Source organism: Echeneis naucrates, chromosome 3 (assembly GCF_900963305.1).
Source record: "Echeneis naucrates chromosome 3, fEcheNa1.1, whole genome shotgun sequence".
Lineage (NCBI taxonomy): Eukaryota > Metazoa > Chordata > Actinopteri > Carangiformes > Echeneidae > Echeneis > Echeneis naucrates.
Window position 1 is genome coordinate 27030321 of NC_042513.1, and position 59022 is coordinate 27089342.

At 44.1% G+C, this 59022-nt stretch overlaps 2 protein-coding genes across 10 annotated transcripts; one reads left to right on the top strand and one right to left on the bottom strand.

The window, feature by feature from the left end:
* Positions 1-11461: 11461 nt before the first annotated feature.
* Positions 11462-45469, top strand: kif13ba (kinesin family member 13Ba). 5 transcript variants are annotated; one of them, XM_029499101.1, is made up of 40 exons: positions 11471-11499; positions 11963-12093; positions 12369-12680; positions 17659-17752; positions 26003-26015; positions 26509-26569; positions 26708-26800; positions 27328-27508; positions 28170-28257; positions 28602-28736; positions 33230-33342; positions 33613-33724; positions 33818-34030; positions 34113-34223; positions 34335-34469; positions 34757-34887; positions 35002-35088; positions 35213-35403; positions 35476-35755; positions 35849-36011; positions 36092-36247; positions 36385-36534; positions 36758-36883; positions 37041-37214; positions 37296-37453; positions 37545-37677; positions 37769-37924; positions 37997-38096; positions 38198-38324; positions 38432-38487; positions 38595-38719; positions 38800-39075; positions 39151-39303; positions 39413-39490; positions 39574-39624; positions 39725-39881; positions 40470-40600; positions 40834-40896; positions 41291-41870; positions 41949-45469. In XM_029499101.1, the coding sequence occupies exons 3-40, from the start codon at positions 12611-12613 to the stop codon at positions 42152-42154; spliced, it is 5427 nt and encodes a 1808-aa protein (XP_029354961.1). In that variant the 5' UTR covers positions 11471-11499; positions 11963-12093; positions 12369-12610; the 3' UTR covers positions 42155-45469. The 5 variants fall into 5 exon arrangements, with proteins under 5 accessions (XP_029354963.1, XP_029354961.1, XP_029354964.1 ...); XM_029499104.1 differs by having other exon boundaries at positions 11472-11499; positions 40837-40896; XM_029499105.1 differs by having other exon boundaries at positions 11472-11499; positions 40503-40600.
* Positions 45470-46288: 819 nt separating this feature from the next.
* LOC115041563 (homeobox-containing protein 1-like) lies at positions 46289-58773 on the bottom strand. Of its 5 annotated transcripts, none has more exons than XM_029499109.1 (10): positions 58605-58773; positions 54420-54917; positions 53581-53666; positions 53389-53499; positions 52612-52768; positions 52437-52519; positions 52024-52119; positions 51548-51636; positions 51005-51088; positions 46289-50917 (listed from the first exon to the last, which is right to left on the bottom strand). In XM_029499109.1, the coding sequence occupies exons 2-10, from the start codon at positions 54914-54916 to the stop codon at positions 50588-50590; spliced, it is 1533 nt and encodes a 510-aa protein (XP_029354969.1). In that variant the 5' UTR covers position 54917; positions 58605-58773; the 3' UTR covers positions 46289-50587. The 5 variants fall into 5 exon arrangements, 3 of the variants coding, with proteins under 3 accessions (XP_029354969.1, XP_029354968.1, XP_029354967.1); XM_029499108.1 differs by having other exon boundaries at positions 51548-51639; XM_029499107.1 differs by having other exon boundaries at positions 51548-51642.
* Positions 58774-59022: the final 249 nt, after the last annotated feature.

Here is a 59022-nt window from a genome sequence, read left to right on the forward strand (position 1 = left end):
AAATTATGTTTACCACCAGTAAGTAAATCAAAGAAATACAAGAAACAACTTTATAGAGCTTCTACATTTAAATCCAGACAAACATCAGCGGTCTCTTATCATTATCATTCAGGTGAAGAGTCGTCCAGATCAGCTGATTCCACACTTTCTGCCTTTTGTGTCTCATTATTTAACAGGCTTTTATCCTGAAGCCTTCATTTTAAAATCTGCCGTGACCTTCCCGTGCTGCAGCAGCATTTGTTTTGTTCCAAAGCAGGAAAACTCCCACAGATGTTCGTAGATGCCTCAGTGGAAGGATTTGGTGTTTCTCCTCTCATTTATTCAGATGTGTCACCGATCTGCATCTTCAGGACACAGGTCCTCCTCCTCCGAAGAATCTCTGAGGCTTCTGGCTTCACTTTTAAAGCAGCACAAGGAGAAGAGGTGATGAGGAAACAACAGCAGGTGAACCAGATGTGCCGGTTCTGCTGAGGTTCATCAGTTAGGCTGATGATGACAGATTATAGCCGGCAGGAGAACAGAATATTTCACCGCTCACATTGTTGGGTCATTCTTACCTTGTCATTTCAGTGATTAGCTTCAGCTTTAGGACCCGGTGGATTGTGAAATCTTTTATCCCCCATCCTGGTAGGAACGCCATCCCAGGCTCAGTTTCTGTTTTAATTCAGTTTGTTTGTTTGTGTTTTTTTTTTTTTACCAGAACAGAAGATGGTGTGTTTGAATCAATGAATCAATGAATCTGGTGAAATAAATCTCTTTGTGAAATGCAGACAAAGAAAGAGAGCGTCCAGTGATTCATGTCCAGGAGATTCAAACAGGATGTGGATTCTGTCTCAGGCTGTCGAACTGCTCTTCACCCTGATCTCACGTCATGAGGATCCGGTGCAGACTGCACAGGTCCAGCTGAAGTCAACAAAGACTCTGAGATCAGATCTCAGCCTGTACGCCAGGTTCTCTAAAGTACCTGTAGGTGTGAACAGGTGTTCCCCAGTCTGACCCCGCCCTCCCTCAGTGACAGCTCAGATTGGCTCCACCCCCCACAGGGATGGATGGATGGGATGAGATGAGAGGATCCCTGTCATGATTTCATTCAGCACAAAAACATGAATTAGGGAAACAACTGGACCCAAAACAGCAGATTATTTAATATATCGTTTCTCATTTCAAGTACAAAAAAAGACAAAATAAATGAAAGTCAACTTAAAATAAAGAAATTTAATTTGTATTTAATCTCACAGTTTGATTGCATTTGAAAATCTTCTGGCTTTCTCCTCAGTGACCACATTTCTTTGACACATTTGCAGGATTCCTGAGAATGGCCCAGTCAATGATTCTGCCAGCCACCCCGTCGTCAGTGCTTGTGCTGAATTAACTGCAGGTTTCCTTTTTTTATTTAGTTTTTATGCTCTCGCTGTGAAATGTGGCCCACATTATGAACTTGCTGGCATCAAAACGGGGAGCTGTTTCTGAGACGGAGCGGTTGGTGTGGCAGCAGAGCCAGCCCTCAGGAGGTCAATAGGCTGTAATTGTGTTTGTGTCTTCTAGTCGGTGGTTCATTAGTAGATAGGCATCAGAGGACAGGCAGCGACTTGGTCAGTTAATCTGAATACTGTCTGATCGTCAAGACGACGGTTCGCTACCGTGTCATGAGACGCCAAAAACACCTGAAAGTCTGAGTCACGGCTGTCAGAAGTTTAAGGACACAACCGTTTCTGTGGAGAAGTTTGGTTTAAAGCACCAACGTGACGGTGAACTGTATCATAATTAACGCAGATGGACACTTTTTGGTAAGTTGGCTGTCGGAAACAAGCAAGAAAGAATTAAATAATTCAGCTTGACTCAACTCAGCTGACATGAGGTCAGATCAAATAATATAGAATCAACTCACACACAAATCAAATTAACAGAGAGCAGATAGAACGTAATAAGGAGACGCAGAGTCGTCCGATGAGTATCTCCTTCAGCTCAAAGTTACACTCTCCTCCATCTTCAGAGAGCGAACTGAACGTCACTGACACGGTAATAAAGGTCTGCAGCGCTGGCTTTTTCGCCTCGCCTCATCGGGTGCCCACTCCTGATGAGGCATTCTTCTGTTTTGGCAACTCCAAAAGAGACACAAACTGCTAAATGAGCAATTAGTCTGTATTGTGGAGCGAGCTGCAGCTAGTTGACCGCTAATTAGTCCAAACATCATCACAGAGGGGACGAAGAAGCTCACAGGCAGACATAAAAACTGTGAGGAAAACCTGAAAGAAGGACTGAGAGGCAGAGAGAAGATCCCTGAGTGAGATCTCTGTCCCATCCAAATGAATCAGTGTCATTAATTAGGTACTGGTTCAGACGTGTCCTGCGGGAAATGGCTGATAGCTAAACGGTAAATTAGACTGAACCACAACAGATGCTATTTTTAGTCAATGTGGACAATTTACTTTGCTTCCAAACGACCAGAAGGCAAAAACAACATTTATAGCCCAACAGTGAATGAACGTTTGAGTGTGTGCAGCCAAAGCTCACACTGAATTATTAAGCTATGGACAGATTTTAAGTCTGCTGCCTCCATTTATTATTTCATCACATTTACCGACTAAACATTTAACCAAATGACGTTATATTCATTCTGCAGGTCGAACATCAACAACAATGTGGAATAAATCAAAGTTTTCTCGTGTTTTTGAAAGTTCTTTCAGTTTTCACTGTAAAAAGAAAAAGATTGACCTTCCAACCAGAAAAGGCTTTTAAAGGAACTGTTGTGATAATGAACTCTGCTGAAGTTAGCGCGCTAACTGGTTAGCCCACCTCATCAGGACATTTTCCAAAGTCTGGACCGTCACAGAGCTCAAAGCTGCTGTCAGGACACAGCTGCCATCACTGACTCACAACCACAGACCATCAAAAGAAGTCAGGTGGTGTTGAAGTCTATGGGAAAATGTCCCTCCTCCTCCCTGATGAGTTTCTGGTCTCAGTCTGGAATACAACATGATGTTCATTTAGAGGGAAGGGGAGGGGCTAGGGGGCGGGGCTACTGTGTGACAGACACACTGGACCACCCAATCAGGACAGAGTACAGATGGTTATTTAGCAGTTTTTATTATTTTTGCATTCTGTTATTTTTTTGTTAAAGAGCATTTTTTTTCTTGGTATTTTACAGATTCATTTTCATTTCCTCATATTTCTGCATCGCTACTGACTCAGGTACAGTATGCAGGTTTTATTTAGTCTTTCCTGCTCCGCCTGCCTGTCGCCCCCCTCCTGCAGTCCATCCAGAGAGGACGGAGGGAGGTTGCAGATTTGTTAGACAGAGATAACAGGTCTTATCTTCTCCCTGCCAGACGCTGGAGGGCCTGATCCAATCGAGACCCGGTTAAAAGAATTCATCGACTTTTACACCTGCCTCGATATGAAGTCGCTTTGGGGGGAACAAAGATGTTGATCAAGAGATGGGAGGCTCTTGTGTTAAATTCCATGTCATCCTCAAGGAGTTTTAACTCTCTTTACTGTCATTTCGGTGAAATAACACTCCACAGAGTGCACGTCTCCTCCGAGCTTGACAATCCTGAACTTTTCTTCTTCTTCTTCTTGGTTGGTTGGTGTGGGGGCGTTGCTGCTGGCTGACCACGTGTGAAAGCCTCTCTGCAGACCAAATGTCACAGATGTGATTCACTCACACAGCATCAGGCCTTGTCATTTTCCCACCCACCAAGATGCCAAAAAGGTTACAGCGCCGGCCCCCTTCCTCTGCCACCTTTCCTTCCTGTACGACTGAGGCCCAGTCTATTACTGTTAATGGTCATCGTCACATCTGATGATGATATAATGACGCAGAGTGTTTGTGCGCTGCTGAGACACAACACTAACATCGACTGTCAATAAGGTCAGAGGACACAGCCCCCGATTTCAGGGTTAAAATAAACGGAATATTTACTTTTATCATCTTTATACATCTCCAAACATGAAAGTCCTCATGGGTCGTGTTCGCAGTTTTCATTTGTAGAGTTTGTGATATTCAAAGTGTTTTCACAGACCATTTTCTTGTTGTCTTTACTTTTCCATTGCGGTTGCATCCATTCTTCGAACAGAAAACAGAAGGACTTCCACAGTTCATTATTTAAGGAGCGTAAAATGTCAGAGATACGAGCAGGAGGAACAAAGCTCCATCAGTTTCTGCCCCTTCTCTTCTCTATGGAGCATCAGAAACTTCTTTTTGAAGGCTCTTCCCTTCTCCTGCTGATCCTCCCTCTGCTTTCTCCCTCTTCTGTCCATGTTCATCCATCCAAGCAGGGCCTGGAGCAGGTGGTTCATCATGAAGACCATGTCGGTCCATCTCTGCTCCACGTGCCGCACCATTCTTCACCACGGAGCTTTTTACCACCCATTTATTGGACATGAAGGAATCTGAAGTTTGACAGACTCAGACTTGTTGCTCAGCAGTTTACGAGTTGAATGACACCAATTTAGCTTCACCTTCTATTTCAGATTTTCTCCTCGTTATTTCCGACATTTTAAGAAAGTCGTCTTGATGTCTCGGTGACGTCCGCCCACAGAGTCTCATCAGCATGTCGTCCTTAGTGTGGCTTCGTTGGGGATCACCGCTGCTTTTTGTTGCTCTCCTCACTTCAGCTTAGGGTGTCAAGGTTGGAGCCAATTAGGCTTTAATCCCCCTCCTCCACTGCTGTGGCTGATTTATCTGCTACTAAAAACCACACCGTGATGGCCACATCAGGCAGGACTCATGAGCAAACGAATGAATACACATATTTCTCCATCACCATCCTGAGCCGGCCCATTGCATCCGTCGAGTTTAATGATGACGGAGGGCCGGGATGGCGCGGTAAAACCCGCGCCATCCCCGTAAGTCATAGCACGGAGTCATCAGCTGGTCAGTGGCGAGCGTGTCAGTAATCTGGCCATTAGCTGCTCAACTGGATGATGATGGTGAGAAAACAAGATGAATTAAAGGAGGACAGAAAAATGGTGGCATAACTGGGATTTCTCCATCAAATGGACTGATGTAGTTCCTGCTGAAGGCCTCTATTAAAAGGCTGCGCTGGACGTCAAGGAGGGATTAGGGGAAGTTTGACAAGAAACAAGGATTCTTAATCTGTGCGACAGTTTTGAAAAAACATAAAGATGAAATGGTTGATTTCATGCGACGTCAAAGAAAAGGTATAAAATGGGGAATATGATGCTAAATGTTTCACAGAGGAAACAAGTGCTCTGTTAGAGAAAGAGTTCAGATGTGTGACAGGCAGAGGAAGAATGAAGGACGAGACAAAGATGAAGAGATGACAGAAACAGATCGCCAAAACTTTCTTACATGTTCCCAGTTATTGTAAAGTTATTATGAAAGGATGTTGTACAACTTTAAGCATGGTAGACTTTGAAAAGAAAAGTTTTTCTTCATTAATATGCAAATTATTCCGTGTTATCAGGAGACTGTGCCTCTTTCAAGTCTTGTTTTTAGATTATTTTCATATTTACGTCCATAAACACACAAACACACATTTGTGACCCCCTTAAAACAAATAAATGTTAAAGCAGTAAAACCTTTTGTGTGCTTGTTTTTATCTGTTTTGATTAAATATTTCATTAATTAAACTGTTGTCTTCTGTTATAAAAAGGAAAACTCTTATTCAAAGATATCGACAATAATGCTCAGCACACACATCAGCACACAGAACGCAAACAAAAAGGATCAAATCCATCATGTTTTCCAGTGACGCCTCCTCTGAGGTCACATCCTCAGCACCAAGACACAACTCAACATTTTGCTGCGTTGTTGTTCATTCATTTTTCAGGTTGTGTTGACCAGACTTTGTGTTCTTTGCATCACATGATCAGTTTGAGCGTCACAGAGTCTTGATCCAGTCCTGATGTTGCTGACTTCAGCCTGGTATCTTTCCCGATGAGGAGGAGGGGGACGACAGCTGAAAGGAAACAGCTCCCCAAGAGTCAGGAAGTCAGCCGGCATACGCAGGAGGTGAGTCTGTGACGGAAAGGGTCAGAACCATCAGCCAACAAATCTGGAGGTGGACACCAGGCCAACGCTTCAGGAGTCCGTCCAACCCATGAGGAGAGAATTGACTCAAGGACAGCTGGATCAGCAAAACTCCTGAAATATTTAATAGCAAACCTTTAAAAGACTAAATGGTTCATTGCCACACACTTCTGGACTAATGAAAAACACACACACTAATCTATTTTCATTGCTTTGGGTTTTATCTGAAAGTGGCAGTGATTGGTGTTCAGCAGAGCGGAGAACAGAAATCCTGCATTATCTACCAGCGTTCCTCGGATGCTGCACCATGTCTGTCTCTCTCACACACACACACACACACACACAAAAGCTGAGTTACAGTTATGCACACAGCATGAAAAAGAAAGAATGAGTGTTGTAAGACATAAACCACAAAGTCTGAGAACAAAACGGAAGCTGAGTCGGCCAGATTTGGAAAAGTACAGTTTGAATTTGAAATGAAACTTCACAGATATCAGAGAAACTACTGGTGGTTTTTGGTCTGTGGTGTCTGTGAACTAACCCTGAACGTGTGCTGCAGAGGAAAGATGAGCCTCAGACACCGGCAGTGTTTCCTGAGCTGCGTGGGGAAAACCCTCGGGTGCGTTTTCTTACCCATAAAGCAGTTTGCTCCGTCGGTGGTCTCCAGTGTGGCTGCTGATTAGATTGGTCCGTTTAGGTAATGAGCTCATGACCATAAAGCTGCTAAAGTCATTAACCTAATCGAGCCCGCTGTAATGGACGGCCATATTTTGGCATGGAGGTCCGCCACCGAGGCCATAAAGAGGAATATCCACTGTCTCCTGACCAAGACTCTGCTTTTAGCCTGATACCTCCGACCCCCCCCGCACACACCCAACACTTACTGCAGCCCTAGCCCCTGCTATGCCCTCCATTGAGGCAATAGGCAATAAAGACAATTATATTAAGCAACCATTTGAGATCCCATTAGGCTTCGGTTGGCTGGTGCTTTTTGGTTCAGGTTTGATGCATCGCTCAGCTTCTTCTAATGGACAGGCCGACAGGATGACATCACATCGCCTCCTTTTCATGTGATGATGAGTTTGCGATGTTTTGGGTTTAGGGAGGATGAGTGAGTCAGACAAAAGTCATTTCAGTCGTAAACAGTCTTGTTTTTAACCTCGGCAGACGGAGAAGGTCCAACCTGGAGGCTGAAAGTAAAGCAGACACCATTATCAGAAGATTACTGCCCTGCTGGACTGCAGCATCACTCCATTACGCCTCCGTCCCTCCTGGACTTCTGTCTGCGGCCTGCAGGGGATTTGGGCCGGTGACCTGCAGACGCACAAACAGCAGACCTGTTTCCTGTCTTCACATTAACACCACCTGCCCTCAGCGTGGCATTGAGGAAGAAGCCAGGTACACAGACACACACAACTCAAACACTGCACACACACACATCTGTGCATACAACTGGACATCATGAATCATAAATCAATCTGGTCACTCAAATCCCAATCACCTGTTGTGTTTGCTGGGCTGGAGACCAGCTCAGATAATGTTAGGAATCCTTCAGCTAATCATCACACACAAAGCAATCACACACACACACACACAGTCACGCACGCACACAATCTCCTGCTTTGGTCTGATTAGTGGCCGGAACAATTACTGTAATCGTGTCATCTTAACGAAGCAGCAGATAAAGAGTCAGGCCTTCCCCTCCACCCCTTCACCACTATCACTCACATCACCACACCCACCCGAACACACACACACACGCACACACACCACTTCCATACTAAAGATAAACATGTCAGGCAGCTTCATTAGAAAAAGAAAACATTGCTGTTGAAACAATAAAATCCTTTCATTCCTGTGTGACGCTGAAATATCTTAACTATCTGCGGAAACAAAATACGTCCTCATTTTAAAAACCAATTTAAACTTTGTCTGTTCTCACATGGAGCGTAACACACAGACCGCACAGCTGCTAATAAAACCATCTGCTGAACAGACCAATTAAAAGTCAGGACACAGAGACAAACTGCAGCACATTGGTGTGACATTTACTCTGTGTTTTGTGTTTGTCAGTAATGAAACCACCTCATTTTATGGACGTTAGTTGTCCCATTTTTGTCATTAAATGCATTTTTTGGACAGGTGGGTGAGACAGAGTCTGTCTCTCTGGGCTCCATCATACGTTTGACACACAACGACCGGACAGAATACGATGACTGAGGTGTTGTAACGTTGGTGTTTGTATCTGACAAACATCATGGACAGTTGAAGTTTTTATTTTGGTGCATGATCAGTTCCTTCAGCCACAGGTCTGCTCTCACCATCTCAGCTGTCTACCTGTCTCTGCCGGTCATCACCCAAGAAACACTGAACGGAAACCAAAAGGTGACCAAACCATTTGAATCAGGTTAATTATCCTTCCTGTTGTAGTAAAACAGAATTACCCCCCCCCAACGCTGCTCCTCCTTTCTGACCACTGACCCCTCACTGAACGTCTATTTACTGTATGAATCTGTGGGAGGGAGATAACAAGACGCCAACTCCTCATTACATTGAGAAAATGAATAATATAAACAGTGGGAGTGCTTTTAATAATTTTCAAAGCTGCTGCCCTTTGCATAGGAAAACCCCCGGGGGCAGCTTAATCACTCTCAGCCCTCCAGGTCTCCTTCAGCAGTGGGTGCAAACATTTGTTTTAAATTAACCAACTTGAAAGAAAGTAAACAGGCCGGCACTCATGTGGCTCCGCACGTCATGCAGGCGTAAGAATACGGATGAAAAGCACTTGGCCTTCTGCAGGCCTGTTAAATATCATACAGCATTTTATTATTTTCTGCTCAGTTTTCCTGGATGCACTTCATTGTTTGCTCACTCCCTCAACCCCAATAAGTCGGTCTGGTCATAGATCACCTTCAGCAGGTTTCCTACCTGCCCCCCACGCTGCCTGTCCACTGAGCAGCACATTTCAGGGCCTGGATGGAGGGAGGTGTCTGTGTCCAGCCTTGAATTTGGGCTCCAAACCAGTAAATCCAGTGTCCTGGAATCCAATGTGCAAATATTCCAACAATCCCTGTCACGTGGCTGTGTTGTGTTGTGTTGTCTGAACAGGCCTTTGGTTTTTAGGGGTATTTCAGTTGTGAGTGAAGATGGTACTTAATCCACTTTCAGAATAAAAGATGTCAAATTGTCCCAGAAGCTCAGAAATCACTGACATTTAAATGAGATTACATTCATGTAGAACTAAGCCTGATTTTTTCTCCACCTTTAAAATGATCGCTCTATCTATCTTTTATTTCAATGACTGTCTATGTTTAAACATTACGAGCCTCTGAATACTCCAGTTATACTTCGTATTCTATAACTTATGGTACAATGAGTAACTGCATCTGAGTTTGATGCTCGTCTTTAAATACGATATTCACACTAATTATTCATCTCAATGAGTGTTTGTCGGTCTAATACCAAATGTTCTTGACAAACACAATAAATCTTTTTTCAGTACAGTAACATCAGGCCTTTATTGATGGCCTGTAGTTTATATAAAACCTTTACAGAGTGGATGGAGGAATATCAACACATTTTTAGATTCAAATATTCTCTAATATTCATCTATAGACCTCAGGGTTCGAGGGGACAGGATGGTTAATCAGTCCACTTTATTTCATTTTATTTTATTTTTTGAACAAACACTCAAAGAACCAGAGTTCTGGCTCACTCTGGTAATCATCAAAACAATTATATTACTGACTAAATCCTTCAGACGTAAGTATGACGCAGGATGCTGGCGTGGACATGGAGGCGGAGAATCTTCCCTCCAGTCATCATCAGATTCAGCTTTAGGTTTGATGTGGAGCATAATGAAGTTTAATGTTACTATTTCAAAAATTGTGTCATTTATGAAATACACTCACTATCAGCACTAATATGAATATAAATATGAAGATAAAAACAATAAGGGTGCTCAGTTTGGTACTTTATTTTTTTCATCATAATAAAATAAAGCCACAGATTCAAGCTGGTTTCTTTAAATCTGTGAAACCTCATTGTTGCTACATGCTGCAGCAGAACGCCCTCTAGTGGTCTCAACTGCTCCTCTGACCCTTCAACCAAAGGGCCCAGACGAAAACCCCTTTGACCTTTGACCCCAGACGAAGGATTGGGAAGGTGTGTGTTGTCATTGTAATTTTAAAGGATCAGGTTTAAACTAATTTCTGGCTTTTATTCTGTTTTTCATTCGGTGCTCATCAGTTACTGCTTTTAACAGTCAATCAGATGAATTCTGAGATTTAGAGGTTCTGTTTTTTTCTAAAAGAAGGACTTCCTCTTTCCTCAGCCATGCTGCTTCTTTCATTCTATGAATAATATTTAACACGCTCACACATTTCACTTTTGGCTTTATGTGTTTGTAATAATTTTAACAAAGCACTCTGCACATTAGTTACTTTTTTTGCAGAAAAACCTCAGAGGCCCAAGTTCAGCTCATGAACTCCATCTTTATTCATGTGAATATGACCACGTCAGACAGACAGACAGAGAGACAGATATACTTCAGGAATCCGGTAGCAGCAAAATACGCAAAGGGATGACAAGAGGAGACACAATAATGAGTGGGAGGTGGAAGTGAGAAAGGTTTGTATAAACACAAACACACACACACACACTCACATAAGAAGATTATGATCCAGTTATAAATAAAAACAAAGGTTATTCTTTACTGCTTCTGATGCTCCACACTCTAGCTTTGATGAAAAAGTGATTTGGACTCCTCCTTTGAGCTCTCGTAGTTTGAAAAGTTTCCTTTTTATGTAAAAACTATTTGATGTGTTGAAGAGAGCAGAAGTTTGAATCCCATTTCTACATGCAGGTATGAGAGCACTAGGTGACTCAGAACAAATGTTCTGTGGATTTTTTTTTTTAAATTCCCATTCATTTCCAATGGAATTTATTTGAGGAATAACTTTGGGGAAAATTGGAATGCCAACACTAAAAGGAAAAGCAGCGCTTTCCTGATCGTATTGCTGGGGTTTTCTCTAAGCTGCGGGCCGTAATAACAATAATAATAATAATAATAATAATAATAATAATAACTAGTAAGTAGTAAGTATGGAGAATAGGCACTAAATAAGAAGAATTAGAAACGAGAGCATTAACAGCAGTGACTAGGTGCAGGCCCAGAGGAACTAATTAAATTCACATCTGATGAATTTTTTGGTTTTGAAAGTACTTTCTTTGTCAATTTATGGAGTATTTAATCAAAGTTTCTGTAATTGTGTCCTCATAGAAAATAACCATAGATGTAGATGTAAATCAGAGTATGTTTATCCCAGTCCAGTCTGCTCCTGTACAAGCTGCTCAGGTTTGCTGCTGTAATTAAATAATTTAAGAATTTCAACGAAGTCATCTGTCTTATTTTGAAAACGGTGGCCGGATGTGATCACTTTATTGTCTTGAGTTTGACAGTGGAAACCGGAAGCGTCACATGATCGGAGTCTGGAACACATCAGGTAATAAAACCAACCTTTTTCTTTCCGTTTTACTTTTAATAATCTTTATTCCGGATTCAATCTGTGTAATTTATTTAGTCTCATCACCGGATAAATCTGAAGCCGAGCGGCGGGCCGACGCAGCCCGACCCGGTGCTGTTTGAACAGAACAGAACTTTATTTAACTGCAAAAACACACAAACAAAACGAACCTTCCAACCAATAAATCACACACTGATGATCATATCTCCTATCGGCGCATCTCTGTTTTAGTTTTTATACATATCTCTGAAAAACGTTACGTTAAAACCTGAAGTTAAGCTAAAGTTACAACTGAATTCATTTTTTCGAAGCGATGAAATTAAAGCAAAGTTGAATTGAATCAAAGTTTTTCGGGCTGTTTTTATTTTATTTTATTTTAGTTTTCAGCTCCACCGCCGACCGTGACAGGTGAGCTGCTAACGGTCGTGCTTTTATTTTGAAGGCAGCGGAAGGGCGGACGGTGACGGAGGTCTGACCGTCGGAGCCGAACGCCTCCTCCGGCCGCTCCTCCGCAGACTCCTGCCCGCCGTGCGCGTCGATTAACGGTGTCAGCCCTGGGATGAGCCCGCTGAGGTCTGTAGCTCCGAGGCCGGGCTGTTTTTGAGTCATATGGTAGAAAACGGCTCCATAAAACTGAGAAAGAAAAGCGGAGCTGCTCTCAGTCTGCTTGGACAGTTAGCTGGCTAGCTTCGCCTCTCTCTCTCTCTCTCTCTCTCTCTTTCTCTCTTTCTCTCACTCTCTCTCTCTCTCTCTCTCTCTCTCTCTCTCTCCTTTGACTTACAAAATCGCGTGTTTGTGGTATCGGACATGATTTACATTCGTCCCGGTGTCCTGTCCTTCCCTTCCAGCCTCGCCGGATCCGAATCAGGCAGCAGAATGAGCCGGAGGGGGAGGTAAGCGGCGGTGTCCGGCTTCCTGCGGGGTTCTGCTCGGGCTTTTTGTTTTTCCCTGGACATGCCTCGGCCGTGGAGCGGAGCTGAGCGGAGCTAGCTGGACTGTCGGCCGGCTAGCTAACGTTTCCAGGCTGTTTGGATGAAGGTTGAGGTCCACAGCTGATTTGTTCCGGATCCAAAGGAAGTACAGCAGCAGCATGGGGGAGCCCAGCCTGGACGACTCCAACGTCAAGGTGGCTGTCCGTGTGCGGCCCATGAACAGGAGAGGTGAGGGGGGCTGCTGCCGGCTTTCAGACATCATGTCAGGTTAACAGGATGAGGCTGCTGCACAGATGCATCCACTGCCACACACACACATCCGAGTCTTTTAAAGACAACCTCGGGTTAACCATAAACAGGCTGCAGCAGACTCACTTGACTTCAGCGCTGCCTGTTTAATTTCCCAGGGAATGGGATGCCAGTCAGAAATCACCACCCATTAGTGAAATGAGCTGCTGCAGATTAAAAAAAGATGTAGTCTGGCTGGCACATGGTTGCACAGAGCTGCTTTAGGACTTCCCTTGTGGCAGCATGCCATCCACTGAGATTTAAAGTCCACTTGCTGTGTGAGATCTGCTGTCTAGAAAGTAGCCGAGCTTCTTTGTCTCTGTTATGTCCCGTTACTGATGCCAATAGCTTCTCCAGTTCATCTGTCACTTGCTGCAGCAGCGGGGCAACCCATTTGCTAGGAATCAAGATATTGTTCTTTGTTAGCACTGTCAACCTTGCCTCCCTAACATCAGGCCCATAGGCGTGGATCTTCAGCGTGTTCCTTAGGGAGATTTACGTCCAATTACATCCGCATCTCTAATTTTAGAAAGGCCAGGAAAACAAAGGCACAGTGTTAAACAAATCTGCATGCACGCTCAAATGCGCAGCTCAATTATATTGCAAATTTTCAGTGCCACATGCAGGAAGCGGTGGATGACATTTCCTGGTTGATTGCCAAGTTGTGTTTTTGCCATGGGAGACCATGTGTCCCCTGAAAGGAAGGGGCGGAGGAGGAGAGCAGCCGAGGCAGAGTGGGGGGACCAACAACTGGCAGAATAAATCACACACGTCTGCCCCCCCCACTTAGTCACAAGACCAAGGCAGTAGATCGCCACACTGTTCCCTTAGGCCTGGCTTTATCATAAGCCATAGTGCAGAGAAATCAGTGATGGTACCTAGTGAGGTTGGACATCCTTCAGTCAGCTGACTCAGGGATATTTTAATTATCAGCCTTGTCATGTGTGTCGACACAGATAAGAGTTATAGATGGACTCGATTACATACTTTTGCATTTGATTTGTCAGAGGAAGGGATTTATTGGAATTATGATCGTTTGGCTACATCACTTTCTTTTCTTATAACTTCTGTTTACCTGATCACATCCTTGGATGGCCTTTTCCACCTCTGACCTGACAGCACATGTGATGGCAACATGTCACCCTGAATTACTTTGTGAAATGATAATCTTACTTTTTTTTTTTTATTTAAGTGGAATTATAATGTTATGAAATCTTTTTCCACACATATAAGGATTGACCCCAATGATGTCTTGAAATCCTGTGTGTAAACTGAGGCCAACTATACCTGTTGTTAAAAGAAATTCAGTTCGTTCACGCCACTTGGAATATGAAGTCGTATCATGGGGTAACTATGGGCACCATAGTGTTTGGCTTTAGTAGTGTTTTCCTTGTTTGTAGTTTGTATCTGTAGGTAATTCATCCACAAGGATTTCTCTTTTCCCTCCTGGCTGCAGGAAAGATTTTTAGGTGTGATCAGTGCCTGCATGCATGTCAAGCTTCACTTTTGCAACATTTTAAAGATTCAAGACTTTTTCTACCAACCAATGCCTGCATGCATCTTCCATTGCTTGGCAAGAAAAAGGAATCATGATTTTTTGTAAAAGGGAACAAGCAGACAAATTGATGGCTTGCTGAAGGCAGTGGAAATGGGTTTGGAACCAGCAGTGCCACGTTTCCAGCAGTGCTCTTTTGATTTCTTCCTCATCTCCCGTGAATGAACGGGGCCTCTGTCCACATGTACTGGTGGTATCATAGGACATTTAGGATTTCAGATACTCAAAAGCCCAACATAGTTTATCATTCAGGCCTCTGCACATTGAAACCTCTGAGCTGTCCAGTCCTGCTCCTGGTCTGAGGCGGAGCTGAGAACTCATTCACTTGCCCTGTAGTGATTCAGACCTGTGACACTGAAATAATAAGCAGGCTTCTTTAACCTCGAGGCCACTGTCCCTGTGTAGACCAGGTTGAGGAGGCGAGTTAGTGCCGCTGTATAGCTGGACAAAGGCAGGAAGGGAGTGAGTCTGAATGAATATTTGCTAATGTTGTGTAATGCCCCATGTTCCCATGGCTGTGGCCTTCGAAGAACAGAGCAACCCCAGGCGTAGCAACGGCAGTACCACAGCTTTCCTGACTAATGTCAGGGCCGCTGTGCCAAAACCTCGGCACCGGTAGCCCAGAGAAGCACCGCAGAGAAAGCCAACGAAAAGCCGAGCTGCCTATGGAGCAAGGAGAGGCAGATAACAATGGTCACATTTATCCTCTCCACCACATCACACTTTCCTCTCTGCTGAGGAGGGAGTACAGCTGCAGCACTGTGGGTATGTGGGTAATGTAGGCAGCAGCACAAGGCATCACATAGCTGAAGGTTTTCTCATTCAGCTCGTCTGTCTATGTCCGTCTCAGTCCCCCTGTTTAACTTTACCTTTTTCTCCCTCACTGTCTTTTTGTCACTCTCACTGGTTCACCCAGCTTTTCTTTCTTTCTTTCTTTTTTTTTTTTTGCTTTGTAATCTCCTTGACAGCTAAAGAATTGGTGGGTGATTCAAGTCCTGTGACCTTTGACACCAAGTTTCCATGACTCTCCTCCTGTGTTCCTTCCAGAACTAGCAGTGTTGAGGCTCTCTGAGCAGACACTAGCTTCACCAGACTCTCATCATATGTAGAAATGCTCAGGTCACAGGTTGCCGTTCGTATCCCTGGAATTGATCAGCCACAGTCAGGCAAAAGGCTGTGGATTTTTGACTTGATGGGAAGTTCCACGACTCTCCTCCAGCAGGGAGCAGACAAGGAGACAACCTTGGTGCCTTTTTGTACAGTCAAAAAGGTCACTTGTGTGTGTGGTGGTATGGAAAATAACACCATACCAATAATTATGCACAGCAGGTGGAAATGCTCAAAAGGCCAGGCGCTGTTTGGCGAGGATGCTGCTTCCTGCAACAAAACGCAAGCTTAATCACAAAATCAATACGTTGTTGTCCGTTGAAATCAGGCAAGATTTATATCAAATGGCTCTGTTTTCTACACACTACAATAAAACCTTCCTGCAGCACTGATTGCTGCTCTGTGACATGTTGATTATGCTCCACATCATGCAGAGGTCAAAAAAGCAAATGAAAGTATCAGTATTATAAAATGACTCTTGGTATTATGCACTGCATTGGGCAATCCGTGCACAAGACAGGAATTGAAACCACTGAATTTTTTTCCTGTCTTGAGACATGCTCTATCAAGCCTGCAGCATAGCAGAGAGAAAAGGATTATTGACAGGGGCCACAGTGGCCTGTTTATAAGTTTAGCAGTGTAGACCTTAATAATGTACTGAATGTTGATGGAAACTCTTGGCAATATCCGGCCTCAGATGTGAAGGACAGTATTTATTGTCAGCAGGTTTCCTCCCTGCTGTAGTGTCCTTGAGCCAGCACTGATTTGCAGTCACTAACCTTTGACCTCCTTATAAAGGTGGTCGCAGTAGAAGAGGATACCTTTCCTCAGGGCAGCACAGGGGAAAATACTTTTGAGTGTCCTCCTTATCTTACAACAAGGTTAAGTGGTGAGAGTTAGTATTGAGGTTCGTTGCCTGCTTTAACAAGCAAGCCTCCTAATTAGGGGAGAAGACATGTTGATGACATGACTTGAGCCTCATGTTCACACCTAGACAGAGACCATTTCATTAAAAACAATGGGTATGAATTAAGTTAATTCAATAATTTTCAGCCTTAAATGGCACAAAAAGTTTTATGTTGGGCTTTTTTACTGCAGTAAGGAAGCGTACTGCCGCAGCCTAATGAATTGCAGCAGATGTATATCACAGAAGCATTTCCCAGCAGCCACCAATAAAATGCTTGAAGTATGTTTCTGGTGGATTAGTCTTCTCTGGAAGTAGGCAGTTGTTTGTTTTATTCATGAACAGTTCTGTAAGACACTGGATGCCCAGGACATGCTGGCAGCAGTTAGACTGTGTGTCGACAACCATCATTAGGTCTCGTTGGCAAGACAGATGAATGGAGAGACTGACCAGCCTGGTGAATTTCCAGTGTGGTCCGTGTTGATTTTTTTCCGTTGCCTCTGCTGGTTATTTTCACAGCAACCTTTCTGTTAGAGTGTTATAACGTTCATTCTGCCATGAAAACTAACTGTGTGCAACACTTCATACACAGGAACACCATCAGATATCTGTTTTAACAAACGCTGTGCCTGCTTTTGTATTTTTGAACCAAGGCATTCTTTGCTCTGTTTGTTTTTGGGAGAGTTGGCATTTTTTGATACTACGGTGAAATTGTAGTGGGCTAAAAGTACAACCTTGAGCAGGTCACCTTAGTGAGCAGGACTGAATGCTGACTTATGCAGCCTGTTGGCATAAGTATCTGTGTTGGTGAGAACCGGGCTTTATGCTGCACTGGAAATGGCCAATTTCTATTCTGAAGTCAAGTCTTGCGTCATGATGCAAACAGACTAGGGTCAGTATAGGTGACCCTTGGTCATGTGTGTGTTTGTTTGTGTGATAGAGAGTGATTGCCTAAAGCTCATTCCCGAGGTAAAAGGTCGTTTTCAACTCAGTGTTTCCCCGGGCTGCTCACACAATTGTTTGAACTTGATGTTCCACAGGAAATGATTGTGCTATTGTGTTATTTAACTCCTGCTGTATCCCTAAAGCAGAGCAGGCTAAACAAGCATCAGAGCAAGGATTTCAAAATGTCTAAGACAGAAACTCAATTCTGATTAAAAGGGCCAAAGTTGTGTTTAGTTGTGGCAGCTTGGCCTGGCCATGGTTGGCATAAAAAGATCTGAACTAGGACTGGAGGTAACATACAACATGACTCTGTAATAATGCAGAAAGAAACAAGAACACTAACTTTTATGTGCTTGTTATGAAGTTAAGTGCCATGGTTGTAAAGCTGTGTGTTGTGTGCTTCGCAGAAAAGGAACTGAACACTAAATGTGTTGTGGAGATGGCGAAGAACCAGACGATCCTCCATCCTGCAGGAACAAACCTCGGCAAAGCCGACTCCAGGTATGCAACTGTTTAAATCAGTGTTCCCTTCTATTTATGTTACTTATTTTTTGCCTAAATACAATTAAGATGAGACACCAAAGGGAGAGTTGTCAGAATGTTCATATTTAATTACTGCTCACTTTAATGGCAAAACAAAGGTGTGTGTGTGTGTGTACACACTAAGAGGGACTAAGAGGTGGTAAGAAAGCAGCAGGTGCAAGCAGGTGTTCTGGAAACAAAGGGAAGTTACTTATGGTGGTTTATGAGCCCAGGGGGGGCAGCAACGGCTCTTTACAACTTTGGCAACAGAGGAAATTTCCTTCAACATTCAGCATCTGTCATGAAGTCGCAGTCATGTCAGAACATACAGACATGATGGACACTTTTTTTTTTTTTTTTTATTAATTATGGCTTTAACCTTCAGAAAATGCAATTATATCCTGTCATAAATGACCAAAGTTGAAATGTCTTTTTCTTGATTATCTCTCATTCAATCAGTTGTCAGTACCTAACTGGATGATATAGCACTCACTGGATGGCACCGCTTTATCAAAATGTGAAATTATTAATGAAACCACTGGAAGTACTCTCAGCAGCCACTTTTTTTAAAACCATACAGCCAGTGACATTTGCTTTGGAAGTTTCCTTGTTTTTCTCCTTATTGCGTTTTAACGTTTTATCTCTGACTGGTGTTCGAAGGAATTTTAACTTGACCAACCAGCTCTTAGAGACAGCTATATTACTTGTTTCCCCCTCTTGGCTGTTCCCTGAGTTTCCCTCTCTGGGTAATCAGCTGCACTTTGTGGATTTACTCTGACCTGGACTCACAGTGTTGAGTCTCTGGATCCCTGCAGCGAAGGAGACGTTGGAACGTGTGAACTGTGGTTTCTCTGGGCAGAGCAGGAATGTGTGTGAGCATGGAGTCAGTGTGTGTCTGAAACAGGGAATGTTTCAGCTGTGATCACACCCAAACAAACAGCTGCGACGGTAACAAACCCCAAAGTTAATCAGATCATCTTTAATGAGAGATCCCTTCTGCTCTAAATTCTTTGCTTTGGTTAAAAGCAGCTAGCAGGCCACACTTGACTGCTGACCCACCATCTTGGCGGAGGCCATCTGTGTTTGGAATAAAGATCTCGTTGTGGCTGGCAGAGCCGACTGCAGACTGCCAGATCAGAAGTCGTGAATAATGTCGGCTTCAGGCTGATTTCAGCAGCAGACAACAGACACAGACAGAGACAATCGCACATAAAAAGACAGACTCCACTCTGCTCCTCTCTTTCCCCACTCGGCCAGGTCGTAACTCCCCGCTGCAGCAGCTTCCTCCCTTTTTCTCAGCTCTTCTGTTTCCGTGGCAACAAAGGGGGAGGTTAACTTTTGGTCGCCGTCGGTGACCGCAAAGCCCCTTTCTTGAGTGAGGAGACGATGGATGAGGGGGGAAACACCCTCATTTACTCAAGCATCTGTCGACCATAAACTTCTCCCGATGACTTTTATGGAGGACCGAACAAGAGCAGAGCTGTAGTGTTGATCCGTGTCTGAGCGAGAAAGGAGGGATGGAGGAGGAGGAGGAGGAGGAGGAGGAGGAGGATGGCCTGACTGACTGCTGCCCTCCACGTGCAGATGCTGTTCTGGTTATGTTTGTATTTACATTGTGTACTTGATAGGATTTTACTCAGCATTGGCTGGTACTGGTGGAGAGAGGTTGGAATGGGGGGGACAGAGGAAGTATGCACCAACGTTAGGATGCCGCAGGTGCAAATTCTTTGTTTAAGCTGAGTTCTTAGGGCGCTCTTTGTTTAAACATAAGAGGACAAGAGTTACAGAAAAGAACAGAAAAAAGAAAATGGGGCTTCCTGACTAACTCCAAAACTTATCTGCAAAAATTCAGGAGCTTTTGAGTTTTACACTGACAAAACTCACCATAACTCACAAGAGTTAGGTCAGAGAATGGACACTGTCGTTAGTCTGAGATAGGTACTCATCCAGTAATATTACAGGGTTATATTTTACTGCCTTTTTTATGTATTGGACTAACTGGCCTGTAAAAATCAAAATTTTTGGATTACCAGTAACAGACAGCTCTGTTCTGAGGCAGGGAGATAGTTGTTTGTGGACAAAAAATTAAAATGAAGGGTATAGATGATCTGATTTGGAGGAAAAAAGGTTGCGTGTTCTCTGTTGGACTAATTTCATCATCTCCTCCAGATGCCTGAGCTGATATGAGTGAATTCACCTTCTACATTCCTAATCTCTGCATCTGAATTTAAGTTAATAAATTCAGTTTAAATGTACGGACTTTATTCAAGGATTTTCTCTTCTTAGGCTATCAGAAACTGGCAATACTTCTGTTCAAGTAAATGATAAAACCCCTGACTTTGATCTGATGTCTACTAACTAAATGGTTCTCAGCAGCTGGGAAGTCGAACTTCCATTTAAGTTGAGTCTCTGCCGTAGAGTTTACTCTGGGTTAGTCAGTATGACTTTGGCTGATTTCCCTACAGCAAATACATGAGCTTCAATCTGTCTGTTCACTTCTGGCTCAATATCCACATACTCTGTATGTAAGTTTATAAATAACTTTGGTCTGTTGCATTTTACCTGCAGTTTCTAATTCATTCAGCCATGGAAGAGAAAAGGCCACCTACCAATGACCGTACATAGGATTGGTCAGACAACACAATAGTGTTTGTCCACTCAGCATGTTGACCTGGTCATTCTTTAACACAGGCCTGAGCGTCAAGACAAGAATGAGCTTCTGAGTTTAAATTGTTAATTAGAATTTAATTATTCAGTTGAATGCAAAGTTTAAAATTTTTAAAATGCAAAACTCCTCCCACGACCAACGATTAATTCAATTAATGTCTAAGTGATTTTTTGGACTGCCATTCTGTGTTTCACCTCATCAGAAACAGACTGTATTTATAGTTGGATAATTTGAAAGGGCCTCCCATCCAGGTCATTTCCTTTATTTTTATTTTTTTTGTTCCTCAGCTGTTTGTCCTCCTTGTAGGTCTGATTCAGTTTTTCCACCAGCAGTGTTCACTGGGCAGAGCAGATTGAAGTTCTTACCCTGCCACCCCCAATGACTCACTGCAGTGAGGCATTAATCTTGCTTTTTAAAGTTGGAATTATTTTGATTTCTTTAACAACTACTTACAGCGACCCACTGAGGAAACATTAATCCAGTGTTGTTGTAGCTCTGACTGCCAGAGTTTACAGTTCTCTTTGCTGTCTTGAATTGTCTTGCTAAACATTTAATTTGGTATGTTATCTGATTTAACACCTGCCCTGTCTGAATGATGGTGTGACCTCCAGGGATGTCCTGACCTTCAGTTGGAGCTGCAGGCTGAGGGCGTTGTGTTGTGCTAACCTTCCTTCAGCCGTGCGTTCTGACTCTACAGTTTGCATGATGACCTGAGGCTGTTTGCTTTGGTCTGGTGATTATGGATGTTGACAGACTGACAACGATCTGTCTCTTGTCAGATTTCAGTGAGGCACAACACAAACTGTTTGGTTTTTCAACACGATGCACAAAGGGGGTCTGAAGCCCACAGGTGTGTGTGTGTGTGTGTGTGATTGTGCTTGCTAATATTTATTTTATCCTAGGTGAAATCTAAAGTTATCTCAGCGTGTGAGTGATGCTGCAGCTGAACAGCCAGGCAAGGTTTTATGTGTTATATGGCAAGGTACAATGGAGCCATCAGGAAGCAAATCAGTGACATGAAGCTTTTACTCACAAGCAAGGTAAACATCATATCATATAAAAATGTTGCATATTATTGATTGTTGTTCAGAACCAAGTCTGAACCAACTATGTGATGTGGGAGTTCCTTACTGTCCATTCTCATAGTAACAGGGTTACGGATTATTGAAGTTGTTGCCATCAGAATTTTTTGAGTTGACAGTGTTATATTCAAGTGGTGCTTTAATAAAAAGTTTATAAAATTTGTATGTATGTATGCAAAATATTAATGGTAAAGGTGGTGAGTTCGTGGCCATAAATACATTACCGTGGGAGTGAGAAGATACAAAGGTAAAGGCGTGGAAATGATCCCTGATCATAAACCAGTGTAAACATTAAGCCTGAGCAGTCAGAGGCTGAGAAGAGCGAAGCGGAGACAGTAAATTCACCTGTTCCTGGTCATCATCAGGCTTTTCCGTGGTGGTAGACTCATGTGGTGCCTGTTACTCACAGTCACAGTCAGAAATGACATTTAACTTCTCAGAGAATTTATCTTCCTGTGTGTGAATCAGTTCATGAGTTCAGGGTAAACATTAAGCCGTTCGTGTTTTCAGTAACATTTCTCTAAAGAGCTTGAAGGTGAGCACGAGAAAGCACATTCATCCAGAGGTCCAGTTAATGTGCATGACATGTATTGAAAAACTGGTCTGTGTTCGACAGGCTTTCAGTCTGGTCCACAGGGCTTAATGGCCAAAAGTCATGCTAATGCTTCTGGCATGCTCCATTTGCCAGTTGCTTAGCATTATCAAAATAATCCACAGATATGCTGTATGTTTTTTTTCACACAAATTTTTAGAGATTTCAAATAAATATGCAATTTTTCATCTTAATTGTTTTGGATAATGGAGTGAATGTGGAAATGAAATATGTCATCCTGTTACTGAATTGCTTTGTATCCTGTTTCACTTTGCCCTGTGATCTTGATCTGACAGATGTGACCAATAATTAATGGTATTGAAACTCTCCCAACGTCAAGGTTCAGCTCTTTCCATGTTGGAACTAAATCAGCATTCATAACTGGGTGGGATGGTATCATTGGTTCATCAGTTTGATTATAACACAGCAATTTCTAATGATCATCAACCTCCTAGAAGCATGTATACAGAGATACACAAAGAACTTGGTATGGAGGTTCTTTATTCTATCATCATCTAAAATTGGTGAAATGAGAGAGCATTTGTTTCCATTTGGGTTTTATTAGTCAAAGAAACCAGCTAAGTTAGCCTGATGTTGTTATGACAGGATATGTAGTTACAGAGGTGCTGCTCAGTTGGGAAGCAGTTGCACTCGTGCTTACAGTGTTGAACTCGTGGTATTCCTGGAATTTAAGCCCTTCTTGCAGACGCAGATGTGTCGGCATACTATCGTGTTTCCACCATTTACATTTCACGGTTATTGTTTGCAATGCACAACTATCAGAAAGACATAGAGTAGGATGGCGTTATTTTCTTTACAAGTGTCAGTTTTTACCAATAATCTTCTTCATGCTGACCTTTGAAGAGAAGGCAACAATTCAGCTCTTTGTTTTGTTCTGTCAAAACAAAGGCGTGCAGGTATGCAAGAAAAAAGAGCTTTTAACTTCAGCACTTTAGAAGAAAGGAGCATTGTCTCAAAAAGGCACCAACACTTTCTGATTTCTGGGCATGTAGGTTAAAAAAAAAACAATTTCACATTTCACATTTTCCTTTTCCTGGTTCTTGGATTTTCACTGCATTTGTAAAATTATAATATGCTTTCAGAGTGATAAATATATATATGTATTGTGCACTTCATGCAGATGGTAACCTGCAGTTTGTCAGAGGATATGCATAATTCATCTGCTCTGCATCTGTCATTCTCACTCTACATGAAGACATATTGTCATTTGACATGCCAGTCAGTGTTTGCTGAATTCAAGCATTAGCCTGCTACATGTCCTGTTGTCCTGTGCCATCAGTATGTTTCAGTTTAACATTCCAGTCTCAGGCCCTGCCTCTTCCCTCCCGAACCCCCCCGGCTACCTTCAGCCTCTTTCTATCCTCCATGCCTCACCCCCCCACACAGCCATGAATGGTGCAGTCCTACAGAGGGGAAAAAGAATGCAAGAACAGTAGGGAAAGACAAAGGAGGGGGTGAAGCAGCCATGCATTAAGTTATTTTTTAAATGACGGTGATCGGAGCGGAGGAGCAGGCCGAAGGGAGGAGGGACAAATAGAAGGTTGCATGGACCAAGGGAGGCGGGTTCACGGCTCTCCTGACCGCCTAACACTCTCTTCCCATTGGTCAGGGAGGCTCATAGCTTCATTAATGGGCGTTTTACCACAAGGCATGGTGACCCTTCTCGCCTGCAGCCTTTGAAGCAACCATGACAGCTGTCATCACTGCGTACGTCAAAACCTGCCATGCTGATTTCACCCCCAAAGTGTTTGGAGATTTGACTCGCAGCCACGGAAGATACTCTCAAGGCCCTAGATGAGAACTCAGGAATCAAAATATCTACAAATCACTCTTTATTATCAGAGAGCCCGTAAATAGACACATGTGGCAGTGGTTTCAGCTAGACGATTTTAACACAGGTCATTCTCCTCTTTAGACATTCTTCCCAAACACATTCAGAACTTTCTGCAGGTGTTGTGGACTTAAAAGCTGTGCTATGGAGAAATGTCAGGTTTTTGTGGAGGAGGTCTTTCATTGTACCCGGGGTTGAACAGCTACAGGAATCAGTTAGGATCATTTTGTGTGTATTAGCTCTGCTGAATGCAGCACGTCAGCAGTGGAACATCAGTGAAATATAAAGTGTTACAGATTTGATTGGACACCAGCTGGTTTGCACAAAAGCTGCAGCTTTGGCGGTTTATAAAGAATGTGCATGGGTAAAAGGAAACAGGTGTGTGTTCCTGTACTTCGATCAGCTTTGGGCATTTTATCAATGTAGCTCAGTGCCGAAGGTCAAAGTTGGGTATGATGTCAGGCCACGTATTTGAGAGGCAACAGTAATTAGAAATTGGATAGTCAGTTTGTCTGAGTCACTGAGCCTTCATCTCACAGCTAAAACTAACCCTCTCTGTGGGTGGAGCAAGAAATCCGTAGGTGGTGGAGGAAGATGACAAGTAGCTTCTGGTAGTGAAGAAGAGAAGAAAGAGATTTTTTTTTTCTTTCTATAGAAAATCTGACAGAAGTGATTTATGTTCAAGTTTGTAATAAAATTCATTAGAGCCCTACAGGTTTTATGTGAAGAACAAGACACAAGCTCCTTTTACAGCCTTTTCATGGCAGGAATGTAGTGCCTTTATTCATCCTCTCTATTCTGAGGAGTCTTCTTCATAGCAATATATCAGGATGTCTGTTTAATAAGAGGCTGAACGCTGCCTGTGTTAGGGATTCTGCTCCCTCAGGGAGCGCCCGGCCCAACAGTGTCGTATTGCAGTGAGCCTGTATGATTAAAGCGTGTCACAAATTTTAAAACCCTGAAGACGGTTGTTGTTTCACAATCATCAGAAATCACTGGCTGTCAGTAGTTTTGCTCTTAAAATGAATTAATGATAGTTAATATTTGTTCAGGGGTCCAGTCTGCGCTTTAAGTGCTCCACACCGCAGCTGAGATGATTTCTACCCTTTGATATCTGATCTGTGTTACATCCAATGTCAGGCTCCGTGCAGTTCCATCTTTTACAGATCAGAATTGAATATCTGATGATGTGACAAGATTGAAATTTCCAGGTAGCTGCTGTGAGAGAAACTGCTGGTGACATTTTTTTCACACAAAGAAAACACCATTTGCTATCATCATATATAGCTCATTTAATTTAATGGCCTGGTTCTGGTCTGCTGTGACATTTCTTGGTATGCAGAAATATCAGGGTGGAGTGACTTTCTGTATGCTGAGGAGATCTGTTTTAAAGGACATGGCTGCTGGCTAAATGCTCATAATGTGGACATGGTTGCCTGTGGCTTCATGTGTGTAGCGTGATAGCATTTTCTAAGCTTTCCTCCCAAAGACTGTATGGTTACTGGGGGCACCCACCGCCATGCAATTTTAATTTTTGTTTGTGACCCAGTAACTCCTCAGCAGCACCATCTGATTCCACCACTAACTAGCAGAGCCCTCTGCCAGCTTCAGAGCTGAGCCCCCTCCATCACCCCCCCCACACACACAGTGCCACAACAATTCAGAATAAGTCCCAGAGATATGTGAATGCCTACCCTGACATCCACAGGCATCCATTCTTAGCAATTCCCAGGAGAAGATGGTCTTGATTTGTGACAAACAAGAAGTAAACAAGCTATACTTAGATGGACATGGATGATATTCAGTAATGTACGCATGGAAACGGAGAAAGCTGGAGACTGTTTATCTCCACGTGGCTAAAATGCCAGACAGACGGCTACATGGATGATTCCTGCTGTCTAAGTGGAACAACATGAGCCAACATTCAGAGCCTGTTGACTCTAACACACTGCCTTCGCTCTAATATATGCCCTAAATGTCATTTATCTCTCTTTCCACATGTTCCTCTGGACCTTGACCCTCCCAATATCATCAGGAGTCAGTCCAAGGTAAAGGCACGCACACACAGACTTTGGAGCTAATGCCATGATTGTTATTCATCCGTGTTGAACAAAGAGGCTGCTGTGTGTGAGCTCTCTGCACCCGTACAGAGTGATGATTTCTAAAACAATTTTCCTGGAAGAGTCTTGTTTTATATCCTCCAGGAAGAATTGTCGCTCTGGTTGCTGTGTGTTGTTGTTTTTTCTCCCCTTCTCTAATTTACTGTATATTTGACAACAAGCTCGTCTTCTGTTGCTGTAAATAGTGCAAACCCGGCCTCATGACATGTAAAGAACACTGTGCTGACTGTGAAAGTTAACTAAACAAGATTTCTCCATTGAAATGTAATTGAATCGTTCGTTAGTTAGTGGTAAATATCGTTTTTTCTGTGTTGAGTGCTGGTTAATATGATCCAGACTCCTATTTAATATTAGCCACAGACGTTGTTTTCTGTGTCTCTCCACTCATTTTATTTGTCCTGTTTGTCCACGTTCTTCACAGGTCTTTGCCTATGATTACTGTTTCTGGTCCATGGATGAGACGGAAAAGGAGAAATTTGCAGGTCAGTTTATTCATGAAAATCCAGTTTTTAAAAAAACAAACTCGTTTCCAGCTACACTTCAGTCGTTGTAAACGTTAGGTGAAGAAAGTATGCACAATTATGAGCTCTTGTCTGTCTGTGCACGTGTTTTGTCTGCAGGTCAGGAAGTGGTGTTCCAGTGCCTTGGGGAAAGTCTTCTCAACAATGCCTTTCAGGGCTATAATGCCTGTATCTTTGCCTATGGACAAACTGGTAAATTACCACGATGCCCCTCACTGTTCTGTGGTGGCCAATTCAGCTGTCTCTGTTTGACCAGTCCCTTTAAACCAATGATGTTATTCCACAACACTATAATATTCTGTGGAAACTGTATTTCATACACTATTACAGAAGCACAATTTCTCTGTACTTTTAATAGCAAAGTGTCTCTAAGCATTTTGTGTGCTGATTAAAAGGAGTGCCGATGTGGATGTGTTGTGGCAGGAAGCTTGGAAAGCTTCTCTCTTCAGTGTGAACAAATACTAAGGCCCAGATGCAGTAGAAGTTTCTTCTACTCTGATAGTGATGATGTAATATTCCATGTCAACATGTTTGGGCCGATAAATGAAATGTGTCCTCACAAAAGTCTGGATGAGTTGTTCATTATAAGAAGTCGACTCAGAGGGAGCAGCAAATTCTCTTATAATTGAATCCCTTCGCACTAAATTCACAGGAAATGTTGAGTGCCACCAATGCATCAATTTTCAGTGCACATCTCTGTGTGTCTGTGTTGTTTTCAGGTTCAGGAAAGTCGTACACAATGATGGGTTCAGGGGACCAGCCAGGTCTGATCCCCCGTCTGTGCAGTGCTTTGTTTGATCGAACCCAGAAGGAGCAGCGGGAGGAGGAGAGCTTTACTGTTGAGGTGTCCTACATGGAGATCTACAACGAGAAGGTCCGAGATCTGCTTGATCCCAAAGGGTATGACCTCACTTAATCTCCCACTGGGCTCACTAACAGAGGGAGGGCCTTTCACTCTAAATTCCTTTTACCAAGATGAATCTGTTCAACATTGGTATCACTGCCCAAAGGGATGAAAAAGGGACGCTGACCTCAAATATTTGCTGTCTGTATGTGGTCTGTTACATAAACCAATCTGGAGTAATTTTTGGTTCTAAACTTGGAGCTAGCTGGTAGAAAAGAGAAAGTCAGAGGTGGATTCTGGTCTCAGCAGCTGCTGTGGTCAGTGGATAAAAGGATTATCCCTCTGGTGGAGACCAGTTCACGTCCAGCAGGTCAGCAGTAAATCAGCCCCAGAGGCCTGCGTCTGCTGCCCCAGACTGCGTAACCTTTGACCCTCTCTCACTACACGACCTTTAACCTCAGTAAAACGGGCCAAAGAGGAGAGGACCATCTGACAGCCATATGGACTTTACTGTGGAGCCGAGAATGATGAAGTTCTCTGGCCTGTGGAGAGTTTGAATCGGAGTCAGAAACTAAATTGCTAACAAAGCCGGGATGACCCGGAGTAAGCTGTTGTGGCCCATACAAGTTGCTGAGTCTATGTTTTCCCTCCTGCTAATTTAGTAAGAGTGACGATGTTGTTTTTCTGGTTACAAAGCTGTTTTTATTTTCTGTCCAGCGGAAGACAAACTCTGAGGGTGAGGGAGCATAAAGTGTTGGGCCCCTACGTGGATGGCCTGTCTCGATTAGCTGTGGCCAGCTACAAGGTAAAAGTCTTTATCTGAAAACGTTATTTTAAATATGTTTTATTGAAATGCCTGAAATCCTGCACACATCCACTGAACACTGATCACACATTACATTCAGACTGATCACATGTCTTGAATTCCCTCTCTAAATCCCATTTTTAAACTTTGAGGATTTGTAGTAGTGTTACATGACAGCAGCGTTAGATCAGCCTTTCTAAGACAGAGAGAGACACCCACCAGATCGATTAAGAATAGAATAAATAAAACCAAATCATCCGTGTAATGAAGGTAGCCTGAAAAAGGAAATTCTGGGAAGAGATTATTGCTCATGCATAGATTGATTGTGATTTACTTTGTGACAGGACATCGAGTCTCTAATGTCAGAGGGAAATAAGTCTCGGACTGTCGCTGCTACCAACATGAACGAGGAGAGCAGTCGGTCACATGCTGTTTTCAACATCATCCTCACACACACTCTGAAGGATTTACAGTCTGGGGTAAGATACAACTACACAACTTGTCACAAACACATGATGGGGTCCAACACTTGACTGGCACATCCTGCTTTTATTTAGGATAAGGCTAAACTTATTAAGATTGTCAGCTTTATGCAGAAACACAAAATCAGAGCTGATGATGTGATTGAGTCTGTTTGAGGAGGAGCTCTGGATTGCTCAGGATGTGTGTGGATTTAATTTAACCGTTAATTATCTCTAACTTTTAAGGTCCACAGGATAATTAGTTTGCTTCCTTTACCGCCTCCACTGGGGAAGAGGCGTTGTTGAGCTAAAGGGGGCGGGCCTGGGACAATCACTGGGTCTGTGGCTTGTTACTGTCAACAGTTGGTGTTGTGACGATTGTGGTGGTTTAAAAGGATGGAACAAAGCTCCATGACCATCAGAAACTGATATTATAAAAAGATTTACATTTGATTGATGAACATAGATCGGACGAAGCCATAGAAGTGCCACATCGGCCACAACTGGGTTTAAGACATGTATAATATGTGCAATGTACACACGTAATGTGTTCATGTAGCAGAAGTCCCGCCTTTCTGGCCCACATCCTAACATCCACCTCCACTCTGCCAAAACATCCATCCCAGCATGTGCATCATCGGAATTAAACCCTGCCCATCCTTCTGTTGTCCCAGAATCCATCTGTGTGGGTCATTTTATGGACTTTGACTGAGCAAACAGTGAATGGCAAGTTTTTGATCAGCTGCCGCCGCTGCCATTTGGTGATGTCAGCTCAGCTGTCTGACCAGGCCCTCCAAGAAAAAACCCAACCAGCTAATTGTCCAGCCTCACTGGCCCACTTCGCTTTCACTGCTCCTGTTTCCAGACAAACCTTCTGCTGCAGAAACGGGTTAATAATTCACATGGATGACTGAGTTAGTCAGCTGATAGGGGCTGCTGTGTTTTGTCGACACACCCAGAGGTCGGTCAGTCAGTCAGTCAGTGACTCAGCTGGCACGTTCTGTAACTACATGAGTCAGTTCTTTATTGAGCTTTTTATTTGTCTCCTTAAAAGGGCTGATAATCCATTTAAGTGTCTGGATTCTCAAAGGGAAATTTATTTTTCATCAGTTCAAACCCCCAGGAGGAATAGACATCATCTTTTTTCCTCCAGTGTTTTAATAGTTCTTCAATGTGATATCTGGTTGTTTAGTATTGATTATGATTTTTGTATTCAACTTGTTGTTGCTTGATGGTGTTTTCAACACGCAGAGGAAGAAAAGCATCACAAGCACAGCATGTGAAATACCTTTTTGAACAAATAGTTGATAGACAGATGAAAAATTAATAAATAATTAATTACCATATGCAAGCCCAAGTGTTTGCTAAATTCTGTCAGTGTGTGTATGAACAACCACATTTCTTAATTTGTAAAAAAAATAAATAAATAAAACATTACCTGAGGCTAACAAATGATAAACAGAAAAATAATTGCGTGCTGCTATTTTGATCAAACAGCTCAACGATCTTTGAAACCAGATTGATATTTAGTGGCTCTAATTGCAGCATCTCACAGTTCATTCCCACAGAACAGAAGTGTACATTTAATTAACTAACACATTCATTGAACATTGTTTGTTTGGTGTGTGATGACGGAGTAAAAGGTTTGTCATGTTGATGGTCGCAGAAAGTCTGACTCGCTGAATATTCAGTATTTCACATGCATGTTAGCGTTCCCTTCACTGTGGCTCCTCCGAGGCTCACTGATGATGATGATAAATGTGATCCTGACTGATCAGAGTGTTGGAGCTCCACTGTGAGCTGCGATGACTCAGCCGGTGTTGTGGTCCGAGCGACTGTGATAAAGGGACCGTTCTTATGATGCAGGTGTTAGAATCACTCAGTGTAGTCGACTCATTCTGAAACTCGGTGGCTCATCACAGGATTTCCTTTCAGTAATGTGTCCTGCTCAGACATTTCACTGTAAGCTCACACAGTTTGCACTTTGGCTCCCTCAGTAGTTTTATACTGTGCTCCTTGACTCGCTCCACACAGGCTGAGGTTTAGAAGCTGTATTTATTCATATTTAACTTCACTGTTGACCCTATGTGCAGGAGTGTTGATACCCTGACTTTCTGATGCTGACATGATGCATGTCCTTCCTGCTGATCAGGTTACGGACTCGGGTATCTCCTCTCCTGGATACAGAATCCCTTATTGAGCAACATGATGCCACAGCAACTCACTCCTATATTTCTGCTGTTCACTGTTAAACCATCTCTATTATGAGGCCTCTGTAAACTCCATAAACAGACAAGCACACAGACTTCATAAGAGAAAGTACAGTTGCTTTATTGATGGGGCTTTACTCTGTTAAGCTGTAGTTGTTGAACTACATTAAGTTCCTCCTGTCAGCAGCTTTGATTCTCCTCTCTGTCTTCACAGCTCCGTGGTTCAGATACTCTTGTTGTTTTAATAATTTGCTTTAGTCTGGGAGATTAAAGGCAGCGCCGGCCAGAGGCTGATGTGTATCACCGCTCTCTCAGTCTCATGGCCGGGACCAAGTCTTCTCAAGATACACGTTTTGCATTTGCTTTATCTGCAGCCTTAATGCGTTCACCACCTTTTATGGTGTAACTTTCCGAGTCTATTCAAATGTGAAGATAAAAACTTTTCATATCCACAGACGACATTGTTGTTACATTACAATGGAAACCCTGTGTTTGGTTTTTTAGAGAAAATAATAAATTTCTATACACAACAGAGAGAAGTGTGTATGACAGCTTGACTACTGGGGAGCTTCTGAGGAACTCAGGAACTTAACCTGTGGAGGAACCAGGAATTACTCATAATTTCAGCTGCTAAGAACTGAAAGTAATCCTTTCTGAAGGTCTGCGACTTTAGGAGCAGAGTTTACAGAGCTGGTCACACACAGATAGAACAGTGAAGAACAAGGTACCCATTTCTTCCTGTTTACGTTAAGAGTGAGAGAAATAATGCAAAGAAGAACAAAGAGAGTGGCAGAGAAAAATGCAACTTAATTCTGTCAGTGTGTGAATGAACAACCACATTTCTTACCTGAGGCTCTAATCCCAACATAAAACAATGACAATATGATCTCACTTTGCAGTATTTTCTGATTTGTGTCAGTGTAGTTATGCTTTAAACTGAAAGAAATAGAAATCTAGAGTCTGTTTTTTTCACCTGTGTTTGAAATCATCCAGAGAATCAGTTCAAATGGCAGTTAAGTAAAAAAACAAAACAGGACTGTTGTTGTTTTTCTTGTTTGTTTCCAATGCCATTGTTCTTGGATATTTGCCTCGAGCCAGTTTTAACTTCTGGTTTAACTCCTTTGGCTCGTTTGTTCCTTGAAGAATTGATGGAAAATTCAAATTTTAAACAGATTCATTCTAATTTTTTCTGTAATTCCACCAGTGAATGAGTATAAAAACATTCATTTTAGCTATCTGTGCAGTTACTCACGTGGATACTTTCACCACACTCTTTATTTCCATTTATTAATTTGGACTCAGCTCTGTTGCTGTCACTCTGTCGACCTTTCACCTTGGCAGAAAACAGCAGTGATGTAGCTGTAGAGCTTCTGTGACTGACCTGATGTCCACACACAGCAGGATTTCATCTGTTGGCACTCTGCTTCGGCTGCAGGTGTAGATCAGGTGTTACATTCGGCCTCGTCAGCTAATGGCCCGTCACGCTCGGCCCGGAGCGGCTCCGTCCTCGCACAGTTGGAACGTGATATCCACATCCTCAGTAGCAATTAGGAAGAGAGAGAGAGCCTGTCAACAGCAGACTGAATGATGGGAAAGTAAACTGTAACAGAGCTTGGGAATCACACAGTTAAATCTGCTGAGACTGGACCAAATCATCCAGCCTAAATGTGCTAACACTAAGCTTGTCTGTATCTCTGTTGCTTACAAATCAAAGTAATACTGACTAAAAAGCTGTTGAAAGGTCGTCATGTAAATTCACAAGCCCTCTTTCAAGAATGTCAGCACATCCAGAGAAGGAGCTGCAGGATATATGTGTGTCCTCAGAGTGAGCAGGACATTGCAGTGCTTTTTGCCAGATGGTGTTACCCTGAATCAGTCGAACCAGCAAAGTGTAAGAATCAAAGACGAGCTGGTTTCATTTAGCAGCCGACATAAATGAAAATCTTCATCAGCCTGCAAGGCCACAGCAGTGACGAGTTCATCCTCCGGTGAAACAGCATCCAGCTGTTGGCTTCAAAACAAACAGAACTTTTTACAATGACAGTGGGATTTATGGCTGCCTTTATTCATTCATTTTTAATGGGAGCCATACTTGCCATATGTCAGTCTTTAAGCTTGTTGGTGTAATTTTCTGTTTTTAATATTAGAGAGGGAAAGGTCTGGGCAAAGTTTTCAGCAAGGTGAAAAGAAAGCTGCTGACTTTTAACAAACAAATCTGAAAACAGCAAAGTTTGAGTAACAATATTTAATCGTCAGTTAGTGAGAATCTGACTTTCTTTCTGTTCACCTGTCCATCTCTAGACAAGCGGGGAAAAGGTGAGCCGGTTGAGTCTGGTTGACTTGGCTGGAAGTGAGCGAGCAGCAAAGACCGGAGCAGCAGGAGAACGACTGAAGGAGGGAAGCAACATCAACAAGTACGCAAAAGTAGTCAAACACTCACAAAGACAGACCCAAAATTGTGTCTTTATCAAGGCATCACCCTTTTGTGAGTGAAATTTTGTTAGGCTTAGTCACATGAGAGAAACCTTTACACCTTGCAGCCTTGAAATTCCTGAAAACTTATCTAGGCACAGAAATATAGATGAACCCACTGAATCAACGACCACGTGGCACCAAGCCGTGAAGAGGTATATGGTGTAAAATGGAAAGCACTCGTCCTGAGTGTCTGTCTGTGTGTCTGTCAGGTCTCTGACTACACTGGGTCTGGTGATCTCAGCACTGGCTGAACAGGGAACTGCCAAGAACAAGACCAAGTTCGTCCCTTACAGAGACTCTGTTCTGACGTGGCTGCTGAAGGTAAATCCAAAATGAACCCACATGTCCAGAGACGGAGGAAAGTGATGAATACAGCAGATTTTATCATTCCTCCTCCTCTGACTTTGTCTGCAGGACTGCCTGGGAGGCAACAGTCGCACAGCGATGGTTGCAACTGTGAGTCCAGCTGCAGACAACTATGAGGAGACGCTGTCGACGCTGCGATACGCTGACCGAGCTAAGAACATCGTCAACCACGCTGTGGTTAACGAAGACCCCAACGCTCGCATCATCAGGGAGCTCAGAGAGGAAGTAGAGAAACTGCGAGTACAGCTGACTCAGGCAGAGGTGAGATATCGCCACAGTCTTTGAAAGCAGCATCTAAAAATCACTTTTTCTTTCCTCTCATCTACTGCTTTTCTCCCTCCAGTCTTTAAAGGCTCCAGAGCTGAAGGAGCGTCTGGAGGAGTCTGAGAAGCTGATCCAAGAGATGACCATCACTTGGGAGGAGAAGCTCCGCAAAACTGAGGAGATTGCACAGGTAAGACACATAAGGTGTGAAAATCGAGTTATCCAATGCATTTTTTGTGTTTTTCATGTGCACATTACCGTACACCGTTTAGTAGTGATGTTTGCCTTTGTGTGTTTGTAGGAGCGTCAGAAGCAGTTGGAGAGTCTTGGAATTTCCCTCCAATCTTCAGGGATTAAAGTCGGAGATGACAAGAGCTTTCTTGTCAACCTGAATGCTGATCCTGCACTCAATGAACTGTTGGTGTACTACCTGAAGGTGAGCACACACCTCCGCTCCATGCTGAATTTGTCTTATTAATCCCCTTCTTCACACAGAGATGGTATCACTACAGTTAATTTGACATCTGATAGACTCTCACTGTTCTTATCACACAGGTTCAGACATTTGAATAGTGATATCTCACTGATGGTGTACAGACGTGCCATTTAGTTTTTCTATGTTGGCAAACCTTTACTAATTATATTAAACAAGAGAACAAAACTGCTTTAGGTTTTACAGGTTTAAGACTTGTATGACATCTTGTAATATCTCTTGTGTGTCAGGAACACACAAAGGTTGGATCAGCAGACTCTCAGGACATTCAGCTGTGTGGGATGGGCATCCAGGCAGAGCACTGTGTCATCGACATTACAGCAGAGGCTGCCGTCATCCTCACCCCATACCGTAACGCTCGGTGAGTTCCAGCCTCCAGGCCGAGAGTGGAGCAGCTAACTGAGTGAAAGTTCTTTAGAGCAGCAACACATCAACATTAAAGCCTGAAAGCCTCTCCTTTTATATTGTGTTACAGGACATGTGTTAATGGTTCTCCAGTAACCAGCGCTCTGCAGCTGCACCATGGCGACCGAATCTTCTGGGGAAACAACCACTTCTTCAGGTAGTTTTAGACAAACTGCATGTTGTTTATATGCTGTTTGCACTTTGAAGTCGTTCTGTACAGTTTCTACACTGTAGTCAGTAAAGACATAGAATCTGGACCAATCTGGACATTTTAACTGCAGGATCAACCTGCCTAAGCGCCGTGCTCGGGGAGCGGAGGATGAGGAGGGTGAGGGTGGTGTGATGAAGAACAGCAGCAGCAGCGAGCAGCTGGATGCAGACGGTGACACAGCCAGTGAAGTTTCCAGTGAGGTCAGCTTCTCATACGAGTTCGCCCAGACAGAGGTCATGATGAAAGCCCTGGGCAATAATGGTGAGTTAAATATCTATATACCGCTGAAGACAGAACGTCGGGTCATTTCACTCGTCCCCGTTGTCCTCTCAGATCCCATGCAGGCGGTGCTGCAGTCTCTGGAGAGGCAGCATGAAGAGGAGAAGCGCTCTGCTCTGGAGCGGCAGAGGCAGATGTATGAGCAGGAACTCCAGCAGCTTCGCAAGAAGCTGAACCCGGACCGTCTCTCCATGGGCTCCACCGGAGCGCCGGCGCCTGGTCAACAAGGCCCGGGGCAACAGTCTCACTACCGCAGCCTGGAGCGGCTCAGTATGGGAGGGATGAGCCATTCAAGCAGCGCTCAGAGCAGACTGAGGCAGTGGAGTGAGGACAGGTGAGTGTCTGAGTGTTGATGAGCTGATGGACATGTATTTATTGTAAAATTCATCTCCCCCTCTCTGCTTTCTTTTCCTGACCCCTCCTGCAGGGAGGCGGTGTTGGTGAGGAGTCTGAGAAGGTTGAGGGAGCAGATCGTGAGGGCTAACCTTCTGGTGCAGGAAGCCTGTTTCATCGCCGACGAGCTGGAGCGCCACACTGAGTACAAAGTCACTCTACAGATCCCATCAGACAACCTCAACGCAAACCGCAAGGTCTCACACACAAACATGAACACACTTCTGTGGAGGTCCCCCGTCTACTGTCCATGAGCTAATTATGTCCGTGTGTGCAGAGGGATGCTGTGCTCAGTGAACCAGCCATTCAGGTTCGCCGCCGTTGTCGAGGAAAACAGATTTGGAGCTTGGAGAAGATGGAGAACCGTCTGGTGGACATGAGAGAGCTGTACCAGGAATGGCAGGACTACCACCTCCATCACCATGACAACCCAGTGAGTTAGCTCAACAACATTACAATGTCAAGACACATACCCTTCGTGCTGGTTTGGGAAACTTAAATAAAGGTCACTGTTGATGCCGACATGTGATTAAAATATGCTGAAACTACACTGCGGTCTTCCTTGTCTAGGTGATGCGCTCATATTTCCGTCGAGCTGACCCGTTCTTCGACGAGCAGGAAAACCACAGTCTGATCGGTGTTGCCAACGTTTTCCTCTCCTGTCTCTTCTACGACGTCAAACTTCAGTACGCCATTCCCATCATCAACCAGAAGGGAGAGGTAGGAGGCACATACGGGTGAAACACATCAGACTGATTCCTGTACTCGTTAAGCCAGAAATATCTCAGACAGGAAAAGCTTGGCTCTTTTCCTCCTTCAGTCCAAGATCCTCTACTAACATAAGAGTTAAATTAATAAACAATTCGAACAAGAGACTGCTGGATGCATTAGACGGAAAGATGCTCAGTCTGTTCTGTGTTTTCCTTCTTTCCCCTTTGAACAGGTTGCAGGGCGTCTCCATGTGGAGGTGGTGAGGGTTGGAGGAGGCTTAGAGGACAACATGGCTGGAGGAGATGAATTAGACAGCAACCAAGATGCTGAAGTCCAGGATCGCAAACTTGTGTGCATGGTAAGATGGAAAGACTGTCAGACATTCATTTATTGTTGATAAATCATTCTTAAAACTTTGTTGAACTCCTGTGTGTGCTCAGTCTGCTTCATCAGGAAATAAGAGATGACGTGAATTATATGTTTATGTGACATTTTGACTTGTGTATCTTTAACAGATAAAGATCCTGCAGGCTACCGGTCTTCCTCAGTATCTGTCCAACTTCGTCTTCTGCCAGTACTCGTTCTGGGACCAGCCTGAGCCCATCATCGTGGCTCCTGAAGTCGACCCGTCATCCTCGTCGCCCAGCACCAAGGACCCGCACTGCATGGTGGTGTTTGACAGCTGCAAGGTGCACACACGGAGGGAATCTAAAAGCTCTCATGGATCATTGGTTGTCGGGTTAACTGTTGTGTCTCTGTGGACGCTGTAGGAGCTGGCAGTGTCAGTCACTGAGGATTTCATCGAGTACCTCACAGAGGGGGCAGTCGCCATCGAGGTTTATGGACACAGGCAGGCAGATGCAGGCAGGAATCCAGCCCTGTGGGACCTCAGCATCATCCAGGCCAAGACACGCACACTACGAGACAGGTAGAAACACGCCTGAGGCTCTAACTCCAGCGAGCAATGAGAAACCAAAGCTCCGTTGTTGTCCATGTGTTGATAATGTTTGTCTTTGCAGATGGAGTGAGGTTATGCGTCGTCTGGAGCTGTGGATCCAAATCCTGGAGATAAACGAGAATGGAGACTTCGTCCCAGTGGAGGTGGTTCCTGCTCGAGACGTGCGGACTGGGGGAATCTTCCAGCTTCGACAGGTACAGATAAGCCCTGACAGGAACTGCAGAAAGTGTAACGGGCAAACTTAAGCTGTCATCGCCTTTCTGTGTCTGGGCTCTCCATCTTCAGGGTCAGTCCAGGCGAATACAGGTGGATGTGCGCTCAGTCCAGGACTCAGGCACCATGCCTCTGATATCAGAAATCGTGCTGGCTGTGTCGGTGGGTTGTGTGGAGATCAGGAACACGGCAGCAAACCAGGAAATAGATGAGATGGACAGTTATCAGGTAGGCTGGTTTACTGATAAGAATTTTAATGAAGGGAAGCTAAAGAAGTGAACCGACCGGTTTGTTTGGCAGGAAAGAGATCTGGAGCGTTTGCGTCGGCAGTGGCTAGCTGCTCTGACCAAGAGACAGGAATACCTCGACCAACACCTCCAGAGTTTGGTCACCAAAGCAGGTAACATTAAAATGAGCAGAACCACCGTGTACATCCTGCAGGCGCCTTCGTGGTTTTCAGTGTCGGAGATGTGAAACATTTTATTGTTTCTGTTTGCACAGAAAAGACAGAGGATGACATGGAGAGGGAGGCTCAGCTGCTGGAGTGGCGTCTGACTCTGACAGAGGAGAGAAACGCCGTCATGGTGCCCTCTGCTGGCAGCGGCATCCCAGGAGCACCTGCTGAATGGTACGACACCAGACAGGAAGTGTTGGGTCAGATTTCTGTCGTCTGGAGGCTCAAAGGTGCCGACTAACACACATGTTGATCAGTGCGTGTTGTGCATCTGTTCCCAGGGTTCCTCTGCCCGGCATGGAGACTCACATTCCCGTCCTCTTTCTGAACCTCAAACGTACGTCACTTCATCCTCAGCTCAAAGCTGTGACCTCCCTGTCAGGCACTTTCTTATAAGTATAACAATAAATTGTGATTGATCCAGAGTGTTCTTTTTGGTTTCAGCTGACGACCTCAGCTCTCAGGACCAGTTTGAGGTCCCTGAGGCCGGAGGCTGGGACGCCACTCTGAGTGGAGAAGATGAGGATGACTTCTTTGATCTGCAGATTGTCAAACACTACGACGGAGAGGCGAGTCCTTTTCCGAGGAATTCCTGGAGTCCCTTTTGAGAACAGTTTCATTCAACACTTGTCTTTTGTCGACTCCACAGGTGAAAGCGGAGGCATCGTGGGACTCCACTGTCCATGAATGCCCACAGCTGAGTCGTGGCGGTGCGTGGCCTGAGCAGCGGGTGTACCTCACAGTCAGAGTGGTGGTTCAGCTCAGTCATCCTGCCGACATGCAGCTGGTCCTGAGGAAGAGGATCTGTGTCAACGTTAACCCGGGCCGCCAGGGGTTTGCCCACAACTTCCTGAGGAGGATGTCCACCCGCAGCACCATACCAGGCTGCGGGGTCACGTTCGAGGTGGTCTCCAACATTCCCGGGGTGAGGACGTGAAAAGAGACCAGAGCTGCAGTGGTCAGAGGGATGGATTTCTGACGCCATTCTTTGTCCCAACAGGACGCCCCCGGATCAGAAGACAGGGAGATGCTGGCCCGACTCGCTGCCAGCGCACACAACAGCCAGTCAGCTGACGACGAGGCCGCCATCGAGAAATACCTCCGAAGTGTCCTGAGCCTGGAGAACATCCTGACTCTGGACAGGCTCAGACAGGTACAGAAGCTTTTCACATTAATGACAGGCAGCAGACGGTGGTGGTTGTTGGTGTAAAAGGGGCTTAACAGGGAAGCATTCAGCGTTTTCTGGTATGTTTGTGTTGCAGGAGGTGGCAGTGAAGGAACAACTGGCTGGCCGAGGAAGGAGCAGCAGACGGAGTCTGAGTTCTCCTTCTGTCCACAGGGTAACACAAACACAGCATCCCGTCTCTGAACCATCACGGGGTGACAAGATACTAAAAGTCTCCAATTCTCTGTCCGTCCTCAGCTCTCCGGAAGTAGACAGGACTTGTCCACAACCTGCCTGATGGATGACAAGGTGACAGTAATGTTTGCCCTCTGAGTTCCAGCTCTGATGATTATGAAGATTTTATTTTTCTAAACCAAACGTCCTGTTCCGTGTTTCTGCTCATCTTCAGGCTCGATGGGAGAGTCAGCAGGATATCTTCATGCCCTCTCAGTTTCACCGCACCCTCCCCCGTCCCGCCTCCTCCCCCTCCACTTACTCCACCTCCCCCTGCTCATCCCCGACTCCTTTCTCTACAACTCCTCCACAGCACCAGGAACCAGAACAAGGTAAACCTCCTCCTTCTGACTCCCCATCTTCAGTCTCCTCTTCTGGTTTTATTCATTCTTACTTTGTACACATCTCATTGACCCTTCATCCTTCTTCAGTTTGTTATCACACGTTTCATGGCTCCCTTCTGATATCTCACCTCCTCCCTCCCTCCTTTGGTGTGATGTCTGTTTATCTGTGCCTTTTTGTGGGAACATTCAGTGTCTGTTGTGATGTCTGATTGTTTCATAGTGATTTCTTCTCCATGTCAGCCAGAATTCATGCTTTTAGATTAATTCTGTTTTAGAAGTGAACAGAATTAATTGTTTTTGGTTAATCTCACGCTCTAGTGATTAGACTGTTATCTTCACTGTAATGACAAAATCAACCATCTGAGCCAGCTGATGTTTTCAGTCTGTCACTTTTTGGTTTTTTTGTTTGTTTGGTTGGTTGTTTTTGTTTTTTTTTGCCATCTCCTGGACTCGCTTTCAACTTCCTGTCTTTAATCTTTCGCATCTCCTCCACCTCCCGCACCTCCTCTCATTTCCTTGCTTCCTACCTCTCTTCTACCTCCTCTCCTTTCCTCTCCTCTCACCCCCCTCCCCCAGGTCGTTCAGGACTTGCTGCCTCTTATCTTTCAGTTAAGGCGCTCGTTCCTCAGATGCCCAAACTGCTCAAGTCTCTGTTTCCAGTGCGAGATGACAAGAAGGAGCTGAGACCTTCACCAAACAGCCAGCAGGTCAGCAGATGAAGAGCTCATCGAAACAAACCCTCTGTCTTCACTTAGCAGTTTCAGGAGTCACTGTAATGCCATTTTCTTTAGTGGAATCTTATTTTATTGTGTTTAAATGTGCCTGGTAGGTTTCAGTTAATTCATCAATGCATTAGATCCAGGACAGGCAGAACCAGCACGTTTCCAGGAACGTAAAGTTCCATTTGTGTGCCCTAATTTCCCTGTTTGTTGCGTCTCAGCAGCATGTACCTCGTATCATGACATCATCAGGAGGGGACGACAGCCGAGTCAAGGCTGAGACGGTGAGGCTCAGTTTTATTGGTCGATCTGTAGCGTTTGATGTGTTTTTATGATCAAATTATTTTCAGCTCATTCAGCATTAAAGGTCAGGTCCATGTGTTTTTTCTAGATTAATCCCAATGCAACACTTAAATTTGCATTATATTCACCATCACTATTCATATTAGCTCCATCTCCATACTGACTGCAGGTAGACGTGCTAATTGTTTGAAAGGAGGAAGATGTGTAACTCTTTCATTAACTCCAAAATCATCTCATTGGCATTTTTGTTTCCATGTTAGTTCAGAGGTTAAGAAAGGAAATCTGATTATTGGTGCTGATTATTGTTTTATTTTGCCTTGTCTGCATGATCTCGTCTGTCCCTTTGTTCCTGTGGCAACTGCGGGTTTCCTGTAGACCGCTAATCTGCAGCCGCCAACCAGAGACAGGCGGGCAGAGTTCCCGGAAGTCCCTCCTCTTCCTGTGCATGACCCGCATGACACCACCCCCCTCAGCCCCCTCAGCCAGTCATCAAGCGGCTACTTCTCCACTAGTGTATCTACAGTTACCTTGTCTGACGTTCTCCAACCTTCCTCCTCGTCTTCCTCCCTGCTGGCTGCTGAGACTACGTTACCCATAAACCCCCAGCAGCAGCAGCAGGGTGCTGACAGGAACGATGTTGTGACCTCTCCTTCTCAGTGTGGTACCAAGATGGCCGTCGTCGTGCCACCTCCTTCAAACTCAGCCAATCACAACAACGTCACAGCAGAGAACGTCTTCAAACAGAAGCTGGTGAACTCGGGAGGCGACGGCTTCGAGCAGCTGGAGATTTTTGTGGATGATGATGAGCGTAGTCATGACGACCATCTGCCCGACTGGTTGACAGAAGGGGCATACGTCACAGTGGGGGGCAATAAGGCGGGAACGGTGCGTTACATAGGAGCAACGCAGTTTGCTGAGGGGGTGTGGGTGGGGGTGGAGCTGGACACGCCTGTAGGTAGGTACACACACCAACAGTCCAACCACATCACGTACACACAAATCCTCACAACCTTCCATCTGTCCCCCCCCACAGGTAAAAACGACGGCTCCGTCGGCGGTCAGAGGTATTTCCTCTGTAAACCCGGTTACGGGGTGCTGGTTCGCCCAAACCGGCTCTCCTGCCGCGATCGGACCAATCGGAGAACGGGAGAGTTTGCTGCTCCCGCCCACGTCCCCGTCCTTCGAGGAGAAGCCATCGTTGGCCGCAGTAGAGAGAACCGTAAATCCTGGAGCAGTTGAGACAGACCCTTGGAGCTGGACTACACCCCCCCTCCCATCTCCTCCCCAGCTATGCAACAGGCTCACACATCAGAACTCACTCACTGCCCCCCCACCTCTAACAGGAAACTGCACTCACAAACAGAATAAAGACAAGAAGATACCAGTGAGGCAGCAGAGAAAACGGCACTATTGACCACGTGGGAGGATGAAGCTCAGTGAATGGATGTCAATGGGAAACCTGCTGGGAGAGAGAGGGAGCAGACCTGCATCAGGGGGCCAAACCGGTCCGAACCGGCTCCCTGAGCCTTTGTGTGGAGCGGTCTCTCCCTCCTGGACTCCTTCTTTTCTCTTGAACATGGATTCTCCCAGAATGTGCCTTCACCATGGCTTGTGTTTTCTGTGTATTTAATTAGCTGTGTTTGTGTTGAGGAGAAAGCCTTGTGCTAACTTGTGCTAAGTGTGAGGTGATCTCAGGGACTGTAGAGGGGAAAGGCTAAGGAAGGATGTGTGTGTGTGTGTGTGTGTGTGTGTGTATTTGTAAATGTTGTACAGTGTTGTCCTGTGTGCACAAGTTTGAATTGTTGTGTTGGTGTAAAGCAGGAAAAGTGGACAAAGCCACTGTGGGAGGAATTAGTTTGTACTGGGAGGCTTTAAAAGTCGATTTTGCACTGGAGACGTTGGATAAGAAGCTTCGGTAGGTGAGATGATGTGGCGGTGAGGGGGACGCTGTGATGGCGTCACACCAGAGCGTTTCCTCTCTGGATGTTTGACAGGAAGCGTCCGGATCGTCCTCTGTAAGTGACCGACGACACCAGGAGGTCAGGTGTCGTGACGGTGGCGCGAGGGCCCGAGTATGTGATGAGGAACAGGAAGTGACGTTCACAGTTTGGGGAGAATCAATTTGCTTCTATGCATTTGATGTTTTTAAAGAGTTTTAGCTTTTATTTTTTATTTGAGAGAGCGAGCTGCATGAAGATGATGAGGATGATGAAAAGGATGAAGAGGGGACAGGTTAGTTATTTAAACTGATCCAGAGGAACTTAAACATTTTCTGTTGGGATCTGATGGAAGAGTGGCATTGTGGGAGATGTAGGCTCCAGCATTAGAGGAAATCAGAGTGAGGGTATCTCAATCTTTGTGTTCCAAACTGAACTAAAACTCAGAAACTCTGCTGAGAGTCCAGTGTCGATGACGTTGTTGGACCGTTTCTATGGTAACAGCGTAAACAGATGAGTCTGAGGATTTCTGATGATGTAACGATTAGTATAAAAGCATTATGTGGAAAGGACGTTTCTCCAAACGCTGTCATCTTTATCCACTTAATATTTGTTTTTCCATTCCTGAATATATGTATCATGCGTTTCTTAGTTAGAGAAGTGTCATTTTAATATTTATATTTAAATGCTTGTACACATGCCTTTATCGCATGAAAATTGATAAATAGCCTTTTATTTTAATAAATCTTGCACAAATGATTCCATGAAAATTGCTGCTATTAGCATCATAAATGAAACTAAATGATCAGCTGATTTCTCTTGTAGTTTTAGTTTTAATTCAGTTCAGAGGACGGTTTCAGTTTCTGAGAACGAGGCATTTTCTCATCGAGCCTTGAAATATAGATGGAGAAAAATCAACGAGGAAATGAGACAGTTTATCGCCACAGACCAGTTATTTGTCAGCCCTCTGATTGGTAGGTTGGCTGTCTGGCGTGTTATTGGTCGGCAGCTTGTGATGTTGTTCACAGGGTGGACTCTGGTTGGTTCAGTTATTTTTATAAAATTGTGTTTCATAATAGTTTTGTGGTTATACAGAAAGGGAGTGATGTGTGTGTGTGTGTGTGTGTGTGGGTGTGGCTTCAGTCAGTTGAATCACAGGATGGCGAATGACCACCAGCAGCCATTTTGTGTATGATCCTTTGGACTGGAAGACTTCCGGTCTCTGTCCGGTTGTCTGTCCAGTCCTGGTCTCTTCTCGGGAACCGTTTTATGGGTTTGAGATCACTTCAGGCTTTGGATGTGTTTCTTTTACGTTATTGTGCCTCAGAAACCACGTGACCATTTATCTTCCACGCAGTTTCCATATCAACGCTTCAACTCATTTGCACAAACGTCTCTGGAGAGAAATCGGACAATTTGGTTTGTGGAACTCTGTAAATTTGAGAAGAAAATACACGCCGGTTTTTCTATGACTCCGTGTTCTCATGTTACCTGTCAGTCTGTAAACAGAACCTTTATTTTGTGTTTCCTTCACTCACTTTGCTCAACTGCCTTCAGGAGAAAAGAGGAAAATTGGGAGTTATGTGAGCAGAAGACAGAGTGATGCTGACATTAGATTAGAAAGTCCAGCTCGTTTGCTGTGACACACACACACACACACACACACAGAGGACGTGTAAAGACAAAAGTAACATCAGCTCTAACTGTTCGATCAGTTTTCTCTTCAGTGTTTCATCACAACCAGACCTTTAATTCATGTTTTACAGTTTTCTGCTTGTTGCTCGTCTTCTGTGGTCCCATTTCCTGCAGCTCCGGTCTGGACTCCCAGTCCTCCACCTTAACGTGGCCTTCGTCCTGGATCCAAACAGGAACTCCAAGACCATGTGATCTGGTCTGAGCTGTCAGGTTTTCTCCATCAGTTCACAGGGAACTTTATACAGAACCACAGAAAACAGCCTGCAGCGTCCCCCCCCCCCAAGGTCGGATCACATCCTGAACTGTGGTGGCCGTGTGTCGCTGGTCCACAGCGTCAGACCAGCTCCTTCCCTGAGGCCTTGTAGCTGAACCTTCTGGTTCTCACGTTACACTAAACCAACCAATAAGCAATACGAGGCAACGCAGCCTTTAGTTTTTGTTTTCTATCGAGTTCGAGTTCCAGGAAGATTCAGATCGAGCTTCTCCGCCTGCAGAAATGAGAATAACAATGAGCTGAGATAGTTGGGGGGGTTGGTGCTTTGCTTAAAAAAGAAAAAAAAAAAAGCCCCTCCAGCCCCTGTGACCTTTGACCCTTTGACACATTTATCTGAACTGATGATCCGATGTCGACAGTATTAGACTAATTCATCTGTATCAATCATGGCTACTGTTCATGGACTTAGTGTGTCATTTGTATGTGTGAAAGTGTTACTTGAGTGTGTGTGTGTGTGTGTGTGTGTGCGCATATTAAGACATAAAAAGAAAAATCTGAGCACAAGTTTGGGTTTTGATTAATTTAATTGTTTTATGTAATTCAATGCTGCAATCCAAAGAATAAACATGTATTATAATACATTTATAATTTTCATTTTTTATCTGAACAGTAATCTGGCAAGAAAATAAAAAAGGAAGATTAACAAGAGTATTTGTTTTAGTTTCATTTAATTTCTTTATTTGAGCCAAAGCACTTTTCAGGAGGCCCTCAGAGCTCAGAAGGTGCGTGATGTGTATGATCAGAGGAAGACTGCTGCGTTGTCATGGAGACGGATCATTCCTGCATCTTCTGTCGAAGAGCCGTAAGTGAAACTTTTGATTTAAAGAGGAAAAATCTACACAAACTGACCTGATCAAATAGTTCTGTTGAACAGCCTGATCACCACTCTGGATTAATGCGCACAGCCGGTAACCATAGCAACACAATGACAACCACTGTATCCAGCTAACATGTCGCTAGCGTAAATGCTAACAGAAGGAAAATTGGCATTATCGATTAATCAATAAAATACCTTTTTAAATGATCCCATTGGGCTATCTTAGAATTAGCTGAGTGCTAATGCTAAATTGGCATAAACATCCTGTTTGTTTTAGTTAATATTGATAAACAGCACATAAAGGCTTTTTAACAACTCTGTGCTTTAGTGAACTAAAAGCTAAAAACAGTCCGACAGCTCGTTGACTGACAGAAACATGTTTATTCATTTGGAATTTGGAAAATGGGCCGATCGATCCTCTGACCACGACTTGGGCCCACGTTGTTTGTTCTACATTCATTTCAATCCTCGTATGGACTCTTGTTGGATGGATTTCTCGTTATAGTTCTATTTCTGTTGGAGCTCCTGTAATAAATCAGGATTAATAAAGTTCTGCTTCTGATTCAGGATATTTTTACATCTAGAGAACAAAAGTCAGGTCACGTTTTATCTCAGCTGTTCTGTTGGAGTAACGGAGACCAGAGACTCACTGTGTGGACTCAGTTTTTATTCCCTTGTAAATAGAATATCAATAAAAACACACCTTAAAAATAACAAATAAGGTTTATCCAACAGATGGAAAAGTAACAAAAGGCATTTGTAGATTTCCTACAGAGCGATTACAGAACAGTCTACCGTCCAAAAAAGGCACTAAATCTTGAAATAGAGAATAAGGGGCTTAAAAAAAATATCAAACTGCTACAAAAAACATCCTGCAGAGGTTTGATGTTTATCATCTTACAGATTATTGACGTTTATTGCAAGAATGAAATAAAAAAAAAAAAATTATACAGCTGATAAAATTTTTGAACCATGATAGATTTTTTTTTCATCGTATTTCAAGTCATTGGTTTCTTACATGACGACTTAAGACTGAAACATCGACTGCATGGATGAAAAACGTCTCTTCACCTAAATAAATACAGCATTTTGGAATAAAACTCTCAAATGTCGGAGTCCAGAAGAGGAAACAGCAACATTTGGTCCTGAGGCGTCAACCCACTGAAACTATGACACCAGATCCCCTTCGCTCACTTTGTTCATGCAGCAGATCCCAGATCTTAGACCAGATCCCAGACCACATCTCAGGTCATAGACCTGAACTCAGACCAGATCCCAGACCAGATTTCAGACCTGAGACCAGATCCCAGAGCAGATCTCAGATCATACACCAGATCCCAGACCACATCTCAGATCTTAGACCTGATCTCAGACCAGATCCCAGAGCAGATCTCAAACCAGATCCCAGAGCTGATCTCAAACCAGATCTTAGACCAGATCCCAGAGCTGATCTCAAACCAGATCTTAGACCAGATCCCAGAGCAGATCTCAAACCAGATCCCAGACCAGATCATAGAACAGATCTCAGACCACATCATAGAACAGATTTCAGACCTGAGACCTGATCCCAGACCAGATCTCAGACCAGATCATAGAACAGATCTCAGACCTGATCTCAGAACAGATCTCAGATCATAGACCTGATCCCAGAACAGATCTCAGACCAGATCCCAGATCTCAGACCAGATCTCAGATCATAGACCTGATCCCAGACCAGATCCCAGATCTCAGACCAGATCTCAGACCAGATCATAGAACAGATCTCAGACCAGATCTCAGACCTGATCTCAGAACAGATCTCAGATCATAGACCTGATCCCAGAACAGATCTCAGACCACATCATAGAACAGATCTCAGACCAGATCTCAGACCAGATCTCAGATCATAGACCTGATCCCAGAACAGATCTCAGACCACATCATAGAACAGATCCCAGACCAGATCCCAGACCAGATCTCAGACCAGATCTCAGACCTGATCTCAGACCTGATCTCAGACCAGATCTCAGACCAGATCTCAGACCAGATCTCAGACCAGATCTCAGACCAGATCTCAGCTCATAGACCTGATCCCAGACCAGATCTCAGACCAGATCCCAGACCAGATCAGATCATAGAACAGATCTCAGATCATAGACCTGATCCCAGACCAGATCTCAGACCAGATCTCAGACCTGAGACCTGATCCCAGACCAGATCTCAGACCAGATCTCAGATCATAGACCTGATCCCAGACCTGATCCCAGACCAGATCCCAGACCAGATCCCAGACCAGATCCCAGACCAGATCTCAGACCAGATCTCAGACCAGATCTCAGCTCATAGACCTGATCCCAGACCAGATCCCAGACCGAACCGTCTCACGGTGTTACTCTGCTGTCCGTAAAGAAACGAAGTGTGATCAGGCTGATGGAGAAACAAAGTGCACAGATCCTGTCAGAATAAAACAGCGACCTTCAGGACTAAAAAAATCTGAAGTCCGACAGAACCGATCAGCAGCTGGATCCAAATCTACAGGAAACATCAGCCGGCATGAAAAAGTGTAAAAACCTGATGAAATGTTCTGCTGATATGTTTTTCATTACAGACCCACAAAGATCCAACTACACAACTTTACAACATGTTCAGTCACTTGGAGATTTTTCAAACTGCAGACAGGTTCGTTCATCTGCTCTCAGATTTTTTTATTCTGATTTCAGCTCCTGAAACTGAAGGACGTGTTTCCTGATCCTCAGGAGGAAAAAGCACAATTCAAAGAAATGAAGGAAACGGACAGATGTGTTTCAGGAACACACCACAACACGGACTTTTCCTGACGTCCAGTCCGACACCAACACCGAGCAGAACCAGGATTCACATTGGAGCAGCTGCAGTTTGTAGCTTATTCTGCCGCTGCGGGCTGAAGTGAGGTATTCGTGTCTGAACTAGCTTAGCCTGGAGAGCAGCCGGTTAGTCGGCCAGTGAGGGGCAGTCCGTCTGATCCACAGCCAGAAAAATAAGGCACTTCAACCTAAAACCGTCCGGGAGGGATCTTTATCAGAAAGAGGTGAAACTGCAGCGGCTAAACATGCTGATGCTAACGGCTAGCTTTGTCTCACCGAGGAATAGAGCTGCTTTTTAATATTTGTTCTATTAAAAAACTAATTATTTGTAACATATCAGTTCAGTCTGAGTGGATTTTAATCCTCATCAGTTTTTTCAGCCTGATGTAGCTCATCATTTTGGTGTTTTTGGTCCAGCACCAGGTAGCATGTAAAGTTAGCATTAGCATTAGAGGAACATTTACCAGCTCCGGGGGAACAAAACGTTCCTGCTGGATTCATTTTTTTTACTTTGATAGCTGTTTTCTTATTGGTAAAAGGGACAACGTGTCCCTGTCTCATGTTTGAAAGGATAAAATAGTGAAAAAACAGTCAAATTAAAGCCAAATAAAGTGTTTTAGAAAACACAAGCAGCAGCTAACAGACTGGGATCAGACGGACTTCTACAGAAGCTGCACCACAGAAAGATGAATCTCTTCTTCCTGGTGTCTGTCACTGATCAATGAAATGTTTTAAACGGCTCAAAGCTCTGTCACACTGATCCAATAAAGTGTCATTTAAAATGAGAATAACTTTGAACACAACCTTGTGTTTAGAACACGTGGCAGAAAAAAAGGATATTTAAGCATTTAGCTTACAATAATTTGACACATTTGATGTGTCTTTGATTAGTATATCTCCAAAACGTCGCTCCATCCACAATCATACAAAAAAATACAGAAAATTTAAACTTAATACTTTGGCTAATGCTTCACTCGCCTTTCACCAACAACAAAGACTCATAGTTTCTCTCATTTGAAGTTAATAAGTCTATATACTGTAAATAGAAAGGGATTAGGGCACATACACATATATACCCTCACAGTTTATATAATATACTGTATATATGAATGTGTGTATGTTTTCATCTGTAGCATCTAAACAGTTTCATCGCTCTGTTGAATCCCTCCCAGCTGTTTGATCTGTGACTGCACACAAATCAACAACAATAACAACTTGGTTTGTCGTCATTGTACTTTTCTTTTTCAATATGGAAGCAAAAAGAAGACCTGAAGATGCAAATCTAATCAGACACATAAGAACTGAGTATTTATGCTGAAATCTAAAAGCCTGGATTTTCTCAGGGCGAGATGCAGGGAATAAACTTTCTGTTCAAATATGAACATTTGGGCTGCAGAGTCGAAATACTGAAGCTGGAATTAATTTGAATCTGAATCAAATCAAACCATCACGTCCTTTGTTTGCTTCCATAAATTGAGCTTATTGTCAGAGAGAGTGAGGAGCAGCTCACATGTTAATTCTTTCTGCTGTTGTTCCTCACCGGAAGGACTCGACAGAAGTTTTATAATGTGACAACATGCGCTGAATAAATCTAAATCAGTGGAAAATGATTTTAAATCAAATCCATGGATTTCAGTTTTTGAGGCTGTGTAGTTGTGTTGTGATCACAGTGCAAGACCCTGAAATTATCTGAATCGTGTGTCAAATGCACGAAGCATCAAGTCCTGTGACTCGGTTTGCTGCGGGAGATATAAAATGTCATAAAAACAAATCCCCTCACATATAAAGTCCATTTTAATGTGTATTTCTGAACCATAATTCAGTAATTTGTGAGTTATTTCATTTCTTTCTTTTATCTGAATTTGTTAATTTGGCATTTTCCATCTTCCACAGCCTGCCGAGGAGGACTTAAACAAAAGTTTATCATTATCATTTCCATTGTTATAATATACTAGTAATGCCTATAGGAGCGTAGCAGAGCAGGTTGGTGGTTGGAGGTAGGGTTGGGAGGTATCTCAGGGTTGGCGTTTACACGACTTTTGGTCATTTTTTTCCCCACGTATTACATTCCAATAAAATCTGCTTGCATATTCACACCTGTTATATTCATGACTCTGACAAGCCTTTTCAGTCGTCTTCCAGCGTTTCCGTCTTGATGTCGTTCCCCAAACTGCACGCGGCCCCTTCCACCTGATTGCCGAGGGCTTGGTCACCGTGGTTGGCCGCCTCCTTCTCCAACCCGATTGGGTCCTGGGGCTCGGACAGCACGCTGTGAATGGTGGGTTCATCCTGGAGGGAGGGCGACGGCGGAGACCAGGACACGCCTGTCAGTCTGGAGCCTTCTGCCTGAGGACCCGCCCCTGTCACCAGGGAGCGGCCGATCAGAGAGGCGCCCCTCTGTCCGGACAGGCCTCCTCTGCCCAGAGCCGAAAACCAGCTAGGCAGCAGCGTTGGAACCTGAGCAGGGACAAGACCAGTTAACCAGAAGCTCAATCAGGATCTGGCCTCAGATCCTGTGTGGCGGAGTACGTGGTCTGGACGTACCTGGGTTGGAGAGGAGAGGTCCGCTCGACTGAAACCAAACTGCCTGGCTGAAGCTCTCTTGTCAAACAAAGACACGTCACATCCCTGAAACAAGACAGACAGACTTCAGACCCATCTGGACTGAGTTATTCAGAATTATTTTACAGATCAAGAGATGAAGAGATCCTTCAATCTCCTGATGACATGGCCGACAGAACAACAGAAACTAGGTAGATTTCAGAGATGGTGATTTGGATCATTTGGATGAACAAAATGAAGTCCCAGAAGCTCCAAGCTGAGCTCCTCAACATTTGTTTGTTTGTCTCTCTGAGAATCATCATCTTAACTAAATCAAATCCTTCGCCTGGTTCTGTCCCATTTCCTGTCTACACTGTCCTTTCAAATGAACAGGACTAAAAATGTAAAGACCAAAGTGAAATGACTTCTTCAGGTTTCAAAATACTGAACATATTTGGAATAACGAACTTACCATCCATGTCCATGTTTGTACGTGTGGACTGTGTGAAGTCAGTGAGCAGCTCTGTAACGGATCATCCTGTTTACCTGGTCGGGGAAGTCGTTCCCATCCACCTCGTCACTGTTGGACTGACCTCCTGGGCTCTGGACCTCGATGCCATGACTCTCCAAGATGGCTGCTTCTTCAAAAACACAAACCTGATCATAGCATATCGACCTCAATCAACAACACGCTCAGACAGAAGAACACAGTGAGGAGTTCAGTTCAGTTCTTCTACAGCTGAACCACCAACTGCTAAAAGTCAGAGAAGCAGGAAGAATTTCCAGGTCAAGGTGAGTGTTTTCCTCTCTGATTCCCGGCTGTGTGTGAAATTCTACAGAGAACTAAGCACTGAGTGCAAGGAAAAAGGTCAACAAGGATCTGAGCTGAGTTATGCGAGTTAATTGATGTGTTCAGAGAACAGCACAAGGGACAACATGCTGCTTCATGTTTATGTTCTGCACTCACGCTAAGATGTGTACATGCACACAGACACACACACAGAGAAAGAAATAGACATTACCAATGTTGGCACGCCTCTTAATGTCTTTGCGGCGGTTGGCAAACCAGTTGTAGACCTTCAGAGATGTGACCCGTTCCAAATCAGACAGCTTCTTTCCTGTGAGACAGACAGACACACACATAAGACATCTGAAGTGGATCTCAGCCACAGAGCTTCAGTCTCTGAGTTGAAATGTTCCCTTTTAACAAATACTCAAAACGTCATATTTAGCATATTAAAAACAGCAGCGTCGTCGTGGTGGATGGATATATTCTGTCATCTCATGTGATTGTTGTACATAATTGAGGAGAGTGCCTAGTTGGTGGAATATCTAAATAAAGGTGGCGTCAACTTGCCAAAGGAAAAAGGAGAGGTCAGATAAAATTATATCAACACTGACTCACACACTTTCATGAAAACGTGTGTTGGCCTACCCGGTTTTTGAATGACAGCGTTGCAGGCAGTGGCGATCTCCTCTCTCTTCGCTTCATCAGGGTACTGGTTATCACTGAAGTAGCTGCAGACACACACACACACATTATAAATTCAAGTCTGACTAAATATTTTACTGTTTAATATGTGTGAATCTTCCCTCTTCACCCTGCTCACCTCTCCATAACAGCCAAACACTCCTTCCTCCAGGTGAATCTGCTCCCCCGCCGCAGACGGAAGCCCCCGGGGGCGGTGCCAAAGGTGGGCGGAGCTTGTTGCCAGTCCATCATGTCCTCCAGAGCCAGAGGGGCAGCTCGCATGGCCAGAGTAGCACCTAAAGTCACAACACAAACAACATACAGCATTAACAAGCCCTCCATCACAGGCAGTTAGATCGTTCATTACTCCGAATCCTCAGTGTACATGAACTTGATCATCACAAAGTGAAGACAAAGTGACTTTTATTATTGAGCTTCAAGCCAAATTAAACTCAAGAGATTCTAATTAAAGCATCATGACAGTCTTGTTTTTTTCTCAGGGTGACTTGAAACAGACAGCTCATTTTTTCATGCTCTACATTCCACTAATTTGGCACCAACTTCACACAAAGTGGTCACTGTTTAATCACAGGGAACAGCTCACAGTATTACAGAATCTCATAAAAATACAAACTGATGCCACAGACGTGTTTTCTTCAAAGACTTTAATATATGATACATCTCTGTGCTCTCTAAATGCCAGAATCGTGTCGTCTGCTGCTAAAATACAGCCATTCAGCTCCTCCCAGTTCAGAACGCAGTCACAGCTTTGAATACTGATGAGCTGAAGTACAAAATATCTGTACTGCACTGATGAATTAGAGCCGTCACACCTGAGCCTCCAGGGTCCATAATAGAGCACTCTCTCACAGATGACCCAGCTCTCTGTCTCATGTTATTGTGGGGGGGGGGTTACCTGGGTTGGACTTTTCCAGCTGATACCAGCGGAAGAAGGCTCGCTTCTTCTGTTCGCTGAGATCTGATCCCTGTTGTAGGAGCCAGTGGGAGATCCGACTCTGACTGATCCCTGGGGGGGAGGAATCAGACTCCAAGTTTCTGGTGGTGATTCAGTCAGCCTGGTTAAAGCTCAGGTGACGCTGATACTCACCTGTTACCTGAGCGACCACAGCCTGGGAAATCCGCCTGTTTGCCAGAAAGGACTTAATCTCCTCTTTGATCAAAGCGCTGTCTCTCCTACGAGGACAGAGAACACACTGTTTTCATGAAGGATAATAAACGTCTAGTCCTGCAACACAAAATTTAATTCAAATATTCAGTGCAAGAACGACAGCTGCTGCAGTGGAGGCTCAGTTCTGCTCTGATGGTTTGATTTCATCACTTCACAGCCTCAGATCAATACGGCTCTGATTGCTGAAGAGGAGAGGAGCTGGAGGGTGTGTGAGTGTACAGTACATCTGAACATGTTTGCTGCGATCCTTTTGTTTTAACATCTGGCTTCAAAAAGCACAAACGCCATTTATTTAGCAGACCCTGGTCATAATGAACTCTATTCACAATTCTAATTGCTAATTATTGTCATAGATGTGACTAAAGTTGGCAGGTCAGCCGACTGAAGAATTGTAAATGCCTGTTGTCTCCTCCTCTTCATTGGCAGCTGACCTGTTACCAGCCACCAAAAATGGTGAGGCCTGTTATTTAACATTTCAGGCTGACTGTTAACTGTGTGGGAGGAAACAGCAGCTGAAAAGCATCAGGGAAGAGGATGCTGTATCGAAGTGGGACAGTTAACCACCCAGTTGGTCTTCTCAAGCTTTCCCACTTGTCTCATCTCTGGTGTTTAATGCTTATGGAAGTGAAATTGACCAAGGGGGCAATAATGGCTCCATCATGACTTGGCACGCCCCATAAAATGTGTATTTGTGGATTAGTGTGGAGCTGAAACTGTCACAGAAACAATGCCAACGGTCTGAGGTGGTCTGGTCTCACCTCATCAGGTCCTCCACCTTCTCATCGACATCTATGTCCTCCTCGCTGGTCTCAAACCCGTAGCCTGGCGTCGTCACACCGCCACTAACCACGGCAAGAGGAAAGCGGGGCGGTGAAAGCTTCCCGTTGGCAACAGCAACCAGACCGTTCTGGGCTACGGCTGCCATGACAACAGGCGAGGCGACTGGAACCGGCAGAGGCAGGGAGGTGGCGTCGAAGTTAGGCGACAGTGAGAGCTGGTTGTCCGGAAAGTTGGTCTGAGTGGCAGTGGACGTCATGGAGGACGAGGCGGTGACGGTGCTGGAAGAGGACAAGGACGATGATGGAGGCATGTAGGAGGGTTTGTGGGTCAGCTTGTGTCCATGTTGCCGGTCCAGGTGGTCCAGAGTGTCCAAGGCGTGGAGGACCTCGGCCTGGGTGATCCCCGTCCTCCGTAACCTCTGGAGGAGGTCAATCTGCTCGATGGTGAAACGAGGCTCCTCACACTGCTGGAACATCCTGGAGGACGAGACGACAGAACATCAGCACCAGGAAGCTAATCCAGTCCAGAGCTGTCCTTTAGTCTGCTCTTCAGATGAGCGACTTCAGACGTCACTTTGTTTTTAGAACCAACAGTTTGGAGGGAAAAACGCAGATAAACACAATTTAGTTTTACTGTCCTTTAACACGAGTTCAATCTAACGGAGCTCTGTTCAAAATACAACGCTTAAACCTGCTTTCTCAGGAAGAAAGTCAGATTGTATTGAAGTCTATGGGAAAACGTCCCTCCTCCTCCTCAGTAAACATTTTCCTGATGAGTTTCTGGTCTCAGTCTCTAGTTTACAGTCTTCAATACAACATGACGTTCATTTTTTTTAAATGATGCTCCAGTTAAAGTTGGGTAAAGTTTTGAGTGCTGGAAGCGTTAGCTTGGAACAACAACATATAAAAAAAAATAAATAAATGAAGGAAAATCTGAGAACACTGAAGAAACATTTGGTTTCAAATACTTTTTTAAAAAACTGCTATTTTAAAATCAGAGTGCACATTTCTTAGAGCTTTGGGGGCACAGATGCTTTTTAGTGAGAGACATTTCTTAATCCAGTTGATGTGATGACATGTGGTCACTGCTGAAATTTGAAAGGCAGTTTATAAATACAGATTCCAAAGTTGTGTTGGACATGACATTAACCAACCACGGAGGACAGGAAGCAGCTGGAAGCATTCACATCACTTTGGTTTAAAAAGGAGACAGACAAACTCAGCACAGTTGTCGTTGTTGTTGTTGGGGTGTGAGATGAAGGTAGGTTTAACTTTTGATAAGTGACCTTGGCAGCAAGGAGACAATCTTGGAGCAAAACAGAAGTACAGTCACGTCTGTTAGTTTCCTGTAGATTTACAACACACACACACACACACACACACACACACACCAGAGCTCAGCAGCTGCTGCCCAGATCTCAAGTACATTCCTCCAGATTAAATCACAGTTATTACAGTGGATATGTTTCAACCCAACAGTGTTACCCAAATAATATTATGGTCCCAGTTTGTGTTATTGTACAGTATGTTTTCAAACCAAACACAACGAGGCTTTAGTGTATATGCTGTTCAAACTCATCACTAGTTGTGTTTTGATGCATGTGCACAAATTTTTGCGTAGTTGTCAAAAAAAGAAAAATAGCATCATAGTAGCGGTCATTGAACCGAACTGAGAAAGAGGAAGATGGTGTGACGACGGAGATATCACATCTGTTCTGATGCTTTTCAGTCTGATGCCAAGAAGAAAAACAGGCCAGAGCAGAGAATCAAAGTCAGCAGACATGTCAACACTTATATGGAGGAGGAGGGTGAGGTCGAATGTGTGTGTCTATGTATGCACTCATTCTTGGGAAAAATGCCAAGAAAAATTTACATCTGAGGCAGCCAAGCTCCGTACTTTCTCCCTCTGCTGCAGAGGGTGAGTCATGCTGGAGTCGCTTTGGCTGATACACAGAATCAATACAGGACGGCAAAATCATGCCACTGATCACAACATTTGTCTTTGGTTATTTTCTGAAGTCTACTTTTAGACACAAAAATACTCAAACCTTATAGAACAATCTTTTCTGTAGATGTTCCTTGAAGTTTTCTCTGCTCAAAGGGGGACATGCAAAGGAAGGTGAAATATATATGACTGCTAGAATATATATATGCAGCTCCAAAGCTTCACGGTGTGTCAAACAAACCCCCTCTGTCAACGGGTTGCGTCGACTTGTGAGGGGTGAGAAAGAGTGAGCTGGTAAAGGGACGGGAAAATTCAAATGATTTTCTGACTGTTTGCTGTTGCAGCAGGATTTCTCCTGGTGCTTTTCCTTGTGTTGTGGAGGAAGAGGGAGAGAGCCGGGCTGGGGAAGGCTCAGTTGATCAAGTCTGTACAAAGAAATACAACCTTATCCACTCGGAATAGTAAAGAACATAAATATATGGAAAATCTGTGTGCGTCGCTCAATGCTGCCACAGATAAAGCTATGTTATAAATAACTTTCCATTGACCCTGACTTCCTCTGGATCATCAGTACCTGTCTACACAGAGTTCAAGTGACAACTTTAAAAAAGTCCTAATGGCTCCAAAATCTTCTCCAGTTTTGAAATGATAAGATTCAGTGCAGTTTAATTTTTGCACTATTTGAACAAAGTGGGTGATGAATGAAAGTGTGACATAAACATATCAGTGAAATTCTCCATTGAACTAGTTTTTAATGAATAATATAAGCTCATGACTTGTGGCCCCAGGGTTTAATAGATAGATATTTATAGAGATTCTTTAGTTTCATTCAAATCAGGATCGTCCCATTTCTCGGCTATATTTGGCTTGGAGTGAAACTTTCAGAAGTCCAGTCACAGTCACAATAAAGGGGCTGTTAAAATATCTGGCTGAATTTACTGTTTGTTGTGTGCAGGAACATCAGGGCCCATCCTAAAGCAGCCGGGGCAGGGTGGGAAATTTCAGTACACCCAAAAACAATGACATCCGGTCTTATTTATCTAAAAGATTAGTCTCTTCTAGACTTACAGACACCCAACCCTCCTATCAAAGGTGTGACCGCTGTAAGAAAATACTGAGGTTTTGGACTCACAATGACACCATTTCTCCCTGCACGCAGACTATTAATCATAATCTCATAAACAAGAGTGCACGGCACCAAAAATGCATTTCTCCTCAACAACAAGCGTATTAAAGCAGAGGCCCCGCTTTAATATACTGTATTTTCCGCTGTGGCTGTCAGATCAGTCTAAATTTATACTTTCATTAGTTGGCAGCGACCTTGGCGAGTCTCATTTTTGTTATAATACTCTAACAATGACTTTACAGCAGCCACACACTTCAGTCGAGCATTAATGGAAGTAAAATAAAACGGACAGCCATAGGTAGAAAGTACTTTAACATATCTATATGTGAAATAATGTAGTTTTAATGTATGTCAGCATTGACAGTATGTGTGCCAGCAGGTGCTCGGCTCTTTGTAATGCCCACAGGCCTGAAGCTGAACTTGACCTCTGACCTCCCTGAGGAGCTGAGCCCCCCTGATTTAAACTGCACAACACCAAAGAGCAGCAGTAAATCCGGGCTGGTGTCTGGAACATAAACAGCTGGAGGAGGGGGCCTTTTTGAAAAACACAACCCGACACTGGGCTGCTGTGGCCGGACACTTCACCGTGGCAGCTCCCGGTGAGCCAATATCGACTTTGTCGACGAACGCCGTCGAGAAAAACGCGGATTTAGATTTTTAGCGTCCTGCAGGAAAACCTGCAGCCGACACAGACGGTGTGATCAGTCCTGGTTCTGTTAACGAAGACCAACCCGTTAATTCGGCGTATATCTGATAAACTAACACCCGACAGAAAGCATGTCATCCCCGGTAACACAACGGAGGACACACACCTCGCCGTGCATTGTGGACCGACTGGAAAAGTTGCCGTTGTGTTCCGTTAATTTGTTCTTTTTCGTTATTAATTCACGAGAAGCGGACTGAAGCCGATTTACAGATTTAACCCAGTATTTTTTAGAAGCCCACAGTCGGACTGACCCGTTCTGCTCGGTCCGTTTCGGGGGATCTGGACGTTAACCGACTGCTGAAATGCCGCAACACGGCCAGATTTTTCCGGAGTTTGGGGCGAACCGATCTAATGTGTCGGTTAGCCGAACCGTCCGACTTCATTTACCTGATTATTCCAGTCCGACAGCCTCCCGGGACGCTCAATCCTCCATATATGTTTCGCTCTCCTCCTCGGGGGGCGCCGGAACACACGGACACTGACAGTTTTCCTAAAATGTCTCCTAATTGGGGTTCGACCCTCCGTCACACAGATTCGCCTTTTGTCCGGCAGACGGCCGCCATGTTGACACGCTGACGCAAGGGACGACGGGAAACGTAGTTTACCGAAGTTAGTGTGCCAACAGATGGAGAATCCAACACGAGCAGAATTACTTCGGACTTTATCAACTTTGGGGACAAAAAGGAAACTGAACTGTCCGATTTCTGATTAGTTTTGTGTCCAATATCAGAATGAAAAATGTTTTATGAATCCACAGGAAACATCAGCAGAGTCAGCTCTGATCAGGTTCAGTCTGTCACAGGGA

Excerpts from the sequence above, each read along its gene's own strand:
- kif13ba (XM_029499103.1), top strand. The coding sequence starts at position 12,611 with ATGGGGGAGCCCAGCCTGGACGACTCCAACGTCAAGGTGGCTGTCCGT. Across the intron at positions 38,325-38,431 it reads CCAGGAGCACCTGCTGAATG|GGTTCCTCTGCCCGGCATGG; the intron begins GTACGACACCAG and ends ATCTGTTCCCAG. Across the intron at positions 39,304-39,412 it reads CTCTGGACAGGCTCAGACAG|GAGGTGGCAGTGAAGGAACA; the intron begins GTACAGAAGCTT and ends TTTGTGTTGCAG.
- LOC115041563 (XM_029499107.1), bottom strand. The coding sequence starts at position 54,916 with ATGTTCCAGCAGTGTGAGGAGCCTCGTTTCACCATCGAGCAGATTGAC. Across the intron at positions 52,520-52,611 it reads TGTTTGGCTGTTATGGAGAG|CTACTTCAGTGATAACCAGT; the intron begins GTGAGCAGGGTG and ends GTGTGTCTGCAG. Across the intron at positions 50,918-51,004 it reads ACCTCTCCTCTCCAACCCAG|GTTCCAACGCTGCTGCCTAG; the intron begins GTACGTCCAGAC and ends GTCCCTGCTCAG.